We start from the raw sequence: 72,089 nt of genomic DNA, 5'->3' as shown, positions 1-72,089 counted from the left end.
GATCAGGAACAAGACAAGTTTGTCCACTCTCACCACTATTATTCAACATAGTTTTGGAAGTCTGCACCACAGCAATCAGAGAAGAAAGAGAAATAAAAGGAATCCAAATCAGAAAAGAAGAAGTAAAGCTGTCACTGTTTGCAGATGACATGATACTATACATAGAGAATCCTAAAGATGCTACCAGAAAACTACTAGAGCTAATCAGTGAATTTGGTAAAGTAGCAGGATACAAAATTAATGCCCAGAAATCTCTTGCATTCCTATACACTAATGATGAAAAATCTGAAAGTGAAATTAAGAAAACGCTCCTATTTACCATTGCAACAAAGAGAATAAAATATCTAGGAATAAACCTACCTAAGGAGACAAAGGACCTGTATGCAGAAAGCTATAAGATACTGATGAAAGAAATTAAAGATGATACAAATAGATGGAGAGGTATACTATGTTCTTGGATTGGAAGAATCAACATTGTGAAAATGACTATACTACCCAAAGCAATCTACAAATTCAATGCAATCCCTATCAAACTACCACTGGCATTTTTCACAGAACTAGAACAAAAAATTTCACAATTTGTATGGAAACACAGAAGACCCTGAATAGCTGAAGCAATCTTGAGAAAGAAAAACAGAGGTGAAGGAATCAGGCTCCCTGACTTCAGACTATACTACAAAGCTACAGTAATCAAGACTGTATGGTACTGGCACAAGAACAGAAATATAGATCAATGGAACAGGATAGAAAGCCCAGAGATAAACCCACGCACATATGGTCACCTTATCTTTGATAAAGGATGCAAGAACATACAGTGGAGAAAAGACAGCCTCTTCAGTAACTGTTGCTGGGAAAACTGGACAGGTACATGTAAAAGTATGAAATTAGAACACTCCCTAACACCATACACAAAAATAAACTCAAAATGGATTAAAGACCTAAGTGTAAGGCCAAACTCTATAAAACTCTTAGAGGAAGACATAGGCAGAACACTCTGTGACATAAATCACAGCAAGATCCTTTTTGACCCACCTTCTAGAGAGAGGGAAATAAAAACAATAATAAACAAATGGGACCTAATGAAACTTCAAAGCTTTTGCACAGCAAAGGAAACCATAAACAAGACAAGAAGACAGCCCTCCGAGTGGGAGAAAATATTTGCAAATGAAGCAACTGACAAAGGATTAATCTCCAAAATTTACAAGCAGCTCATGCAGCTCAATATCAAAAAAACAAACTACCCAATCCAAAAATGTGCAGAAGACCTAAATAGAGATTTCTCCAAAGAAGATATACAGATTGCCAAGAAACACATGAAACAGAGTCATGTACCAAAATGTTCATTGAAGCTCTGTTTATAATAGCCAGGATATGGAAGCAACCTAAGTGTCCATCAACAGATGAATGGATAAAGTAGATGTGGCACATGTTTTCAATGGAATATTACTCAGCCATAAAAAGAAACGAAGTTGAGTTATTTGTAGTGAGGTGGATGGATCTAGAGTCTGTCATACAGAGTAAAGTAAGTCAGAAAGAGGAGAACAAATACCATATGGTAACACATACATATGGAATCCAAAAAAAGAAAAATTGGTCATGAAGAACCTAGGGGCAAGACGGGAATAAAGACACAGACCTTGTAGAGAATGGACTTGAGGGTACAGGGAGGGGGAAGGGTAAGCTGGACAAAGTGAGAGAGTGGCATGGACCTATATACACTACCAAACGTAAAATAGATAGCTAGTGAGAAGCAGCCTCATAACACAGGGAGATCAGGTCGGTGCTTTGTGACCACCTAGAGGGGTGGGATAGGGAGGGTGGGAGGGAGGGAGACGCAAGAGGGAAGAGATATGGGGACATATGTGTATGTATAACTGATTCACTTTGTTATAAAGCAGAAACTAACACACCATTGTAAAGCAATTATACTCCAATAAAGATGTTTAATAAATAAAATATATTAAGAAAAACATATAACACCCTTTTTAAAAAAATAATATATGAGTTACAAGGATGTAATGCACATCACATCACACATTGAGGGAATATACTCAATGTTTTATAAGAACTTTATTAGAATACATAATCTATAAAAATATCAAATCACTGTATTATACACCTGAAACTAATATAATATTGTCAGTCACCTATGCTTTAACTTAAAAAAGTAAAAATAGTAAAGAATAAGTAGTAAAGTATACATTAATTTCAAAAAAAGGATAATATACATCTATATATTGACACCAAAAGATATCTGGAAACTATTAAGTGAAAAATCAGTTTATGAAACAGTATGCACATCTTATTTATAATTATAAATATACATTTGTAAATGAGATATATTCATATTATAAATGTATGTGTACTATAGGGGAAAGTATGTAATTACATACTCCAGACTTTTCAACAGTGAATATGAAATTGTAAGTGATTTACACTTTGACTTCATAGATTTTTGTTTAAATTTCAGTGTTTGTTTCAAGATATATTATTATAGAAAAAAAGTGATTTTGAGGGGAAAAAGGAACATTCAAAAGGAGCTAAAGAAAGATCTGTTTACTCCTTTGGTAGTTTACTATTTCAAGTTTCCTGTTTCTTAGTAAACTCAAAGGGCAGGCTGATTAAATGAGAAGGATATGGCAATAGCAGGCAGTTAGCAGTTAGCTTATATTCGCTAGTTTATCATTTCTCTCTTCGTTCTAGAATTGAAGCCTCATGAGAGCAGGAACTGCCTCGTGTCCTCTGCTGTATCTCATGGATCTAGAACAGTGCCTGGCTCAGAGTAGGAGCTCAATCATATCAAATGAGTATGTAAATGAAAGTGAAAGAGAGGTCAGACCTCAGCTGAGGTCTCTTGGTGAGTGCCTTAGGAAGCCCCTTGCTTCTCTGCCCTTGATTTCCTTTTGCCTTTGTTCTTATTTCTCAGTGACCATTTGGCTGCCCTCCCCCCAGTTCCCATAAGAATTCTCACCCACCTTGTTTGTTCATTTTCCTGTCTCCATTAGGCTGGGACACTCCTGAGCCTTTCTTTTTCTCCTGGCACCAAACCTAAAGGAAGCCTGGCTCCTAGACTACAACTGATGCCCAGTTGAATTTACACCTGCTTGCTCACCTGATTGCCTGACCTTTAGAACTCACTCTACAATCCTACTTAATATTCTGGACTTTTCATTTCTCTCTTAGGAGAAAAAATGTTTCTGTGGTTCCTTCCTTTTATCGTCTCTCCTTCCCACCATGTCATTTCAGTTGGTTTCATCAGCCGCTACTCTTCTAGGAATTCCACTCTCTTCCCGGTATAATTGCTGCAGACAGCCTCAACTGCCTGTCGGTGCTACTCACATTGCCTGAAGTGGGTGTTGTTGTTATTGCTGGTGTCGTGGCGGTTGTTTATCTGACTGCTGCATTTCTAGTTGGCCATGTGGTCACCCTCTCCCACTCTCTACCACTACTTAACCCTTTCCCAAGCCTTTCCTCTTATTTCTATCTTCTCCAATCCCACAATAGGAAGGAAGATGCTTGGACACTCTTTGGAGGTGTGTGGACTGGAGAGCTCCATTTGAACTGAGGGTCACTTACCCATCTACCTCCCCATAGTACCCTTGCCTCTTTGGGGAAACAGTACCAGCTGTCCCTCTGAGATGTCAGCAGCCTGTTTTCAAGTCTCAATTCAGTCGTACTCACTATGGATGAGGTACTGTGATTGTATCACATTGTATTTTTTATTGCAAATATGCTATACTGTGGTTAAATTGCTTAATATATATACTAGGCAGGGACTATAACCATCATTATAAAACCATTTCTCTGAGGGAAAAGAAGTGTTTTAAGTCAAAATAATTGGTTTATTTTTCAACTTTCTCCCTTTAACGCCTTCCTAAGTTAGGAACTTTGTATTTGAGTGGTGATATATTTTAAGTCAAATACTTACTGGTTGACAGGTAAAAGATACACGAAGAAAAACAGAGAAATAATTTTTTCTCAATTTTCAAAAGAGCAAACTTAGTCAACTTTACTACATTGATTTTTTTCAAAAACTAGTGTAAGCTCGCAGGAGTATAAATAAATTTGTACATGTCTTTTCTCAGTTTTCAAGTTATTAAGACTTTTCTAGCATATGAAGAGAAGGGCTTTAAGTCACTTAGAATCAGAATTTGTTTTATTAATGGAATATGATTTATCATTGATTACTACCTATTAATGTTTAGATTTGGACTTATAACTAGGTATTGAAGTTTAGATTTGGACTTATAACACAACTGCAAAATACAAATTTAATCTGATCTTTCAGCAGTTAGTAAAGTGTATATGCAGAGCCAAATTCATTAATTCAACAAATATATATTGAACACCTATAATGTGCTAGATATTCTAGGCACTGAGTAATGGGGGGAAGAAGGAGGAGAGGAGGGAGGTAGAAAGGGCAGTCAAAAACCCATTCTCTTTGAGATAGCAGAATATATATATGTACTTACCCTGTGCCTTAGCAATCCAACTTCTAGAAATCTACTCAGAATTATCTGGTAAAAATACATGATTTGGCATAACTCACTATCTGTAAAAGAAATAGTGAATATGACATAGTGAAAGTCTAGAAAACAACCCAAATGTCTATCTGTTGATAAGCCATGGTATGGCTATACAGTGTAGGCTGTCTGCCCACCACACTCCCTGCACCTGCAGCAAGTCCTTTCTTGAAGGGGGAGCTAATCAGAGTATCTCCATGTCTGTCATGGGCAAGTTTGGGATTTGTTCTAAGGACCCGTTAAAGAATTGTTAGTGGGAAGTGGCATGAAAAGTCAGGGGTTGATACGTGGACATTAGATCATAGAGGACCAAGGAGACCTATTAGGAAGCGATTGTAATCTAGGCAAGAAATGTTGTTGGCAATGAAGATGGAGAGAACCACACAATTCAAGATACATTTTTGAGGAAGAATTGATAGGATTTAGTGCTAGGTGGATGTAGGTGGTAAAGGAAAGTAGGAATAGTTTTAGTAAATATAGTTGTGTAAGGGAGGCTGATTTAGCTACTGCTGGCAGAAGTGCTGCTTCCCACCATGAGGACATCCCAGTAGCCTCTTCCTCTTCCCCAGATCCTGCCCATGTTTGCCTTTGATATGTCAGAAAGGCTACTTTAAGAGTATGGTAGTTAACTTTCAGAGCTGCCCGTTAGCTGGATGGCCCCTCTCTGTGTATGTGCAGTGGGACGTCACCTTGGAGCTTGTCTGGATCTCAGCGTGTGAAGAATGGGAATAGGGTGAGGCCTGACTGAAACTAGGCACAGCTGCCAGGTGTCAGGGGAACAATGCAGTGAGGCCGACTCTACTGAGCCCAGCTGTATGCTGAGCACTGCAGGGGCCTGCTGAGAACTGTGCAAAGCAGTATGAGTAGCGGAAAGAATGCAGTGGAGACAGAAGCTTCCATTTCAAGTCTAGGCTAATTGTGTGACCCTGAGCTAGTCCTCTGAGCCTCATTGGTCTTGGATATATTTAATTTAAAATGTCCATTAGGCATCCAAGTGGAGACTTCAGTTAGATAGTTGGCTATATGATTCTGGAGCTTGGAGAGTGGTCAGGCCTGAAAGTATAAGTTTGAAATTCTTCAGCATATATAGAAATAATTACCTAGGGAGAAAGTATAGGCAAAGAAGAGGGCCTAGAATTGAGTCCTGAAGCGCTTCAGTATTTGGAGGTTTGGCTAAGAAGAAGGAGCTAACAGTTCGATACAGAATACTTGGATATTTTATAGACATCTCAAATTCAGTATGTCTAAGATAGAACTCCTCTTTTTCTCTGTTTCCTACTATGGTTAATTAATGGCATTATCCGTCATCGTTCATCAGAAACCTGGGGATTGTTCTGGTCTCCTTCACTTCTACATACTTGGTGACCAAGACCTTTCTCCTTTTGAATGTCTCAACAGTCTATCTTTTTCTCTCCATCTCACTACCATTGCCTTAGTTCCTGCCCTAATGATTTCTCACTTGCATTTCTGCAGTAGCACCCAAACTGATTTCTCTAGTCCAGTCTTGCCTCCCTCCAATTCAGTTTCTACAGTTGCCAGAGTCATTTTTTTTAATGCTAAGTCTTGCTATGGTCGCCAGATTTTACAAATAAAAATACAGGGCACCTAGTTAAATTTAAATTTCAAACAATAATTATAAGTGAGTATGTCCCATGCAATATTTAGAAAATACTTATACTAAAGAATTAATTTTTGTTTATCTGAAATTCAAATTAACTGATCATTCTACTCTTCTATCTGGAAATCCTAGTCTTGCTTCGAAGTCAGAATATTTCAGGATAAAATCTAAATGTCCTAACATTGCATTATAAGATTCAGCATGTTCTGACCGCTTCATGCCGTATGAACTGCTTACAGTATCCTGAATTTGCTGTGCTGCTTTACTCCTTCATACCTCTAAGTGTACACTTACCTCTTCCAAGAATGCCCCCTCTTCTCAGTTTTCTGGTTAATTCCTGTTGTTAAGACTCAGGCATCATCTTCTCTAGGAAGTCATTTCTAACCCCCTACTCCCCACCCTGTGGATAATAATAGGAACACCAACTTTTCTTCTGCAGTCTCATAACATTATTTTTTGTTGTTGTTTTTGTTGTTGTTGTTGTTGTTTGTGGTACGCGGGCCTCTCACTGCTGTGGCCTCTCCCGTTGCGGAGTATAGGCTCCAGACGCGCAGCCTCAGCAGCCATGGCTCACGGGCCCAGCTGCTCCGCGGCATGTATGATTTTCCCGGACCGGGGCACGAACCCATGTCCCCTGCATCGGCAGGCGGACTCTCAACCACTGCACCACCAGAGAAGCCCCTCATAACATTCTTTACTTGATATTATCACAGAACTTATCATATAATAAATTTAATTAATTTTTTACACATCTATCTTTCCTAGATTGTGAGTTCCTTAAGAACAGGGTAAAAAATTGTTTCTTTTAACTCTTTATCCTTGGCACATAGTGGGCTCTCAATGTGTGAATGAACCAATGAATGAGTGAATGAGAAAATAGGAAAGAACCCATAAGCATTAGCCTGGTACTTGGCCATTGGTGCTAACTCAGCTCTTCCCTACCTTGAGTCCTCCAAAAGTCACCGCCTTTGCCTGTCCTCTCTACCCACAAGAAAGCTTCATAAGAGTCGGAGCCAGGTTTTATCCTCTGTATCCCCAGGGCCTTGAACTGTAGGTGCTCAGTATATATTTATTGAATGAAAAATGCATGAATGAATGAGTATATCTTTCAGGACTCCAGGTCCTGTTGTCCCTTTCATCGGGGGACAGTATGCTTGCATTAGGTCCTGGGGAGGGAAACCTCTGGCCATGATATTTTTGAATCTTTAGGGCAGATTCTGTATAGCGGGAGCTGCAGCTTCTCTAACTCTGTGTCTCACCTTCTTGCCCAGCTCCTCTACTTCCCTTTCTCAACCTCGGAGAGAAGAACTCTTTTCTCCCTACAGCAGCTGGCACATAACAGCTCAATAAATGTTAGCAGTCATTCACAGATGGAACCTTCTTTTTCCTCCAGGGCTCCAGCCTCTCTGCCATTTCTTTCCCACTCTCAAAGTCCATGCCCGGAAAGCCATGGGGACCTGACATTGCCTTCTCTTCCAGGGATTATGGTCTTTCCCCTTCTCACGCAAGGGAGCAAGGTTTTCTTTGTCTCCCACCAGGGCAGTTCAATTAAATAGGACTAATGTTAAATGACTCTAATTGTTTTTTTATTAATGTTTAACTGCTAAATTCCTTTTTCAATTAAATGATTGTGTCTTTATGCTCAAAGGTCTTTTTTTAATATATATATGGAAGTTCATTTGTTTTATTAAGGGAAATACCACCTGCAAAACTATTAATGACTTGAGCTCTGTGATTAGTTCATTTTAGTGACATTTTGAGATTTAATAATTAATCTGGCTCAAGTTCAAAGAAAGAAAACTCAATGCCAGAAATTCCTAGCGAGCAAGGAAAATAAACAAACCTTAACAATTGTTCCCTCAAATAACAGGAACCATTGAGATCAACTTCTTGCAATTAGAAGTGTTTTGAAAAAATGAAGGAGAAAAGTTCAAGAAAGCATGTCAAAACAACAAAACTCAGTCTACATTTTCATTATTGTGATTGATCAAAGTCTGTTTGCAGCAGACTTGAATGTGAATAAATTAAAGGTGACATTGACTTGGCAGAGGCACACTAGTGATTGGCAAGAACACATAGCAGGAGCAGCTTCTGTAAGCAGAACTTGCTTGGTTGTTGTTTCATTCTAATAGATTTCTTAGCAACCCAGCGCTATCATACTAACCTATGCTCTGTCATTTATTTACCATTTTGGCTTCTACTCCTACCCAGGCAAGATTAAATTCATTTTTGATTACTAATCTAGCAGGCATCGCCTCTGGTCTGAGCACAGAGTACCTTTTGGTGATCTCATAACATTTTGGTGACCTCATAACCTCCCCTCTTTTTTTCTCTTCTCTCTTTCATACATTGAAAAAGGGTGATATGATAACTTACTATTTCATCCTGGCAGTTCAACTTGTAGAACTAGAAAATGTAGTTTAATTAAACAATTTGGCAATATTTTCAAGCTTAGGCATTGCTACTGCTATTGTTAGGTTTAAATTGTTTCTTGGTATGTTATAAAGTTGACACTGTAAAAAGAATATTCATCTTAGAACATTTTGAAACAGTTACAAATCAAATTCCCATTATAATCATGTTGATTGCTGGGTGGAGTATGTGGCATATACTGGGAGGCTACTTTCTGGAGGAGACCATGTTACAATAACCATATGTCTCTAAGGTTTGAGGACCTGTACCATACTTTATGTCAAGTCTTCACTTAAATCTATTTACTCAATCTTTTTGTATTCTTCAAAAAAAAATTATATATATATATATATTTTTTTTTTTTTTTTTTTTTTTTTTGCGGTACGCGGGCCTCTCACTGTTGTGGCCTCTACCGTTGGGGAGCACAGGCTCCGGACGCACAGGCTCAGCGGCCATGGCTCATGGGCCCAGCCGCTCTGCGGCATGTGGGATCTTCCCAGACCAGGGCACAAACCCGTGTCCCCTGCATCGGCAGGTGGACTCTCAACCACTGCGCCACCAGGGAAGCCCCCAAAATATTTTTAAATAGACTCAAAAGCAGTGTAGTCATACCTTAAAATTTTTAATGTTGATTAAAATAAAAATTATTCATTAGTATGTATAGTTTAAATTATGGAAAGAAAATGGGGCTGTCAAAGTCAAATATATTTATATTATGTATATCACATGGTCTAGTGAGAGGTGAAAATGTATGGGTAGAGGAGAATGTATTTAGTAATTTAAATATTGTAGAAAGTTGATCTGTTTCTAAGACCAAAACTTTCATTGTATCTTTATTTTATGTGTACTTTGAAAAGTACATATCTACATCCAGTAGTTATTAAAGATATATTTACACTAAGCTTTTGCCACAAATGTATTGGTAATTTATAATTTTAAACTAAAACTTAAAAAAAAATTAGGTTCCTGTTTTTTGTATGTAATATAACTGGATCATTATGAAATGGCCATGGTTTTGTTCCCGTAGAAAGCTAAAAAAGAATTTAGTGACATGAGAAATTTTATCAATATCTGTTAAGACTGACTCTTAAGTCTTTACTTGCTTTTGAATATGGTAACTTTCTAACAATGAAGCACTGTTGAATTTACTTTAAACTGTATTTAGATTTTTTATCTTGGGATTTCTTTTGTACTTAAGTTTGAACGTAGTTATATATGGTATACATGGAGTTCACAAGTACTTGAAACCAAATGGAGACCATTTATAAATACCAAACTCCAGAGGAGTGTGGAGCCAGACTCTCAAAGAAGAAATGGGTTGTTATGTATAACTGTATTCTGCCTGCCATTTTTCCTGGCTGGGTTCATAGCACTTTTAGAACAAACTTTATAATTTCCTAATAAAGAACTGACCATTAGCTCTATTCCATTTCCAGGTCTATCTGTATAAAAATTATAAAATAATTTTGAAGTCTATTATTGTGGAATTTTATCTTTAACATGAATATCACACCATCATATATATGTACATAGAGTGTATTACTGAAATATTCCTTGACAGAAGAATTTTCTCTTTACTAGGCTGAGACTCTAAAGAGAGAAACAGGGTTAGGGGATTGAGCTCCTGAATTATGTCATGAAAACCATTTTTCTTTTTTATTTATACATACATGTGGCACATACAAATAAGCACACTAAATTTAAAAATACTAGTGATACTTTACATAAATTATTAATGACGGGTAATTTTTAATTTGTATTTATATGCCCTTGTCCACAAGGTATATGTGTAATAATAGATATTCCTAAATGCTCTTGTATGTATGCTTAGATCTGTATCCAAATACTCAATTCTGTTTAATAGCGTAGACGCAGAACTGTTCACTCCTTCACCTCTTGTCCAAGTGTGGCCCCAGAGATGCAGAATGACTGGATACCTGAGACAGAAAAATCTTTGGGAAACTGTTTTAACTCACTCAGATATTTCTCAGCCCTTTTCTTTCTCCAGTACTCACTGAGTAATTAAATTTTCTTCCAGTCAAGATGACTTCATCAGAGAGCACTTGTGGACAGCTCTCTCTCTCTTCTCTCAGATGCTAGAGTACGGTTCCAAGGTTCAGGTTTGCATTGCCTTAGTGTCCTTTATCTTTCCCAAGGCATCATCGCAGAGACCTCTAGTCCTATTCTGCCATTTGTTTCACCTCTTTTTTTATAGTCCAAGTATCCAGATCTGTTATAGTACCTCTCGCAGCTATAACTGTATATTAGAGCTGATTTCTTCACCATTTCTACACCAAAAGTCATGTGTACTAGATTTTCACATAAGGGACTATATGATTAGATTGGGATAATATAATTCCTAACCTCTTTGAGTCAACATGTTTGAAGACTGCATTTTCAGGCTTTAATTTTTGTCTGTATGTTAGTAGTTTAATGAAAAACAACTTTAAAAATGCTTTTGTGATTACCACACTTAGCAATTTGCAACATGTAGTACAACAACAGGACAGCTACAAAAAGGGCTCTTAAGCAGGGCTCTTAGCAAAGAAGTGGCACTGAAAAGGACTTGAGCTGCAACCTTTTGGGGGCTTGAGTTCTCATCACTGAATTAATAAATAGTGCACAATAAATAACCATTAACTTGTCTAAACTACAAAAACAGGGTTAAGCTTGTTAAATGCATCCAGAGCTTTTTTTTAAAAATCTTTTTTCAATGTAATCCTTCACAAACAATGGTAATTTATAATTTGATGTAGAAAAATATATAAATTCAAACATTTAACACAATACTTTTCACAACTGAGTCTGTCTATTTTTCCAATATTAAGGCTCTGTAAACAACTCAAGCCTAAGCTAATTTGCTCCAACTGAACACCCCTGGTGCCTGTTGAAATGAGAGAGGTTGTCACAGAACAATAGTCATTCATAAACAATATACTTAGGAAAAGTTCTGAAATATCAGATTTTGGTACAGCTTGTGCTTTCTCTGTTGTCAGTATGGTTTCTTTCTCTTCTTCCCTGAGATTGGTTGAGAATGATATCCTTCAGTACTTCCCTCCAGGGGACTCTTTGATGTGACTTTCTCAGAAACGAGTTAACCTCATGCATGACTTTCTGATTGTCCACCCCACCAGATTCAGCTTCAGTGGAGAAGGGCCATTGTTAACATACTGCTTCAAATCCCAGGCCAGGGAAGCCAGGACAGTGGTGCAAGACATGGAAGGTTTGGTGGGCAGAGGCTCTTTGTCAGGTGGGAGTAGGGAGGGAATGAGGTATCATCCGTCTCCCAGGTAGTACTATTAATCTGAGGGCTGCATATGGTCACAATAGTCCTCTTGCATTTCAGGCTGTACTTCTCCTCTATTTAGTGGTAACTGACATCTTTGCAAAGCTTGAGAAGTTCTTCTGGTGGGGGTACAGTGATGATAACCCTCAAAATCTATAGCAGTAGTTTCGATGCACAATGTGATGAAGCTCCTCATGGGCTCAAGGAGCTGGGAGTGGGTAGACATAAAATCAAAGGGCATTGAGTACCTAGCAGAGTGTCCCAAAGTCTAACATTTTTCCCTGCAATGAAGTCCTTCATTCTGATATTTTTGGCACTATTCATTCCTTTATGTAGATTCAAGTTTCCATATTGTATCATTTTTTCAACCTAAAGTATTTAATACTTCCTTTAATGTTCTTGTAATAGAAGTTTGCTTGTGACAAAAACATTTTTTTTTTTTTGTCTGAAAATGTCATTATGCCTTCATTTTTAAAGGATGTTTCCACTGGATATAGGATTCTAAATTGACAGTTTTAATTTTTTTCCAGTGTATTAAAGTCATTCCATTGTTTTGTACCTTGCATTGTTTCTGAAGAGAACTCAATAGTATTTATCTTTCTCTCATAAATGTCTTTCTTTTGTAGCTTATTTTAAGATTTTCTCTTTTATCATTAGTTTTTAGCAATCTGGTTTTGATATGCTTTGGTTTTGTATTTTTCCTACTTGGAGTTTTTTTAGTTTCTTGGATATGTAGATTTATATGTTTATCTATTTGATATATTTTTTAGTCATTATTTTTTCTCCTTCCTCTTTCTTCTTTTTCTGTGATTCCAGTTACGTGTATGTGAGACTGCTTAATATTGCCCAACAGCTCACTGAGGCTCTGGTTCAGTTTTTAAGCAATTTTCTCTCTCTTTTGCTTCAGTTTGCATAGTTTCCATTGCCTTGTTTTCAGATTCTTTTTTCTCTTCTTCCGCAGGGTCTAATCTGCTGTTAAGCATATCCATTACATTTTTTATTTCATGTATTGTATTTTTCACCTCTAGAAGTTCCATTTGGTTCTTTTTAAATGTTTCTACATTTCTTCTCTTTATGTTAATTTTTCTTTTAAGTCTTTAACATATTTATAGTAGCTGTGATAAAGTCCGTATCTATTAATTTCATCATTTCTATCATGTTTCTGTTGACTGGTTTTGGATCACACTTTCCTTCTTCACTTCTTGATTGGATGATAAACACTGAAATAGTATATTGTTTACTGTCTGTGTTTTGTTGTCTTCCTTTTAAAAATGTTGAGGGTTTTCTTTTTTTTTTTTGAGTATACTAATTTACATGTGAATCAGCCCAAACGTTTGGAGGCTTTATTTTTAAGATTTGTTCAGGTGGATCTAGAGCAGTACTGTTCAATAGGAGTTTCTGCAATAATGGAAATGTTTTGTATCTGTACTTTTCAATATGGTAGCCACTAGTCACATTTGGCTACTAAACACTTGAAATGTGCCTAGTACAATTAAGGAACTAAATTTTAAAATTTAATTAATTTAAATAACAACATTTGGCTAGTGGCTACTGTATTGGACAGTGCAGATCTAGAGTTACCTCAACTCTTGTGCCAATTTATTCTTACTCCTAAGGAGTGATCTTTCTGAAGTCTTTATACTAAATGCCCTGCAGGTTTGGTGAGGCATCTCTGGCTTTTTAGAACTTGAATGTCCCCTAGTCTCATGCAAGCTGCAGCAGTTGTTCAGTTTACAGCTCCCCAGTAGTTATTCTTTAGCCAGAAATTGACCTTCCTGGCCCTGTAGAGTCTCATTCTACCCACATACAGTTTGATACTCAGCTGAACACTCAAGGGTACCCCTATCCAGGTTTCTAGAACTGTGTGTGTGTGTGTGTGTGTATATGTGTGTGTGTGTGTGTGTTCTGGTACTGTGCCCCACAAATTTCAGCTTCCTCAGCCTTCCTAACCAACCATCTCTATCTCTTTAGCTCAGCGAGGTAACCAGCCTCTGCTTGGGTTCCCTGACCCTGTGCAGCAGCCTCCAGCTGAGGTGATACAGGGCTTATCTCGTTTGTTTCCCCTCTCTCGAGGATCACAGTACTGCACTGGCTGTTGTTTAGTATCTGAAAAGTTTAGTATTTTTGTCCAGTTTTCTAGTTGTTCATGGCAGAAGAACTAGTCTGGCACCAGTTACTCCATCTTGTTTTCAAGCCAGTAGATTATGTCTTACTAACACCTCTGTTCTCAATCCAGTGGTAGTGGTTGCTGCCTTTGTTGGAGACTGTAGCACATTAAATTGGAGATTTTTTCATCCTGGCAAAATTATGAATTTTGTTCATTCTTCATAAGGATAGCAATTGATGTAGGGATCCTGCTATTTACAAAATGTTCACAACAAATAGTTATTCAATGTATGTCACAAATTAGTGGGTTAAATTTTTAAGTACTTAAAGATATAAGTATTGAGACTACATTTCTACCCTGAGATGAGAAAGAGGGACAGATATAAGTTTGGTGTGTTTATTTTTAATGGAATAGAATAAACAATCACTATTTAAAAATCCACCTGTAACATCTTCTGTTGTACTATTACTGCCCAATAGCCAGTTCTTTCCCAGTCTTTACAACAGCCCATAGAAGAAGGCAGTACTGTAATCTCCATTTCACACAAGGAAACTGAGACACAGAGAGGTTAAGCAACATTAACAGGGCCACAGCTAGTAAATGGCAAAACTGAGATTTATATGCAATTTGTCTTGCTTCAAAGCCCATGTTTTTAACTGCAAACTTTCAGAAGGTCTAACAGTGTGAACAGTATGCATATGAGTATTTAAGATGTAAATTTTATGTATACATAGTCACTGTATTCCCATTTTCAGATAAAGAAACTGAGACTGAACAAAGTTAACTGACTTTCTTGGTGTCACAGATAGTAAAAGGTAGATTTGGGATTGCAACTATGTGTTTGGGTCAAAGAACTATGTATGTGGATAGTCATCAGAGTTCTGTTTTTTTTTTTTTATGAAAAAGTGATATATTGGAAACAAAAATAGGGGTAGACATTAAGTAAGTCATGGTATAATGCAAGTGATAAAATCCATACAACTATTTTTTTTTAATGTGAAAGAATACTGACAGGGTGAAAAGTGGTATGCAAAAGGATAAATATTTGCTTTAAACATACAAACATTTATGTGAAGACCTACTTACCCTTGGTTTATCCCTAAAATGCTGAAACAAACAATGTTTTTATTGATATACATATTGAGACTTAAGGTGATATGTTTCCAAGGAAATAATGTAAGGGAAAAATCCTTGCTTTATAGTAACTTCTGCTATGAAATAGGCTTTGTTACAGAATTACTTCTGTTTCTCTTTTAGTCTACAAATTCCTATTTTTTCCACCTAACTACTTTCATTTTATCTATTCCAAATATTTACAAAACTAGATTTCCTTTCACAAATGATTTATGTTCTGTGTAATTTTTCTGGAAGCTGTTGGCAGGGGTCTGGTAACCATTAGTTTTTAAAAAAAAAAGACAAATTCTTTTCTAGGAAAAACTGTAGTCTCCATGTTTTTCAACTCTGAAATCTTTAATCTTCATATTAAAATAATTAACATATTCAGATTGACTTTTTATTGGCCTAAATAGCTGTTATAAGAAAGAAACTACTTGGCAGAGTAATAATGAGTAAAGAGAAATTATATGAAGGCAGGAATAAAGAAAGAACAGCTCTCTGCCCTCAGTTTCCTTTTATGCAGAAGGCATAGGCTTGCACCAGCTGTAAGATTGCAACAGTAGAGCTGAAATCGCTAAAGGCAATGTGACTGATGCTCTTATACCAAGCCAAGCAAGCTTTATACCAGCTTCTCAGTAGTATCTTGCTCCCTGTGGTGGGCTACCAGTGCAAGTTCAACGCTCGTGAACCTTTCATTCTGCTCAGGAGAAAGAGCCTCCGGGCTGACACACCAGTTCATAGAGGGTCTTGAAGAGTCTGGAGATGAAGTGAAGATGAGATGGCCTCAGACTGAAAAATATTTCCACCTACTTCCATTATTTCCAGTATCATATTGAGAGGTTTCTTTTGTGACATATGGTCACCCCACCTGAGAATTCTACAGAGTATATGAAAGGCAAAGCCAGACTCTCATCCTCACTCATAGCAGCTGTCCCTAAACTCATAGTTACTATGGTTATTAAATTACTCATAGGGAATTGATCTGTTATAGAAATTACAAGAATATTTATAAATATGCCTTCCCTCACGTTTGCTTTAGGAGAGGTTTCATTAGATGGGCCCTTCTTTGTGTCTAAAAGTCTGTAACACTACAATCTCCTCAAATCTTTTCCTGTAAGTATAGACCATTATTTTAAATGTGATTTTAAATATCAGGGTTTACCTTTTTGGAGAACTATTATTGCTTGAAATTCATGTTAGAAACAGAAAGATTGCATCATATATTTAAATAACCAGATGTGTCATTTTTTTTAAAGGAACCATTTTTTTAAATAAATTTATTTAATTTTGGCTGCATTGGGTCTTCGCTGCTGTGCTTGGGCTTTCTCTAGTTGCGGCGAGCGGGGGCTACTCTTCTTTGTGGTGTGTGGGCTTCTCATTGCGGTGGCTTCTCTTGTTGCAGAGCACGGGCTCTAGGCCCGCAGGCTTCAGTAGTTGTGGCACGCGGGCTCTAGAGTGCAGGCTCAGTAGTTGTGGCAGGCGGGCTTAGTTGCTCTGCGGCATGTGGGATCTTCCTGGACCAGGGCTTGAACCTGTGTCCCCTGCATTGGCAGGCGGATTCTTAACCACTGTGCCACCAGGGGAGTCCCAGATGTGTCAATTTTTTAAATGTTGAAATTTTAAAATAACTTGGGAGAATTTGTTTTTGTCTATGTTGTCAGATATTAGTTATGTTAACATTCATATTATAAATAACAAATATATTCTTTTTTTTTTTTTTTTTTTTTTTTTGCAGTACGTGGGCCTCTCACTGCTGTGGCCTCTCCCACTGCGGAGCACAGGCTCCAGACTCGCAGGCCCAGCGGTCATGGCTCATGAGCCCAGCCGCTCCGTGGCATGTGGGATCCTCCCGGACTGGGGCACGAATCCGTGTCCCCTGCATCGGCAGGCGGACTCACAAACACTGTGCCACCAGGGAAGCCCAACAAATATATTCTTAAAGAAAAATCAGAAAATACAGATAAGCAAAAAGAACATTTAAAAATTTCACCCAGGGAATTCCCCGGCAGTCCAGTGGTTAGGACTCTGCCCTTTCAATGCCGAGGGCGCCCATTCAGTCCTTGGTTGGGGAACTAAGGTCCCGCAAGCTGTGAGGCGCAGCCAAAAAAAAAAAAAAAAATCCACCCATTTAGAAATAATTAAGATAGAAGAGGAAGAAGGAATCAATAAAGGTAAAAGACGTAATTACTATTTCATGTTTTTAAGATGCATATCTTCAAATTTTAACATCTCTGAAATCAGGATGTGTGAAGGAGTTTGCCTTTTTTAGTGGTACCTATAACAGCGATGCATCTTAAATTTGATGGTCTTGTATTCAATGAAATACAGTAATAGGTTCATTGTTGTTCGGGGTATAGATCCTTACAAATCGAATAGCACATCTGAGTGACAAAACTGCATTGCACAAATTGCTTGCACTGATTTGAGGAAGCATTTCCAATAGCAAAGTGCCTCTCTGGAACTGGTGTCTAAGGCTTGCTGAACTCTGATTCCGTTTCTGTCCTCCTCTTCACTGCCATACCACTCCAGAGGCGAAAGGGAAATAGATGGGACTTGGTCCTGGCGCTAACCATGCTTTAAGTCCCACAGAGAAGAGACTGGCAGGAGCATCCTTCTGAGGCCCTCTCACCTTCACTTCATCTCCAATAGAAAGTACAAATCACTGATTAGTTTTTGAGGCAGTAAATAGCTGTTAAATTTAGAAAATCTTTGGTAAGAGTGACTTTTATGCTTTTGTGTAATATTTCATGTTAAGTGGTTTGTTTCACTTACTGGGTAGTAAATATTTCTATTTAATTATCCTTCTCATCTTTTTATTATAGTATACAAGGAGATAGCTGTTTAATTCAAAATAATATCACTCTATCATTATATGGCTTTATATAAAGCTATATAATCAGATAGCTTTTTCAGACTTACCCTGTACATATCTATATATTATTTAAATGCAAGGCAAGTATCATGTATATATGTACTTAATTTTTTTTAGCTATTTTATTTTTATAAAACCTGTAGTTTGAGTTTTCTTCTAACTAGGAATTTAATGATTTCTTCCATTTATATATGCATGCAGGAAATAATGAAGAATGAAAAACATAAAGAAGAAATTAAAACCAAAGACTTTTATGAAAAAGAAAAACTCCTCAGAGAAGAGAGCAGCAAGGAACACTTGGCTCCACCAGTTCAAACTCAGATTAAAGGGCATGCCTCCGCTCCGTACTTCGGAAAAGAAGAATCCTCGGTGGCTCCCACCAGCACTGGTAAAACCTTTCAGCCAGGATCCTGGATGCCACAAGATGGCAAGAGCCACAATCAATGAATGCACTGTGGTAAAATCATTTCATTTATATATGTATGTGACTATTTTAACAAGTAAAAGTAAAAAGTTACTTCGTATTTTCTGACTGTACAATAGTTCTCTATTCCAGTAAACTTAAGAACTTGTTTTTACTATGCATAAGAAGTGTGAGGTTATGAACTATAGGAACCTAACTTCTTTTAGACTTAAATCCTTCACTTGATTTAGTCATCATTCTCTGTTTATAAATTTGCTTAGGTTTTTCCTCTTTGAGTTGCTCCCTTGAGAAGTATCTTGTAGCTGTAAATGCTCAGTACATTTTAGATCCTTACGATCATTTAGAAACCACCCAAAATATATCTTGGTAGAAAATGATAAGGGTAAATATTGAACTGTCCTAAATGATCAAATATAAAAGGAGAAGACTGCTATTTCTGTAGAGGCACTCTGTAAGATTCTAAAGAACTAATCAAAAACATGAACTTGGATAAAACACATGGAAGCCAGGATAAAAACACGTGGAGGCCAAGAAAATTTATTTGATAAATGAAAAACACCCTATGATATTGATGAGTAGATGGGACAAACGCTATTTTATGGCGGAATTGAGGTTGGAGTTTTAAAGAGGAATTAGGACCAATGGAAGTAGACAATCTATCACAAAAGTCTGAAAAGATGGTAAACAGAGAAATGGTACAGTAATTGCAGTTCTGTGAGATTAAAAATTACTTTGAAAAAATAGAAAATAGGGCAGAGTTCTCAGAACGTGATTCCACTGATAGTGGAGATTACAGTGATTTCTATATTGGAGAAAATTATAGACAGATGACAACATTAAAAGAGATTATATATAAAAGTGTCATACATTTTCTGAAGTGCACAACCAAGTTTTTGTTGCTAACAGAGTTCTAATTCTAATGTAGAGGTCTTCTAACAGTGATTGTCATTGTAGCAACTACTCAATAAATATGGACTGAGATTTTTACTTAATATTAGAAGGTAAAATTTTTAATTGCTTAAGAAATAAACTACAGAAAAATACAACTTTATAAAATGTTATACTGAAACAAGTAATCAAATGTAATCACCATAACACTCATGAAATGACAAAAAAAAAAAAAAAAGCCCCTAGGTGGTAATATTAACGTTCCAGCAGCCCTGTTAATATCAAGTTAATCATTCTGTCTCTTTACATTATTCCAAAGTAGTATTACATTTTACCAAAGAGGCAAAAAAGGAACTAGCTATTAGGTAATATAAAAAGAGATAAAATTTGTTGTATAATTGACTGTAAAGTAAGATGTTCTTGAACCCCAGGTTACAGGAAAAACTGTACATTCTAACATGCTAGAATAGAATGTGTCTACTACCAAATTCCTATCAGCTTATTAACTGTATTCTGTATACATATTTTACAAAAGTTTGTTGTGTAGGTGGTTTATAAATATCTTAATGTATGACAGAATTTACATTAATTTTAATTTTTATGGTTTTCATTTTAAAATACCTGTTTTACATAAAAGAAAATCTTAGCCAACAGTTACGTTATATAAGAAGATGATACTGGCCCACCCATTATTAGTAAAGTATGAACTTTCAAAGTGATTTTGAGAGGTGGGAATAAACTTTGTAGTAATCCATCCACACTCCTTTCCTCAAGACTAACATTTTTAGGATGACTGGTTTACACTGTTAGGTGGTATCAGAACAGAGTTCTGAGAAGATTTAATCCTACATAAAAACTGAACTATAATCTTGGCCTAATTAAGATTGACTTTCTAAACAATCTTGTTTTTATATGTGGCTTTTAAGCCAGACACATGCAAAGCAGAATCAGAGTTTCACATAAAATATTCACTTGTCCACCATATTTCATATTTTAAAGTTATATTTGGGGAATTTACAAGTTTTTTTTTTAATGAAAATGTTTTTCTTCATCTTTTCAAGACAGACTCCAAAACCCATGCAGATTTTTAAATTTCAAAAGTTAAAATGTTCATTTTAAAATAATTAAATTGGGGCTTCCCTGGTGGCGCAGTGGTTAAAAATCTGCCTGCCAATGCAAGGGACATGGGTTCGAGCCCTGGTCTGGGAAGATCCCACATGCTGCAGAGCAACTAAACCCATGCACAAGTACTGAGCCTAAGCCCTAGAGCCCACGTGCCACAATTACTGAGCCCACGTGCCACAACTACTGAGCCCACGTGCCACACCTACTGAAGCCTGCGAGGCTAGAGCCCGTGCTCCGCAACAAGAGAAGCCACGACAATGAGAAGCCCGCACACCGCAACCAAGAGTAGCCCCCACTCACAAACTAGAGATCCCACGCACAGCAACGAAGACCGAACACAGCCAAAAATAATTAATTTAAAATAATAATAATAATTAAAGTGTCATACATACCTTAAGTTCTCTCAGATAAATCCTTCCTGACTTCCTGTGCCTCTGCTATACATGCATATAGCATTTTTTTCCCCCAAAGGCCTTATTATACAAACTGCTCAGGTATACATGTGTTGCCTTTTGGGTTTAACCATATAAATCTAGCCTATTAGCTATGCCTTGGATATCTGAAGTTAAAAATCAAAAAAAAATGGAGGAAATAATTTTTTCCCCATTATGTTATCCTTTTGCATTCCATTTTTACTGATTTCTGGCTCTCATTTACTTCCTAATTTCATCAGCCTTGACCCAATACCATCATACTGACTTTTTTAATGCTGTCTCATTAACCACATTATCTAAAATGTAACCTGAATTCATTTAGACTAGGCTTTCTCAAACTATTTGTGTTCTTTGGGGGAAAAGAAAAGAGAGTCTATGATAGTCAAAGAAGGTTAAAAGACTCCAAGAAATCACGAAGAAATGAATTGTCTTATCTTGTGTTTCCCAAACTTTTGGTATTTGAACATGGAATCCCCTTTAATATTTGAGAAATACAGAATTTGTCCTTATATGTTACAGATATGAAGTAAATCAGAGTGATCCTATAATCAGTTGCAAACCTGAAAGCAATCATTCCTAAATAGGTATCAGACTTCCTCTAACTTAAAACCAGATGAGGTATAAAGTGCCCCTAACAATGGGTGAGGAGCTGTTACTTAATAGTGGATCTCAACATTGGGTTTCTAGCTTGCAGCATCCGAAGCTTATTTCAAGTTTGCTCACTGTAATTTCAGGAAATAGGTTTAAAATCCCCTTGCACATCTGATACAGTAACACCATGCTGAAGTTTACCACATGGACGCTATGGATCAAATTCTGATGCACAAACTTTTTGGTGGTAAAATGTTTGTTATAGGCAGCTTGTTTTTCCTTCAAAACCAGCCATAATTGATTATATTAGTTCTAAGAACTTCAGAAACAACATAATATGTAGGCAGTTTTTAAAAGAGTTATTCTGGGTAACAGTAAATGGGATTCTTGTAACCATAACAGTATGTTGCAATAAAAGATTGATTTTTCTGAAGACTCTCAAAACTCATAATACATAGTTCCCAACTTAATTTTTCAACTTTACGATACACATTCACATTCAACAGAAACGTTCTTTGAGTTTTAATCTTTTCTCGGGCTAGCAGTGTGCAGTAGGACACTTGTGATGCTGGGCAGTGGCAGGGAGCCACAGCTCCCAGTCAGCCATGCAATCACAAGTAAACAACCGATACCCACACAACCATTCTGTTTTTCACTTTCAGTACATTATTCAGTAAATTATTTTCAGCTTGCAATGGGTTTATCAGGATGTAATCCATTTTAAATCGAGGTAGCTCTATAGTCTCTAATTTACACCACCCCCCAACACACACAAACATATAGACACATATTATAAAACCTTGTTGATCTCAAATGTATAAAAAGGCTCCATAAATTTTGAGAAAAGCTGAAGAAACAATAAATGGCCTATGCCAAACAAATACAAAATTGTATTAAGACTAACAGGGACTATAGAAAAACCTATTTTAGTTAAATACCTTTAAATTGTCACAATGAGCAATGAAACCATAGCTTTAGTGGATAACTAAGTTTTGTTTAAATTTCAATGACAATATAAAAAGCATATCTTAGATCACCTGAATAACTAATTTGTAATTAAACACTGAATTATTTCAGTGCTTGGAGCTGCAATGTGTTGATCACACTGGCACCAAGTAGGAACTGACAACCTAAAATAACAGTAATAAGTATTGTTCAACCAGTCCATAAACATTCTCAGAGGTCCTTAGGTTCTCATATTTGAGAAACATTGCTCTCAACTTTTACAAGTACAGTTGACCCTTGAACAACATGGGTTCGAACTGTGTGGGGTCACTCATACACAGATGTTTTTAGTGGTAAATCCTACAATACTACATGATCCAGGGTTGGTTGAATCCACAGATGAAGAACTGTGGGTACAGAGGGACCTCGGAACTGCAGATATGGAAGACCTGCATATAGGAAGGAACAATGTATAGGGAGGGTCCACTATAAATTATACAGGGATTTTCGACTGCAAGGGAGGACTCATGCTCCTAACCCCACAAAAAAAAACAAAGCCCAGCGTGGTGTTCAGGGGTCAACTGCATGCTTATCTATAAATGAAATTTGTAACCCTCTGAAAAGTCTAACTTCTATAACATATTTAACTTGAATTATTACTCCTCCCCCCCCAAAAATAAACAAAGCCCAGGACCTCTTTATAAAAATGTATCAAATTTATTTCAATATCTAGTTTCATTTTTAAGTTAAAGCTTTTAGACAATTTTTTTGTAATTTAAGATTCATTATCAGGGGTGAGGAAAACATTAATAAGCTATTAATTACTGACAACAAAATTATTAACCATGCATTTATAAAAGCCATGTTAAAGAGTAAAAAGTTCCAGTTATACTACTTAACTGAAGGAAATATCCTTCAGCCCTTTATTTCTAACTATAACACATTCTAATTTTGACATGATTTACACCTTTTTCACCCAACTAATACTATGCTAAACAAACTTTTTCCAACTGTTAAGCCTTTCTTTACCATTTATGAAATATGACTTAACTGTTACTCTTTAAAAGTTCCTTAAAAGAGATTTGAATTTTAATTTTCACCATGAACCTGTTTGATCAAAAAAGTAAAGGACATCACTACCACATGAATTAAAAGAATGGAATGAAAAACAAAAGTGGTATTATATAATCAGCAAATTATTTGATAAGACATTTTAACTACTTCACATTTCTACTTATAGCACAAGTGAGAATTAACTGGTTCCAAGGTACTACAAGGTTTGGCATTTTTACTCCAAGCTTTAAATCATAGTGTTGATCTACTCAAGTCATCTCTAAGAAAATGGCAGTGTTCATAAGTACAAAAATTGTTATATCCAGTAAGTGGTATTCTACATGGTCAAGATAATAAGAGAATTCTTTATAAAATCAGATTTTTAAAAATGCAGAATGTCTGGTAATTACCAGTATCTCAAAAGCTAAAATGAGAAAAATACAGAAAATAGAAGTACTCGTTGAATAATACTTTGCTTTGAGGAAGCCAGAAATGATTCTATTTCAAGAAATAAGTAATAATGATAAAAGATGTGATTAACACACTGTATCTCTTTTAAGCCAAAGCATGCTTTTCACCTCAGGACAATTCTGATTTTTACATTCTTAATCTCCTTTGTCCAGAACAGGACCCCATTTTAAGCCATTCTTTGAATAGAGTCCATAATCTAAAGCCATTTTTCTCCACAGGATGTTTTCACTTTAGTACATATGCTGCAAAAAGGCAAATGACTAAGTCAGTTATAAAGAATCTGTAGCATAATAAATGCCAATTTACAGTAACTGTCAACAGACTTCTACACCGAAGCCTAAAAGTTGCTATAGTAACAGGTGAGAACTAACATGATTCTTCCACATGCTCAGACTTCGTTTACTAAATAATACTGTCACAAGATCTGAAAAGAAACCTTAATGGGTCCTTCCAAAGCTGCATAATTTTCCAGATGATTTTCCTCTGGTTGCAGAGCCTGTTCATTCCTTCAATCCTTTTTTAGTCGTTTAGCTTTTGCAATATTTTCTTGACGTTTTTGTTTCTTCTTTTGCTCCTTTTCCCTGGCCTCGATCATCTTGGCCAATTTCCAAGAGAGTACAGCACTTGCTAGAAACAATGGAGTTAGGGCCAGAATAACTGTTGTAAGGAAGCCATATGGGTCCTTTGCAGCCCATTCCACAACATACTCAGCCCAAGCCTTTATATCAAACATCTTTGTAGAGGCCTTAGGAAAGCAGGGGGTGGGGGGAGAGACAACAAGAGAAAAGCCTATGTGGTTAATCAAATTTTGAAAAAGGTACCCCATACAATCAGTTAACTCAGAATTCCATTATCACTCAATAGTTTGGTTGGTTGTTTTTAAAAAGTACTAATTAGTACTATTTTAATAAGGACTAATGTTTCTAGTAAGAAAAAATAATTCACCTAGGACAACCAGAAGAGTGACACTTAAAAGATGTAAAGCTATAGAAGATAAAAGGAAAAACCATGTGGAATCTGTCATAAGGACTAGGCATTCTCATATGCCTCCTATATTCAAGACAAATTTTATTTAGCAGCAGTTTTCAAAGAATTTTGAGTTTTATGTGCTCATTCCAGGAAACAGCTGAATCCCATTATGCCATTTTTTTTTACATAGCCTTAGTTCTATTAAGTGCTAATTAACAAAAGTACAATCATCAAATTTGCTATTTGAAAGCCACAGAATATGTGAAATGCCTGGAGAAAGGGAGGTACTGGATGGCTGTTTCCAGGAATGAAAAGAGAGGGTAAGGGAACCATAATATCCATTCATATGCAAAGAGTTCTATAAGCAAAAGGTGACATGCTATTTTATGCCCTCTTTCAGCTTTGAGGACTCCTATTTGAGGACATAATTAGTAAATGAGAACAACTTTAATAGATGAGAACATTAACCATTACAGGTGCCATGCATTTTGTTCCGTTTTGAGTTGGTAAGGGAGGGCCATCTGGCAAATGAGGATGTTGTGGATTTGAGTGACATTGTCTATTTTGCCCCAGAGGCTTTTCAACCTTCATGTTTGTGTTGATCTCTATTCAAAGTGGAGAATCAGAATACCTGGGGAGGAATGGGTGTATATACAGTCACTTAAAATTTCAGCTGGGATTTAAAAAATCATCTACCTTATGCTTTGAGTAGTGATCTCTAACTCTGTCCTGGGATTATTAGCCAATCACAATTTCAGATGACCCTTGGTTGGCTGTCTTCTTTAGCTCTACCATACACTTCTGAGAGAATGCTTAAATTCTGTATACTGGTTGGGTTGAAAAGAATAGATAAAAGAAAAACGTTAGAAGTCAACTTTAAGGAATAATTATAATACAATTTTAAATGGTAAATTCTCTATATGCAACCCATAAATGACATGTAAAATCGCGTGGCACATTAAATACATTTAATATCTATTGCTTTCTAATTTTAAGAAAGAAATAATTACACAATGGTAAATGCCCTGTAAGAAAATCCTAGTTACTGGAGATCAAATATTTTACTAAATTACTTCAAAAATAAAATTATTTACGAAGTTCACTAACATATAAAATAAGTTAGCTCACTGATATGTTACAGCATATCCATTCCCAGATCTTGAACGTTTTATAGTAAAAAAGTCAATTATTTGTTTATAGGGTTAAGTATACAATCGCAAAATCAAACACCGCTTTACTCTTAAAAGGTTTTTTTTTGTCTCCCTATTATACAGTTTGTGTTCTTTATAGAAAACCCAGAGATAAACAAAACAAAATATATATCACCCACAATCCCATCACCTACACAAAACTACCATGACTGGTTTTAATTACATCCTATCACAACTTCTTCATATTTTCAACTGAAGACACATTAAAGTACCTAAGATATCGTTAAATATCCTAGCCTCCCCACCCCATTCGTAGGCTCCCACCCACACAGTCGAGCCCAGGCTCTACGGATATCCATCTGTTTCTTCAGCTTCTCCAGCCCAGTAATGAATTAACTAATGCAAGATTCAGAGATGAGCAAAAGACCTTTGCAATAAAGAGTAAAGCGGAAGTGAAGGACCCGGTTATGGCCGAGTTTTAGCCATTAACACAGAGAAAGGAGTTACCGTCCACAGGACACAAACCTCCCATGCACCTCAATTTCGGACCCCAAGCGCACGCGCCTCCCACACTCCAAGGAATATTTTCTTCCTTCCGAGAAGGATCGGCCGGGTTTGATCTCCGGGCCAGACCCGCGCGGCGCCTAAAGCTGCAGCTGATGGCACCTCACAGCCAACCGCACTTCCCCTCCTTCCTTGTGTTTTCCTCGCTCACCCTTCCTTCCTCACCGCACCCGGCCGCCAGCCCCTGGGGCCACGCTCCCCAGACCCTCCCCCTCGGCGAGCGCGGGCCCGGCGGAGCTCGCACAACGGGCGGCCCCCGGGAATCAGAGGTCGTCCCCGCCACACCTTGGGCCGTCGGCGCCGTGGCCGCCTCCGCCGGGCACGGGGGCAAAACTGCGGCTGCGGCCACCACCAGCTTCCCCTACAGCGCACCCGAGACTGTGGGTTCGGACCCCCAATTCCCAACTAACCTCCAGGCCGGAAGCAGGAAGGCGGAAGCCGCGGCTCTCCCGACCCGCCCACAGGCCGGCCCTTGCCTGGATCCGGCCTGAGGAAGTCGAGGGGCCAGTTTCCGGCTGCGCCATTGCTGTGTGGGGCCCGGGACCCGGACTTCGAGCACGCGGGGAGGGCGGGGCGGCGCCCGGGTTTCCGGGGAGCGGCAGGTGAGGCCACGTGGGGCGAGCGGCGGCGCCCGGCTGGTCGCTGGCTCGGAGCCCGAGTCTCGCGCCTTCTGTCGGGGCGGCGTCTTGCCTGAGGTTCGGGTGGGCTCCGGCCTCCGGGAGCCGGTCCGGAAGCACGGAGGGCCCCCTACCTTTGCCCCCGAAGTCAGCCGGGGAACAGCCGCTCCCGTGCAGGAGCCCGGCCGTGGGTGGAGGGTCCCGGTGGGTAAGGTCCGTGACCCTGGGAAACTCCAGCCAGAGAGCGGCGGCAAGAAAGGAGTTGGTTCCCACAAACCGCCCAGAGTCAAGGTGAGGGTGGCACTGCGACTCTTGAAGGATTCTAGCGAGTTCCTCGGGTTCACACTCCACTCTTTGACCTTCTCATCTGCGGGTTGGACAATAGTTAACGCCTCACGTCGAGGAGACAAAGCAGCAGCTGGACCGTGGTGGGTCCATCGAACCTTGTTACTAAGGGAAAATGCAGCCATGCTGTGTGAAGAGGGGTTTTTAATTTAAGAACTTAACTCTTTCACAAAAGCATGATCGATACTTGCCCAGAGTAAACTTGATAAATAATTAAACTGGGCGTAGAGTTCCCACCGAGGTGCTTGTTCTTCCAATACACAAATAAAGGGATTCAAAAGTCAACAAGCAAAAAGAGTGAGTTAATATATTGTCTTCTAAACTAAAGGAACTGAGAGATTAACTCTGGTTTGGTTGGTGATCAGATTTTGTGGTCTCTTGCACTGAACTGCTCTGTTTGACTACCTCTTCAAATGTTGCAAGAGCTCTTCACTGTTGCGTGCCAAATAAAGCAGGTTTTTATTCTTGAAATGCTATAGAATGTTCTCTTTGAGGCGCAAGTTTTGACATGTATAACTAGTTTAGGTATAACAGTAACTATTATTTACCAGGGAACAGGCTTTTGGCAAATAAGCTAGTGATCTAAAATACTGTTTGTTGGGCATATGTTAATGTTTGTATGTTGTATTAGCAGCAGTTGTTTTCTTATTCATTCTTGTTTGAAAACTTGGATGATGGGTTCAAAGCTTGTGCTGCTTGGACCTATCCTGTACCTCTAGTAGCCAGAATAAGACTCAGTCATTGGATTGTGTGTACTGAAAACTTGACTTGCTGATGGTAACTCTATGTGGTTTTGTAAACTTGCCCAAAAAGTAACTCCAGGAGAGGGTCAGAATTTATTTTAACGTCCTTCACTCCAGAGACCAATATGCGTATGTTGTTTTATTTATTTTATTATTTATTTATTTTTTTTGCGGTACGCGGGCCTCTCACTGCTATGGCCTCTCCCGTTGCGGAGCACAGGCTCCAGATGCACAGGCTCAGCGGCCATGGCTCACGGGCCTAGCCGCTCCGCGGTATGTGGGATCTTCCCGGACCGGGGCACCAAGCCGTGTCCCCTGCATCGGCAGGCGGACTCTTAACCACTGCGCCACCAGGGAAGCCCTGCGTATGTTGTTTTAATCACGGTTAGACAGTTTTCCTCATTACTGCCTCCCCTGTAGCTCACTCTGCTGCATCCCTTGTGAAATGCATAGGAGTCTTGGGCCGGAATAAAAGGCACAGAAGAAGGAAGCCTCAGTAGGTCTTTGGCTCTAGTGTAAATCAGGCTTTCACTGTCTAATATTACTGATCTAGCTTCCAGTTCCAGGGCAGGCTGAAAGCCCAGGAATAGCGTAGCGGTTGCCACAGCTGAGCTCCCTACTGCTACCTGCATTGCCTTAATGAAAGGTGGCATCAAGATTGGTTCAGGTGCTGCGGAATACTTTCTAGAGGAGTCTCAGCTTGGGAGTTGAGATTCATAGGCCTTGTCTCTGCTGATCTGATACTCTGATCAGTCACTCTGAGCCTGTTTCCTCTTGTGTATGTGGAAAGCTATTAGGTTATCTCTGGGGTTCTTTCAGCTTGAAAATTCTGTTGATTGGACTGGATTTGGCCATTTTTCTGACTTCGGCTTCATAAGCAGCAGCAGAATAAGGAATTTAGTGGAAATACCATAGCCGTTTTCTTAAAGGCTTAGTCTTTATTTGAAAGATCCTTAATTGGCTTTTTATTCTCTTGCAAATGTGTTTCAGAATATCAACTTAGAATAACAAGGAAATAAGGTCTGCTTGTATTTATTTTTAAGAAATAAAATCTTAACCGTTTGTGTAGCGTTAACCAAAGTAACTAAAGCTTGCACTATTAATTAAGGAGGGTTTGTCTTTGCATAAGAATAATTCCTTTGTAGCATATCACATCACCATCTGCACTAGTTACTCTATTGCAGTTATATTTTGAAAATGGAGCCTTACTCCCCAGTGTTCATTCCAGCACTATTTACAATAGCCAGGTCATGGGAGCAACCTAATGCCCGTGGACAGAAGAATGGATAAAGATGTGGTGCATATATACAATGGAATATTACTTAGCCATAAAAAGGAACAAAATTGGGTCATTTGTAGTGAGGTGGATGGACCCAGAGCCTGTCATACAGAGTGAAATAAGTCAGAAAGAGAAAAACAAATATTGTATATTAACACATATATGTGGAATCTAGAAAAATGGTACAGACGAACCAGTGTGCAAGGCAGAAATAGACACAGATGTAAAGAACACATGTATGGACACCAAGGGGGGAAAGAGGTGGGGGAGGAGGTGGTGGTGGTGGGATGAATTGAGAGATTGGGATTGACATATATGCACTAATATGTATAAAATAGATAACTAATAAGAACCTGCTGTATAAAAAATGAAATAAACTTTAAAAAAAAAGAAAATGGAGCCTTAAAAATTTCTGAGCTTTTTTCCTCTTAAGAAAGGAAGTCCTAGTCTTTCATTAGTTTAAAACTCTTTTTTCTCTTGAATGATACAAAGTTACATTTCACCCTGACTGATGTCAAAATTGTGAATGAGTAAAGCCTGAATAAGATTCTATTATAATAATCTAGAGTTAACTAAAGATTTTAAGAGCTTCCTTACCTGCTGAACAATTTGTGCTTATTTCCTGCAGTAACGTTTCACATATTTGACTTATTTTGATAGAATTGGTTTCTCCCCTAAGTTTTATTTCGGAGTTTTTCCTACCATTAAAACACAATGCAGGGCTTCCCTCGTGGCTTAGTGATTGAGAGTCCGCCTGCCGATGCAGGGGACGTGGGTTCGTGCCCCGGTCTGGGAAGACCCCACATGCCGCGCAGCAGCTAGGCCCGTGAGCCATGGCTGCTGAGGCTACGCATCCAGAGCCTGTGCTCTGCGGGAGAGGTCACAACAGTGAGAGGCCCGTGTATCGCAAAAAAAAAAAAAAAAAAACCACAATGCAGATACATTTCTTAATAGGTACATTTATGTAATTTAAAAAGTAATAGTCGGGTTTTAGTAACATTTGGAAGACCATACTGCAGAATAATAATTTTTAAAGGCTATTTATTGAATACTTACTGTGTAGCAGGTCCTAGGTTAGATGCTTTGTATCTGTTATCACTAATCCTTAGACTAAACAACTCTGTAGGATGGTATTCTTATACCTATTTTACAGATAAGGAACCAGAGACTTAAAAAGTAGGGCAGAATTCTAAACAGATCTGGCCCCAAAAATCCCTGCTTGTTTTTTTTAATGTCAAAGACTAGACAAAAATGCTGATTTCATAAAATGAAAGTAATTTTTTAAATCTGTAATTGTTAATTTTAATAATCACAACTAAAATCTTCCCATACTTCAAAATTGTCTGTTGCCCAGGTGGTGGCAGCATGTCTCAAAGAGTTAGTGTGGTGTAGAAGGTTTTCTCCAGCCTTGCCAGTTGATTTGCTTCTTCATCCCACATACACGACCTATCTATCAATCTCTACTTCTCTTTTGGGCACTTTCACTGCTATTAGACCAACCCATCAGTGACTCACTCAACTTTCCACCCTCCCTTCAGCTTCATCTTCTGAATGGGTCATACTCTGCCAGTTTGCTTTCAGCCTATTTTGCCTACAAAGAAAGCATCACCAAAGTATTCTGAAAAATTCATTTAGGCCTATCCAGTAACATGACTTTTGTTTTTTCAAATATTGTTATTTTTCACCCATTGTTAAATGTAATTTGGCAAAAGCACATCCTAAATGAAATAATTGGCTAATATTATTATGAAATACTTGTCTAAATTAGAAGGCATGCTTCTTAAACTTTATGGGATATACCAGTTAAGGAGGTAATGAAAAGCTTTTAAAAGATAGAATTTGTCTTCAAAATAAGAACAAGAAGATTCAGTGGGGAGCAGTGAAAGGTCATATAATTCAGAAGGAGATATACATACGTGTGTGTGTGTGTGTGTGTGTGTGTGTGTGTATGTATCAGAATAATTAGTTAAACCTGCCTTAGCCAAAAATTGCTTGGAACATTATCTTTGCAGGACTGCTACCTTCCTAGAGGTTTCAAATCAGATGATACCTCCTCACAGAAACCCTCTCTACCCCTATTTTATTTTTCTCAAAACACTTCAGTCTGACATCTTGTTTATTGTTTATTTTTTCCCACTAGAATGTAAGCTATATGAGATCAGTTACCACAGTACCTAGAAAGAATATTGTTTTGAATAATTGATTCCAAGATAGAGCATTGCCACTTACAAATAAAACTTAGTGCTTGAATGAATCATGAAATAATCTAAATCCTGGGAACTTGTAAAGCTCGTGTTAAAGTACCAAACAGTTATTGTATGTTTTGAAAGTAATAAGGGTTGCCTCAGTAAGAATAGGTCTAAAGATTAGTAAATAAGATGTTAGGGAAAGATAAAAATAATTGTGGTTATTTTGTTAATGAAAGAAAACTAGTTGCTTAAGTCTTTCCAAGTATGTAAAAGTATGTTAAAGGAACATAGTGATTCATCATCTTCATTGATAAGATAAAAGGAATTAGTCCTAGACTGTAGGTGCTAAGATTTAAGATAAGAACAAGCTAGACGAGAGATCTAAATAGAGATCTTTGAAAATGGGGTGTGTATATGCAGGCTAGATGCCCTCTCTAGATATTTCCCAGCTTCAGATTGCAAAAGAAAGATTAGATAGCAGATGCTTCTCTTGTTGATTATTCCTTGCTGCCTATGGCCTTTTCTGCACGTTTAAGAAACATTTCAGTGTGTTTGAGTGATATGTATTGCTGCTTTGGGTACTTTATAGAAGTCTTTTCACATAATATTAAAAATTGGGTGTTTCTGCTTTTTTGAACACTGAAACTATTTACAATTCTGTATCTCCAGAATGTACTATACATGCATATGCAGCAAACTAATACCCTGTAATTAGAGGGCACCCTTTTGGAAGGGTAAAGTTTCCAGTAAATTCTTCTGAAGCCTTGGATTGCAGTCCTGTTAAAGTCATGAGAGACAGTAAGCTTTCCTGCTGAATCTAGAAGTTCAAATATTAGGCTTATCCCTAAATGATGTAATAATATTAGCCGTGTCAAGTCACCTTTAATTTCTGTGCTAGGGTCTCGTAGCCATTAAATAGGAGTTGCTATCCAGTTGAGAAAACTAATCCACGTATAAGAATCCTTCAGTGTATATAGCTGATTCACTTTGTTATAAAGCAGAAACTAACACAGCATTGAAAAGCAATTATATTCCAATAAAGATGTAAATAAATAAATAAAAAGAATCCTTCAGTGTAAAAACAATGTGTATTGCAAAAGCAGCCCCTAGCACCATCACCTTTGCTGAGTAACATTTTAATTTTACACATTCCACCTTCACCTAAGCAAGCTACTTGAAGTAACCATATCAAACAACCATATTTGCTGTATGATATTGTCAGGTATGTTGTCCTCTGTTTCATACAGTGCCCTTTATATAAAGTCCCATATAAGATATTTTAGAATGTGATTCTAAAAAATGTTTTGGAAGCCACTTTTTCATAGGAAGAATTTTGCCTGTCTTTGATTTGACCGGAAGCTCAAGAGCCAAATTTGAAATTCATGTTTAACATCCATCCTGACTTGCATACTTGCATTTCTTTTTAAATATATTTTTCCTAGGACAGATATTTTTGTACCTGTCATTATTGTATATGTTCATGTAGGAAGATTCCTCCAGTCCCTGGTGAAATAAGGCACAGTATACTATGCCTGTAGATCAAGCGTTTGAAACCCAGAACATTACAAAGATGTTTGATATGTAACAAGTAGTTATTTGCTAGTAAAATTCTTCCACTGCTTCTAACTTTCATGTTTATTTTAAAATCTTGTACTATAATCATATCATTCAGAACTAGGGAACATAGGAAATCATTGTGTGGAACTGCATCCCAAAGTCTTAATTCTGAAAGCTATCTTGTGCCTTTAATAGCCCTCAGAGTATAATGTGTATATTTGGAATCTAGATTTAGAAGTGAACAAAAATTTACTGGTGCCAGGCTATAAATATAGTTCCCTAAACCATCATTTAGACACATATCGTAGTCCCAAATTCATCAATTGCTTTTGCTGAGTTCACAGTTTATGTTTTTACACTTTAAGTCAGGAAGTGAAACAGTCTGAAATCCAAAAACTCCTTTCTGATTCACATATGTCCCCTTGAAGTGTAATAAATAATAGTGGTGCATGTGATGAGTTTCTAGAGGCTTTGAATTTTTCTTAATTGTTAGAATTGACCTTGATCAACTAATTTTCTGTTCTCTGTAATAAGATAATAATACCTGCCTTCATACAGAAAGTTGGACCAATGTCCTCCTGAGATTCTTTTCATCTCTAAGTTTCAATATTCTATTGTAGGACTTACTGCAGTTGTAGACTTGTATTATTAATGAGTATAGGTGTATAAGAATCTGACTTAATCTCTTGTTCTAGGTTCATATTTGATCATGTTGTGTGGACCAAAGAAATAATTTAATATTTTTATGCCTAGGTTCCTGTGTCCATAAAGTAGAATTAATAATACCTGTTTTTTGCAATACTAACTAGTTAACATGTAGCCTCTTTTTTATAAGAGGTTGAATTCTATAGAATTCATTTGTAAATTGATTTTTGGGAGCTTACACAGATTCCCAGGGAATTATGTTATAAATAGTGGTTATTTATGGCTATTTGACACACAGCATAAGTGGAAAGAGTGTCTCTGCATAAAAATGGTAGAAGATAATTCTCAATACTAGTAATAAAATAGTAAAAATTAAATGAAATTTTGATCCTCTGTACCACAGTAAGATTTTATAAAAAGTGATAATGATTGTAAATAGTGAAAATGAATTTGTCTGAGTCCATTTTTTTTTTCAAGTTTTTATTTCCTACACGATGTGAATGCTTTGTCAGCACTTTCTGACCATCTTACCATATATGCAGTCCAGGAATCACTGTTTGTTGCAGTTGTTTTCAAGTCTGCTAAACCTTTTTATACCACAAGAAACTAAAGCTACATATGGGTCTATAAATTATTCATGTGTGTATGCAATGCATATGGAATATATTCATATACAGTAATCTGTGATGTGCCCCTCTCCCCTCCTTACTGTCTGTAGAATGAAGTACAAACTCCTTAGAGGAGTGTAATGATTCCTACCAGTCTGGTCCAACCTGCTGTGTAAATTTTCCACATGATAGAGGACCATTTATTTCAGACCTCTGCAGCTCTAAGAGATACCTTCTTACTGCAGTGGTTGACATATAGACTGGAACCAAACTACCTGGTTTGAATCCCAGTTCTGCCTCTTGCTAGGATGAAGAGATGGCTATGAGAATGCACCTCACAGACTCCCCCTCTAAGCTTAATTGTCCAAGGGCCCCAGCTGCTGTGCTCAGAAATCCATCACTGTTTTGCTAACTCTTTGCTTCTTTCATAGCTCAGTGACTGAGCGTAGTAGAGATACTAAGGCCTGCTTCTGGGAGACAGAAGACTCCTCTCATGGCCAATGAGGGGTCAGGGACTCCTCCATTGTCTTGCCAAGCCTTCCATAGGCTACACTGCAGTCTAGGACACTTCTACCCAGTCTTCCTCCCCTCTCTCTTTCACTTGGGGTCAGACTTGCATCATGGTGTGACAGTTTACCCAGTCTTGCCCAGCTCCTTCCCCATTTTCTCTCACAGATATTTCCTCTAATAAAAATCTTACACATTTAATCCCATCTTGGCCTCTGGGATGGTAAAAGTGGGATTCAGAACAGGTTCATTACCTGGCCGGAAGATGCCACCCTGGTGGGTAGATGGGGCACTCACCACCCCTGGCATAAAGTTACAGATAAATTGTTAAGGTTTCACCAGTGTTGACTTGAGACAATGTCCTAGTGGAGGGGAACTGTGGTAGGTGTGATTATGCAGGTATTTGAAAAATATGGGAGGAATAATACCTACAAAGAAAGAGTTGGCTGATTACTGCTAAGTTGTATTGGAGCACTGCTGAAGGAAAATGAGAAACAGAGCTGTTAACAAGCAGTTAACAGCTAAGTGTGAGAGCTGTAGCGCCTCTGTGGTAGCTTATAGAGAGGGCCTTATCACCTGGAATTGAAAGACAAGACTTGGTTGAACTGCAAGCTGAAGAGCCAGCTAATTGTTGATGTCACAGAGCTCCAAAGACATTTGAGCATTGAATGTTTTGCCAGGGTGGGTCTGTTAACGTGAAGGTGGGGAAACCTAGGATCCTAAACATTAGATGGGGTCATCCAATGGATGCCCCTGTGACTCCTGGATTCTCAGGGCTTGCAGTGGTAGTAGCCTTTCTCTAGTGAGAACTAGAATATTTGCTGTGCTGGAAGATGCTGAAGAAGCCCCTTGCCCCCAAGGCAGTAGCCCTCCTCCCCAACACTGCCCTCCTCTTTCTTTCCCGGCTGTCAAGCCAATAATTAACCAATAACAAATCCAGTCACTGGTAAATCCCAGCATAACCCAGCTGGGACATGCTGGGCCTGATAAGGAAGGAAAGAGAGTATTCTCCTAAAAAATTGCATGGTTTAACTGACGTTACTGGCAGGAACCAGGAAAGGACTCCTGGGATTGGATTTTAAAGGTGTTTTTTCAAAGGGGTGAGAATATGGGATTAGATGAATAAGAAATCATTGACTTGGGCGCACTTTCTCATGTATGGGGGATTTAACACCCCAGCAAGAATTCTGCTATAGACTGAATGTGTCTCTCCAAAATTCATGTGTTTAAACCTAATCCCCAATGTGATTTGGAGGTTAAGAGGCCCCAGAGAGCTAACCTGTCCCTTCTGTCATGTGAAGACACAGCAAAGAGACAGCTGTTTACAAACCAGGAAATGGGCTCTCACCAGACACCAAATCTGCAAGCACCTCCGTCTTGGACTTCCCGGCCTTCAAAACTGTGAGAAATAAAAGTTTGTTGTTTAAGTCACTCAGTCTGTGGTCTTCTGTTAACAGTAACACAAACTAAGTCAGACCCTAGTGTTCAGGGGAAGCTTGCTAATAATGGGATGACTTTTAGAAAAATACAGCCAGTTCTCAGCAAAGTGAAAAATGTCTGAGTAGTACTGGCAGACTATAGAGGAAGGAATAAAGACGCTGAGCAAAGTGGGCATGCCAGAACAGAAGACGCATCAGAGGATTATGCTCCATGAATGTGCCCAGAGGATACACCATTCACCCAAGGCCATCAGGAAAACAGTGGTGAGAGAGGCACCAACATCACTAAGAAGTTTGCAGGCCAGGGATGGAGGTAAGAGAAGCGGCCACAGAGCTGGCTCATTAGCATCCATGGGAATAATAGAGCCCTGAAGAAAAAGAGGCCAGGTGGTGTTGCTTAACTGGCAGAAGCTAGAAGGCCACAATTACCATAATGACTGGCAAGGTCATTGCAGCCAAAGGAGCTTGACTCAAAAGGAGTTGTGGAGACGGCTAATAGAGAATAGTCTCCCTAGGGGGAAAATAGATGGGCAGTCCACAAGGGTGCTCATTAACGTCTGTTACTATATAAAGCAAGAATAGAGGAGCTGGAGGCTGAGGGCAGTAATTGCAATAAAAAGTCATGATTCCCTTGCTTAGTTCCCAGACCTAAGACAATTTTCAGATCCAGAACTGAATATATGAAATATAGGTTCATATAGGAAATATGAACCTAGTTCTTCCTCCTAGGAAATATAGGTTCCTAGGAGGAAGAACCCTACCACACCATGGCAAGTACATAAGTGCATGGCAGTTCTTCTCAAAGGACTCTAGGGCTATCTATTTGAGTGACCGTACCCTGGGGAAAGAATAATTGGGTATTTTGAAGACTGTTGATCACAGGATCAGCATTGATGTTTATACCCAGAGATGTAAAGCAACATCACAGCTTTACTGTTAGAATGGGAGCCTACCAGACCGGATGTTCTTGCTAAAGTTAGTCTCACAGTGGGCCCACTGGGTCCATGGACCCACCCAGTGGTCATTTCACAGTCCCCAAGTGCATAATTGGAATTTATATTTGTGGCAGTGGGAGTAACTGCTGCACTGGTTTCCAGGTCTGTGGAGGTAGGAGTTAGCATAGTGGGGACTGCCACATGGAGCCCTCTGTAACTTCCCATCGCTCCTTCCAAGATAGTAAGTCAGGCAAAATATTGTATCCTAGGGCAATGGTGAGGATTAGTGCCACTGATCCTTTAAGACCTAAAGGACACAGGGGTGCTAATCCCAATCCTAGTTTTTTGATTTACCAGTCTGGGCCCTAAAGAAACTGGATGGATCCTGGAGAATGACTATATACTATGGATTTAACCAAGTGAAGACCCTGATCACAGTGGACTTTCTGTGCTGGACTCTGGTAGAACAGTTAATAAGGGCTCAGATACATGGTATATCACTGATTTGGCTATACTTCTTTTTTTTCCATTCCAACTGGAAAAGAGTATCAGAAACAGTTCACATTCATGAAGAACAGTCAGCGATATTCATTTAGACTGAATTTTGCCTTGGGGCTGTGTTAACTCTCCCATCCTGTCATAATATGAAGAAATATGGACCACTTAAATATCCCTCAGAACACTACTTTGGTCCATTTTACTGACAACATCATGCTGACTGGACACAAGAGCAAGAGGTGGCTAGTATGCCGAAGACCTTGGTAAGATACATACATTCCAGAGGATGGGAGATAAACACTATGAAGCTTCAGGGACCAGCCACTTCAGTAAAGTTTTTAGAGGTCCAGCAGTCAGAGGAGTATCAGGATATCCCCTCCAAAGTGAAAGACAAATTGCTGCCTCGTACAGCCTTTACCACAAAGAAGGAGGTAGGGCACTTTGTAGGCCTCTTTTGCTTCTGGAATCAACACATTCTACAACTAGGAAAAGTGCTCTGGCTTAGGTACCAAGTGACATGGAAGGCTGCCCCCTTTAAATAGGACCCAGAACAGAAAAGGGCTCTGTGACAATTCCAGGCTTCAATGCAAGCAGCCCTGACTAACAGTTGGACCATATGATCCAGCAGATCCTAGTGGTGTCAGTGATGGGAAAAGATGTGGTGTGGAATTTATGGCAAGTCTAGTGGAAGAATCATGACACAGACCCTTGGGATTCTGAAGCACTGTCATGCCATCTGCAGCAGATAATTGTATGCCCATTGAGAAACAGCTCTTGGCATATCACTGTGCCCTGAAGAGACTGAACACTTGACCACGGGACACAAACCTGTCCATCCCCCCAGTCCCTATCCAACTGAGTGACAGATTTTCTAACTCCATCATTCCATCTATATTTATTTGTTGACATTCTGATAAAAGGAAATGTTTCCCTTCTCCTTCACTCATTTATTTATAACAGATGGATTCATGGCTTCTTAGTTAACATTAAAATCCATTACCATCATTATTTATTTTGATGTTCTCATTGTCCTAGATTTGATCAATGGGAGTGCCAGGATGTGTCCTCTGTGTGTCAGGAGCCCCAGATGTGTCATGTCCTCATCATTTAAGCCCTTTCTTACTTTTTGGTACAACCAGATGTTCTCAGCTCATCTTTTACTTTCCCTGCCCCAGCCCTGGAATCAATCATTTCTTCAAGGAGCTCTGCTTGCTTTTCATAGAAAATGGTATCCAGGAACCATGAGCTGAGTGCTGGGTTTGCTCATTGCTTCTCGTGTGTCATTGCTTGTAGTTCCTCTCAGCAGACGAATATGCATACAAATATCTATATCTCTGTACCTATTAAAAACTACCAGGTTATACTGATACCATCAATTCCAGTCTATCACTACTTTTTAGTCTTCTGTTTTTTCATATTTGTAACTCCATCAACAGAAAGAAACCTGGCTACCATTATCCTCAGTATATTTACTCATTTGCTCAAGGTTAGAATGCGTGAAAGGTAATTTTAGAATTGCTAACTCATACTACTGTGGGGGGAAAAAAAAAAAAAACTTAGTAAATTTTTAGATGACCCGTCTGTTTTCAACCAGCCTTTCAGTTTGGCAGCTAAAAAGCCATCTTTTAAGTAAGATTAATCAGTTCAAACTTAAGCCCCAAATAAGTATGTCTAGGCCATGAGCACTGAATGGCTCAGGGAATGAGTGGTTAAAGGGCTTCGACAGTCCAGGTCACTAGCATTAATCCTCATGGCTGCTGTAACTCACAGTGGTTGAAACAGAATTGTTTATGTTGGGTCATAGTAGCTGATCATGGCTTTATCTTCCATGTCTTAATATAATCAAGTCATGAAAAATTGCTGCTTCAGCTAAAGGAAAGGGTGGATTTCCCCTCAGTGGTGCTATTTTATCTTTTGAAAAGCAAGCTACATAGATTGTTCATAAGTCATTTCTGCCCATGTATAAAGTACTTAAAACACAATTTCTCAGTTACATCTTTTATAACCTTGCATTATGATCATACCCTTTTAAAAATCACATCAGGTTTTATGGGCTACTAATATTTTTGAACAAATACTTAGGAAATGATTCAAGGAGAAAGGTGCTATCAAAGGGAGTACTCTTTTTTTTTTTTTTTTTTTTCGGTACGCGGGCCTCTCACTGCTGCGGCCTCTCCCGTTGCAGAGCACAGGCTCCGGACGCGCAGGCCCAGCGGCCATGTGTCACGGGCCCAGCCGCTCCGCGGCATGTGGGATCCTCCCGGACCGGGTCACGAACCCGTGTCCCCTGCATCGGCAGGCGGACTCTCAACCACTGCGCCACCAGGGAAGCCAAAGGGAGTACTCTTAATCTGGAAGGCTAGCACTTTCTCTCTGCACCAAAAACCAGTTGATTTTTGGGAGATGGCATTTTGTAGTTGGAATATAAATTAAAGTTTAGGATTTCGTGTAAATGTGCTGTTCACATCAGGTTCAAGGATGTAAGTCATTTGTGTCTTGACACAGATACTTTTGCTTTTGTTACATTGTATTGTTTTACTAAATATTGTTAAGCCATTTCAACTTGCCATCTTAGCATTAAATGGTGAGTAGTCCGAAGACAACTGAAGTCTTTCGTATTGATGGGATCTTTAAGGAAGGCTTAAATTTTGGTTATTAAGATCAGTATTCAGTATTGTCCAATACATTGGCTTTTCCCTCTAAAATATGAAATAAAATTAAAATTGATTACTCTGATCAGTGTAAAGCCTGTGCATTAACTTGCCTTTTTTGCTTGGTATTTTACCTTTAGATTTACTGTTGCCTGCCCTTCACTAAAAACAAAATTTATGTTAAATACTTAAAGTGGCCTATTTTCTGAGAATTTGTATGACTGGGAAGATGTTCGGGAAAAGAAAGGAGCACTATCTTTGAAAAACACATTTACGTAATTCATAAGGCTATGTGAAGCCTGGAGTTATGCAGACTGACCTCCCTTGATATTGTCTTGTATAAATGGCCTTCAATTAATATATCTATAGTTATATAATAAAACAAAAAATATAAATTTATTATTAGACAGTATACCTGTCAGTTTACTTCTGGTTCATCTCTTTTAAAGCAGGTTGGATCAGTTTTACAAGGAAACCAATGATGTGCATGCTCCTAATGTTAAGGCAGTCTGGTTGGGATTCCTTTAAGGTAGGTTAATTTTTAAGCCAAGTATCATTAAATGTCTGTGGTAGGCAGCTTCTGAGACGGCTCCCAATGATCCCTACTTCCTGGCATCCATGCCCTTGTTGTTCTCTCCCGTTGAGTTTGGGGTAGACCAAATAACATACTTTTGATGAATAGAATACAGCAACAGGATGGGGTGTCACTTCCAGGATTAGGTTACAGGAAGATTCTGGCTTCCATCTAGCTCACCCTCTCCTGGCTCTCTCACTTGCTCACTTTAATGGAAACAGATTCCCAAGCTGTGAGCTGCCCTATGGAGAGGCAGGGGAACTGAGGAGGGCTTCTGGCCACCAGACAATGAGGAACCGAACCCTGCCATAACCACACATGTGGAGTTGGACGGAAGTTCTCCTTCACTGTCAAGCCTTGAGATGATGGCAGCTCCAGCTGGCACCACAAATGCAGTCTCCTGAGAAACCCTGAGCCCTGCTGTGCCCCTATTCCTGACCAAGAGAAGCTGTGAGATAATCAGTTTCGGTTATTCTAAGCTGCTAAATATGGGAGTAATTTTTTACTCAGCCATAGATAATTAATACAGTGTCCTTTTAAAAAATAAAAACTCACAGGAGATCCTCAAACTTCATGTTTTCTTGGTGCTGTTTTAACTAGCATTTCCTGCGAAATAATTTAGCGCAGTGGTTTTCAGTGACTAACAACAACAGAATCAATAGGGAAGTTTAAAAAAAATTCAGGTGCCTAGGTTTGCCGTCAGAAATTCAATTTGAATTGGTCTGGGGTAGGATCCAAGCCTCAGTCTTTTAAAAAATTCCCCAGGCAATTCCAGTGAGTAGTTGAAGAATCACTGATTTAGTCTAAATCAACGTTTTGAGCCCTTCTGAGTGCCAGGCGTAGGCAATATAGCATTGAACAGGATAAGGAGCTCACCCTCCATGCATAGGTCAGGAGAGAAGACCAACATGTAAACAAACAGTGACGACACTGTGGCAAACCCTCTAGTAGAGTTATGTACAAGGTGTATAAGAAGCACAGAAAAGGAAACACCTAACTCAGTCTGATAAAGTCAGAAAGGGCTTGACAGAAAAAGCTGGTCAGCAAGAACATGGCAGGAGGGAACATTACAGGCAAAAGAGAAACAAGAGTAAAGGCACAAAGTTGTTAAAGAATATGTGGGGAGATGGTATGTTCATATTTGAGTAACACGAACTCCAGAAAAAAACTTCAGAAGGGTAGGCAGGAGTGTTGACAGAACACAAAATTAGGGTACAGAAACCAGTGAGGATGAGGACGTGACCTCTGGTGGTGGTGTAAGGGATGGAGGGGAGGCTTAATTTAATATTCAGAATACATAATTGATGGGACTTGGAGGGTAGGCACTGAAATACAGAAAGAGGAGCCCGTGATGAGTCCCAGGTTCCGGCTTGGCCATTGTGTGGGTGGTAGACTATAACTTTGGCAGCAAATATGGGGGAAGCAAAAGCAGAAGACAGGGAAATGAAGAGCTCAGTTTCAAGACCTAAGTTTAAAGACTCAGAAGAAACAACTGGTTGCAGTTGGCACTAGAAATGAACACCAAATTGCCATGTCACTTGCCAAAAGAGCACATCTTTGTGGATGATTTTGTGTATTTGGAAATAATCGAGAACACAGCTTCTGTTTCGTCTCTGTGTGCTTTGGTGATTTGCAGTCAGCTTTCAGTAAGACTGGGAAGATCTTGAGAATTAGCTGTATTGGCTTTTAGAAAGCGTATTTCACTAAGCCAAACAAACCTTTAAAATTGAACAATATAGGCTGCTTTTTACTGTTGATTTTTGTCCATTGTCTACAGTTCACTCATACCACAGGCTTCTCCTTGGGAGCCTTTACCCCACTTCCCACTTACGTGAGTAATGCCTTGGTTTGCCCAACTATTAGTAGAATTTTGAACTGACATAAGATTACATTGTGTCATGAGGTGGGGAGGTTCTGATGTTGACATCCACATAGCTTCATTATGATCTGGTCGTTTTAATTTCAAAGGAGCAATACCTTCAGCTCAGTACTTCAGTCTATTTAAAGCATGTTAACCCCATGTATCAGAGTGAAATTACATGTTCTTACTATGAATCTCTGACACTGTAATGTGCTTTCCAGCGTCAATCTACTCACCTGTTGTGGGTGCTTTTTTTTTTAAGGAGCAAAGATATCTAGTATCCCCATTTATCACTATTGATAAACTGACATTTTTAACTTTTAAAACTATTTTCTTTCCCCTCTAGTCTGGACATATGCCCCCACAGGAGGCAGAGAAGCCACAGGGAAATAAAAGTGAATCTTACTGTGAAAGGAAGAGATTGCACACTTGTTGTCAAGCCTGCCTTGAGGCTGGTTTAAAAAAATGCTGATGTCCGCATAGCATGTATCTCTAAGTAAATCAAACCTGTAATTCAACTTGGCTGCCTCTAAGTCATTTTGATTCCTGCCAACAAGAACATTAATGAACTTAGTATCTCTACAGGTTTATTCATGTGTAAGACCCAGTTCCTTATTCCTCATTCCAGCAGCTGCCTCTGCTCCATCTGATAAAGTGGAAAGTTGGAATAGGTCACACAAATCCAGATCATTACTTAAGCACAGATTATTGTAGGCAGTGTCCTCTAAGTCTTCTGTCTGGTTTTAGGATAGAAAGCAATAAAGTTTCTAGGTCTTGGATTTGAAAAACAACTCCATACATACAGTAGTAATTCTTGTCATGAAGAAACATCTTATGAAATTCAGCTTATTCATGCCTTTATTCTTCCTAGTTTTATTCTCCTTTTGACAATGATAAATAATTCAGTTGTATTGTACAGGGTACAGTTGTGGGAGTGTTCCAGAACACATAGTACTTCCATGGATTTCCCAAAATGCCATGAGACATATAGGAAGTATGAGAAAATGGACATGAATCTAATTTGTCAAAAAAAATTTAAGATTAAAAACGTAAAAGAATACAGACCAGTTGTTCCCAAATTTGGCCACACATTAGAATCACGTACATCTCTTTAAAATTCTAAAGCCCAGGCCACATGCAGACCAATTAAATCACTTTCTGGAGGTGGGACCCAGGCATCAAGAGTGTTTTCACTCCCCAGGTGATTCCGATGAACAGACAAGCATGGGGACCACTGATCTCGACAACTCTGTTACCTCATGACTTCAAGAAAACCCAACTGCAGCTTCTCCTAGACTACCTGCTCTGCCCTCGGTGGGAGGTTCTCTGCTCTGCAGCTTCTCCATCAACTTTGTCAGCTTTGAGCTTAAGCAAGGCCACTGCATGAGAGGTAATTCAGTCACTGGAAGGCAACAATTAACAATCAAAGACCACAGGTGGATATAAAATAATCAATTCCAAGTTTTTTTTAATTATTGATATTTGCTGAAATTTTTCCTGATAGTCAAAGTTTTGTGTCTCAGATTTTCCTATTCCGTTTTCATACACTGATAGCTTCTTATGCAGTTAGTTTTATGAAACTCTGGTCCACTAGGGTGACTTTTTTTCATGCTTTGGGTGATTGTTTTAGAATTCCGTCTTTGAATTAGTAATCTTTAAAATATCTAACTCAGAGGGGGCTATGCATTGAATGAGAATTGTTCGTTTGCCTTGTTTAACACAGTTTGACACAAAGATAAGTATTTAAAACTTTATTTTCTATGTCCGCATAGCACATTACTTAAGCAATCACTGGCTGTCCAAAAACTGAAGGAAGCTTGATTTTACCTTTTTTTAATTGAAATATAGTTGATTTACAATATTGTGTTAATTTCCACCATACAGCAAAGTGATTCAGCTATACATATATATATACACACATACACACACATTCTTTTTTTTTAGCTTGATTTTAAATATAACAACAGCTGTTTACTCATAGATGGTGAATTTACATGGTTGACACCCTTTATCAGAACTCAGAACTCCAGCATTTGTACAAATAACCATGCTGGCCTATAAATTTTTTTTAATTAATTAATTTATTTTTTGGCTGCGTTGGATCTTTGTTGCTGCATGCGGTCTTTCTCTAGTTGCAGCGAACGAGGGCTACTCTTCATTGCGGTGCACCAGCTTCTCATTGCGGTGGCTTCTCTTGTTGCGGAGCACAGGCTCTAGGTGCGCGGGCTTCAGTAGTTGTGGCACATGGACTCAGTAGTTGTGACACATGGGCTTAGTTGCTCCGAGGCATGTGGGATCTTCCCGGACCAGGGCTCAAACCCGTGTCCCCTGCATTGACAGGTGGATTCTCAACCACTGCACCACCAGGGAAGTCCCTGGCTATAAAATTTTAAAGCTAATATTATAAGCTGATAAAATGATGGGTTTGCTATATGCTTATATGTATCTTGAGAGAGATTAATTAAAGGAAATAAAATAGCAGTTGAAGCTGCTGGATGGTTGAAATTATCTGAATAAGTGTGATCTTGACTTTAATGAATTAACAAGTAAGCTTCTTGCTGTAAGTATTTAATTAATTTTAAACCACATTTGATTTAGAAACCGTTTACACTTAATTTATGGTCTAGTGTTCAATTAAAATAATCTATACTATTATATGCAGGCTCTAGATCCTATTCTTGCATCAGTTATGTCACTCTTTGGTCACTGACTGCCACGGAGGAGTAGAAAAAGGAGGCATATGGCTGTGATTTCTAATTTCTCATAATATTTTTCAGGTGGAACCTTTAGGGAAAACGTTTGAGTAGAAAATTCTTGTTTTTTTGCTCAGATTTTATTCTGTAAGGAATCGTTTGGGAGGGGTGATAGAAACAAATGAGAATGCATGTTTGTCTAATTAAAAACAAAAGCCTGGGATGTTGCAGTTGTTTCCTAAAATCACTTTTTTCAGATAAAGATTTTGGATAAGTCATTATTAAGGAAACTAAGGACAGCTGTGGTATGTTGAAAGCACACCAGCCATGGACTCAGAAGGCCTGGGTTTGAATTCCAGTTGCTTACAAATGTAAGGAGGATTATTTTTATCCCTCCTCTGTTGAAATGCTTTTTTAATATATGAAGTTTAAATATGGTCCCAGAACACATTTGTTTCTGCTCCATAAAAATAGTCATATACTGTATGTCAATCTTTTTTTTATTATTTATTTATTTGGCTGTGTCGGGTCTTAGTTATAGTGCAGGGGCTTCTGTCTAGTCGTGGTGCGTGGGCTCCAGAGCATGCAGGCTTAGTTGCCCCATGGCACATGGGACCTTAGTCCCGTGACCAGAGATCGAACCTGCGTCCCCTGCATTGGAAGGCGGATTCTTTAACCACTGGACCACCAGGGAAGCCCCTGTATGTCAGTTTTTAAATTTCATTGTAAGTGAAGGAAACCATGGTATATATAAGCCAAATGGTAACTACTTCCAACAAAATGAGATTTGATTTTGAAATATCTTAGAATTTGTATTTGAATGTGAGAGATATTTTGGGAGACTAATTCAGTGTGACCCCATTCATAGCAGTGATATTGGGGAACAGGGTTACCAGTTATGGTCTGTACCTCTTAAATCATGTTCTTATTGTATATAGTTCTATTTGGGGAAATATCCTTTGACATATAGTATTTTGAGCCAAGTAATGAGCTACAATGTAGACATACTTAGGTAGAGTAATTCAACTTCATTATAAGGTTGTTCTGTAGCTCTTTTTCCTTTCTTCCTTGCAGAATGCATTCCTAGTCTCCTTATTTAAAAAAAACAGCAATAAGAGGAAGTCGTAACTCAGGGTGAAATAAAGCACCAGCCTAAAAAGATTGCTTATCTTTGCCAGACTAAAGAGAGGCAAATAATTATTTTGCCTTTAAGGCCTTGATTCTGGTTGTTAGATTAAATAGACAGAATGTTGGCCACATGTGACTTGAGTAGAATTGGTTATTTTACCAAACTTTGGATCAAGGTTTGCTTGAAGTAAGCTGTGCTGTGGATAAACCTTTGGAAGATCAAGAGTGAACTGTATTGCCCTCTACATTGTTTCCACCAGGATATTATGTGGGAGTATTGATTTTGAAAAGTGAAATTTAACTTATAAGAGCGCAGATCATATTCAGGTATTCTTAAATGTAAAATTGATTTTGACCTACCCAGGAGCTATACAATAATAATGATCACAGAGGGGAGAACAAAGTTGCTGTATTTTTCTGTGCTCCTTTTAGAAAGTGTATCCTGGAGCACAGAGGTGGGCAGTTGGGCAACCCAGTTTCTTTCTTGTGTGACATGTTAGAGTTTGATATTGTCAGTCTTTTAACCAAGATTTGTATTGGGATCATTGCTGAAAGAGGCTTTGAGGATGTCGTATCACCAGTATTCAGGTATTGTTATGGGTTTCATCCAGGGCAGATGAAAAGGTAACACAATTACCTAGTGCCCAGTTAATTCAGGAGCATGGAGAAAAATAGGTTGATGAAGGCTTAAGTCAGATAACTCATATCATAGGTGGACACGGCTGGGTTAGCTCAGGGTTTTTGTTGCGTGTGTTTTTTTTTTTCTTCAAAGAAGCAGACTTTTTCTAAGATTAGAATCAACATTGCTGGTAGAAGCAGGAAACTTAGGGGCAGGCCATTACGTGTAAGATCAAAGTACAGCTTCTTCTGTGTCTAAGCTGTAAGGACAGGAAGATGCCCATTTTTCTCAAGAGCTGCTTCAGCATAGTTATATCAGTAAGTTATATCAATAGACAAAGGAGAAACTAGGAATATATACCTGCAATTCCACCATCAGCCAAAAAGCCACATAAGTCTTTCAAACTCTCAAATAACATTCATGACAAGGAATGGTATATTTTGGTGTACTTTTAAGCCCTTATCGCTTTCATTTTTTAAGTGTGTTTGCGCTCTTTTGTGCTTAGCAGAAGCCGGAGCGAGGGGGATGACAAGAGAAGTCTAATACAGAGTCACTCTTCTTTTTTTCTCTTGAAACTAGTAGAGTTTAGTGTATGTATTATATACACACATGTAGGTATATATGTATGTATTTAATATTTAGCGTAGTAACCTGTGGGGTTTTTAGATGTGTTTTATTATGAAGTATAATATACTCATAAAAAAGTGATAATGTGACATGTACAGTTTATGAATTCTTCTAAGAGAAAACACCCCTTGTAACTGCCACCTATGGTGAAAAAGAAGGAGGGGGAGGAGGAGAATTAGAAGAATTAGAATTTCTTCCCAATCAGAACTTTCTCCCCACACTCTTCTCTGAATAAGCTCTAGTTTCACTTTTTATGTGATCATTTCCTTGCTTTTTTTTATAGTCTTACCACTTTGGTATGCACCCATATGCACCAGATACATCCATATAGTTTAGTATTGTGTGTTGGGGAACTTTATGTAAATGAAATCATACTTGATGTATTCTGTAGTCTTGCTTCTTCCATTTGTCATCCATGTTGTTGAATGTAACAGCAGTTTGTTGATTTTCATTGTTTTGCAGTATTCTGTTGTAAACATGTACCACAATTCATTTATCCATTCTTCTGTGTTGGACGTCTGGGTTGATTATAGTTTGTCCCTACTTCAGATAGTGTTGCCGTGACTATTCTTACGCTGTCTCTTGGGGCTCAGGGCATGCATTTCTATTGGACATAGACCTAATCAATACAAATAAAAATGTGACAGTGGGCAATGAAACTATCTTCTTCTAAACAAAGATGTAGTAAGCCAGTAATCTATTGAAGGAGAACAACCATTCTTTTGGTTATTCTAAGGTAGTAGGTGCTGTCTGGACACAAAGATGGCCATTTCCATTCCAGGTGAATAATAAAATAGAGTATCCAGGATTGTACCTTTGCTTAAGATTCATGTTTGCAAGTATGTCTCATCAGGAAAATAAAATGTTTTAGTTTTTAAACTATCTCTGGTATTATTTCTAGAATTCTAAAATTAATAGAATGAAATGTCCTTAGAGGGCAGAGAATATATCTCACATTTCTCTTAAGTTCTTCACAGACCATGGCAATGCTAGAAAGATGTTAAGGCCCCACTAATTTATGCATTGCCTCAATAAATATACTGTGGAGTAAAATTATTTGTACAAATGGTTATAATTTCCAAGGGGCAGGCCCATAAAAGGGGAGAAGGGTGGATTAGTTTAACTTAAGACTTCTTCTGTTTTGAAAGCCTCTTTCCAGAAAAATAAACAATAATAGTGTGGATAAGTGAATCTTTTTTCTCCAGAATTTTTCTTACCAAATTTGTACATGTCCTAAGTGCAGGTAATATAAGTGTATTTCTGACGCCTTTTAAAATTATAATTTGATCCTTTTGTTTGCTTTTTGAAATGGAAGACAAAATAGACAGTACACTAAGTTTATCACTTCTGATAGACCTGTGCTTCAAAACATATATATTTTAGGCCTTAGCTGATTTTGCAAGCTAAGTCTAGATCACAGTAAACTGATTTCAGTATCTTCCTGTTTTTTATGGGCTTCGTTCTAAAGCTTCAGCCAAAGAATCAAAATGTTTGTCACACTATTCTGGATTAGCTGAAGTCTTGTTCCTGTTTATATGAAATGACCATTTGGCCTAATGCAGTCAATATGAACACTTTACAACTCATCCAAGAACATTTCAAGTATTGAGAAAAAGGCACTTTAACTGAAAAATTAGGGACTTCCCTGGTGGTCCAGTGGTTAAGACTCTGCACTTCCAATGCAGGGGGCGTGGGTCAGATCCCTGGTTGGGGAACTAGGATCCCGCATGCTGTGTGGTGTGGCCAAAAAGGAAAAAAAAATAAACAGATAAAAGTACTTAATTGAAAAATTACTTATCCAGTATCAGGCTGGGAGAGAACATTGCTTCTTGTGAATTCAGCATACTACCCACACCACGATTTATTTTGCTCTTTTGTTATAACAAAAGTGTTTGAATTCTTTTTTTCAATGAAAAGATTATTATGGTGTATCTACCTTGGGGATTGTAACTTTCAGAAGGTGCTCTTAAATATATTACTACCTTAACATATGGGCACCTAATTTATGACAAAGGAGGCAAGAACATACAATGGAGAAAAGACAGCCTCTTCAATAAGTGGTGCTGGGAAAACTGGACAACTACATGGAAAAGAATGAAATTATAACAGCACCTAACACCATACACAAAAATAAACTCCAAATGGATTAAAGACATAAATGTAAGACCAGACACTATAAAACTCTTAGAGGAAAACATAGGAAGAACACTCTTTGACATAAACCACAGCAAGATCTTTTTTGACCCACCTCCTAGAGTAATGGAAATAAAAACAAAAATAAACAAATGAGACTTAATTAAACTTAAAAGCTTTTGCACAGCAAAGGAAACCATAAACAAGACAAAGAGACAACCCACAGAATGGGAGAAAATATTTGCAAATGAAACAACAGACAAAGGATTAATCTCCAAAATATACAAACAGCTCACGGAGCTCAATATCAAAAAAACAAACAATCCAGTTTAAAAATGGGCAGAAGACCTGAATAGACATTTCACCAAGGAAGACATACAGATGGCGAAGAGGCACATGGAAAGATGCTCAACATCACTAATTATTAGAGAAATGCAAATCAAAACTACAATGAGGTATCACCTCACACCAGTTAGAATGGGCATCATCAGAAAATCTACAAACAACAAATGCTGGAGAGGGTGTGGAGGAAAGGGAACCCTCTTGCACTGTTGGTGGGAATGTAAATTGATACAGCCACTATGGAGAACAGTATGGAGGTTCCTTAAAAACCTAAAAATAGAAGTACCATATGACCCAGCAATCCCACTACTGGGCACATACCCTGAGAAAACCATAATTCAAAAAGAGTCATGTACCACAATGTTCATTGCAGCACTGTTTACAATAGCCAGGACATGGAAGCAACCTAAGTGTCCATCGACAGATGAACAGATAAAGAAGATGTGGCACATATATACAATGGAATAGTACTCAGCCATAAAATGAAACGAAATTGAGTTATTTGTAGTGAGGTGGATGGAACTAGAGTCTGTCATACAGAGTGAAGTAAGTCAGAAAGAGAAAAACACATACCGTATGCTAACATGTATATATGGAATCTAAATTTAAAAAAAAATGGTACTGATGAACCTAGTTGCTGGGCAGGAGTAAAGAGGTAGACATAGAAAATGGACTTAAGGGCATGGGGTGGGAGGGCAAAGCTGGAGTGAAGTGAGAGTAGCATCAACATATATACACTACTGAATGTAAAGTGGTTGGCTGGTGGGAAGCAGCTGCATAGCACAGGGAGATTGGCTCAGTGCTTTGCAATGACCTAGAGGGGTGGGATAGGGAGGGTGGGAGGGAGGCTCAAGAGGGAGGGGATATGGGGACGTGTGCATGCATGTGGCTGATTCGCTTTGTTGTGCAACAGAAACTAACAGAATTTTGTGAAGCAATTATACTCCAATAAAGATCTATTAAGAAAATTATATATATTACTACCTTATTTAAACTATTTGGTTCCAAGATGTGTAGTACTCTGCACAAAGAATAAGTCACAAATCCCCTGAACACACAAAAGGAAAATGCTCAGCTGGGTTTCCCTTTTTATTTTGTTTTTCTGTGGTGGGTTTATGACTCGATACCCAGCTTCTTTATAGATTCATCTCTCACAGGACACAATTCCCTTTAATGTGTTTTCTATGCTTACAGAAAGAAACACTGTGTTAGTATCTTAGTCTGTTCAGGCTACTATAACAAAATACCATAAACCGTGTGGCTTATAAACAGCAGAAATTTATTTTTTACAGTTCTGGAGGTTGGAAAGTCCAAGATCAAGTTGATATCGGGTGAGAGCCCACTTCCTGGTTCATAGCTTTCTTTTTGCTATAACTTCACATGGAAAGGTGGGTCTCATTTATAAGGGTACTAATTCCATTCATGAGATTCCACCCTCATGACCTAATCACCTCGCAAAGGCCCCACCTCCTAATGCCATGACCTTAGGAGTTAGGATTTCAAAATATGAATTTTGGGGGAACACTAACATTCAGACCATAGCAGTTAGCAAACATGAGGAGAAATTTCATTTTTACTGCATGGCTTTCTTTTGGTATATGGAGAGAAGCCCTTTTTTTTTTTGTAATAAATTTATTTATTTTTGGCTGCATTGGGTCTCTGTTGCTGCGTGCCGCGGCAAGCGGGGGCTACTCTTTGTTGCGGTGCACGGGCTTCTCATTGCAGTGGCTTCTCTTGTTGTGGAGCATGGGCTCTAGGCGCGTGGGCTTCAGTAGTTGTGGCTCGCAGGCTCTAGAGCACAGGCTCAGGAGTTGTGGCTCCCGGGCTTAGTTGCTCCGCGGCATGTGGGATCTTCCCGGACCAGGGCTCAAACCCGTGTCCCCTGCATTGGCAGGCGGATTCTTAACCATTGTGCCACCAGGGAAGCCCTGTTCTGTTCTTGAGGATATGCAGAAGTAGGACTCCACAGCCATTCTAATTACAGGCTGCTAGCATAAATTCTAACTTTAATGATCTCTTAAATACATTACACTATAATCTAACTTAGTGTTCCCTGAACTCTGTTCCTTAAAACACTAGCGTCATTTGAAATATAAGGCTCTTCCTGTACCGTCTAGATGCCCATTAACATATTAAAAGTTCTAACTCCAGGGAAGAAATTGTACCCAAGGTTTTTTACTTTCATGTGAATTTTAACCATTGCTGTCTTATCAGGGTGAATTATTCTATATTTGCTGCTAAAAGCATTTTATTTTGACCCACCTGTTTATTATTGCTTATATATTGTATAATATCTATAGGAGTTCAGAAAACAGCATGGTTCGAGTGGCCTGGGACACCTTCATGGAAGCATAGATGTTCTTGACCCTGACCTGCTGCCAGTATAGCTTTCTGTAAGCATCAGTTTTATTGCGGCTCTCCTCTGCTCTTATACCTTCCTACACGTGCCAACTCTATACCACCACAATGGAAATTGGCATTTTTTCTTATTTACTTTTCCAGTTCTTTTCTCTTAATATCTTTTAAGTTCATAAAAGAATCTAAAATGTTTACCCCAGATTAATAAAAGCAATAAGTTGTCAAAAAATATTTAAAAGCCACAGATGACATCAGTCAAAAAGATACTTTCACTTGACTGGTAGAAACACTTTAAAAGGGCTTCTCGGGGATTTCACCACAACTACTGAAGCCCGCGCGCCTAGAGCCCGTGCTCTGTAACAAGTGAAGCCACCACAATGAGAAGCCCGCTCACCGTAACGAAGAGCAGCCCCCGCTCACCGCACCTAGAGAAAGCCCGCGTGCAACAACGAAGACCCAACGCAGCCAAAATATAATTAATTAATTAATTAATTTTTAAAAAGAACAGAACAGATAGTTGTCTATATGTTACTCCCTCTAAATCTGTGATTCTCAACAGAGGCTTCCCTTGACAGGACGGTAGCCAAATATCAGTTGGATTTTGTCAAATGTCTTTTCTGCATCTCTTGAGATGACTGTGTTTTTCTTTTCCAGTTTGTTAACATGATGAATTACATTGATTAATTTTCTATTGTTAAGGCAACCCTGCATTCCTGGGATAAATCCCACTGGGTTATGATGTACTATCCTTTTACTATATTGTTAGATTTGATTTGGTAAAATTTTATTTAGAATTTTTGCATCTGTATTCACGAGGGATATCAGTTTGTAATTTTCTCTTATTGTAATATCTTTGATCTTTGGTTTCATTGTAATGCTAGCCTCATAGAATGAGTTGGGAAGTATTTCTTCCTTTTCTATTTTTTGGGAGAGTTTGAATAGAATTGTTATTATTTTATCATTAGATGTTTGGGAGAATTTACCCTGAAGCCATCTGTACTTGGAATTTTCTTTGTGGGAAGGTTATAAACTACTATTTCTATAACAGATTTGCAGTTCATACCAATACCCTCAATTCTACACCACAAAGTTGACTTTAGTTTTCATCTTTTCCATATATGAAACTCCCTTTTCTGACAATGAGAAATCTGTCTCCCATTATATTTAATACATTTACTTCTTTAACTCCCCTGTATATAACCAATCTCCCTTTGCTACTGCTGCTCCCTTCCCCAAACAAATGCTCTCTTCATCCCACTTGGGCTGACACCCTGCCCAGGGCTGCAGCTACTACCTCCTCCCCCAGCCCCTACCTCCTCCCCCAGCCCCTACCTCACATGGAAGCCCTCCTCACCCCACCTGAGCCCCAAGACCCCACACTGGGGCTGTTCTGCTGCTCAAAAGCCCTCATCACCCCACCCAGGCTTTGATACCCTATAGCAGACTGCCCCATTGCAAGGACAGCTTCTCTTCTCATAGATTTGAGAAATTGTTCTATTTAAACTCCATATTATCTAGTACGTAATTGGTGATTAATAAATAATCAATAAGACTAAAAAGAAGTACATTTTAAAATGGACACATGCTATATTGAGACACATGACACTGAGAAAAGTGTTAGTATTGTCAGAATTGCTAGAGTTTGTATTCCAGCCTTGATGTTGACTAACTTGTTGACTAACTCTGCATCCAGAGACAAATTAAATGAACTTCTTTGAACTCATATTTCTTATTCTGTTAGATGGGATGAAGATAGAAATAATTCTAATATAATAGTAATGTTAATAGACAGCACATGTTGCCTCCTATGCACCAGGTGCTTTGCTAAGGACTTGACATATATTGTCATCTAATCTTCAAAATGGTCTTTTGGAGGAGGTACAATTATATTCATTTTACAGAAGAGAAAATTGTCACTTGAGGTAGATGCCATCATCTTCCTCATTTTACAGATGAAGAAACGAAGTACAAAGTAGTAATTCATCCAAAGTCATATAACTAATAACTGGTGAAACTGGAATTCATACACTGTACCTCCACAATCCAATATTGCCCAAAACATATGAAAATTTCTAGTACATAGTGGGCATTAGTAAATAATAACCATTTTGATGCATAGTGATTAATTATAACAGCCCTGAATCACTATTGCCAGGTCTATGACATAGGAAGAGTCATGGCACTTTTGCATGGGAGTAGGGAGGATGATCCATTTAAATTTTTTTTTAATTTATTTTTTATTTTTCATACAATTTTGAAAGGTTACTTTACATTTACAGTTATTGCAAAAATTGGCTTATTCCCTGTGTTGTACAATACATCCTTGAGCCTATCTTACACCCAATAGTTTGTTCCTCCCACTCCCCACCCCTATGTTGCCCGTCTCCCCACTGGTAACCACTAGTTTGTTCTCTATATCTGGGAGTCTGCTTCTTTTTTGTTATATTCACTATTCTGTTGTATTGCTTAGATTCCATATATAAGTGATATCATACAACTTGAGCACAAATTGGAAGTAATTTTTCTTACTAGGCAGAGTTTAAAAATCCTCCCTATTTATCCCAGATTGATAAAGGAGACATTTTTAGGTAGACTTGGAAATAGGTTATGTACTTAAATCTAAAAGGAAATTTAAGATGAGAAAACAATGTTTCCAGTTGATAGAAGATGAGGGAAAGAGTTAACGGTACCCCAGAGATAAAAGAGTAAACAAAATAGCTCAGAGCTGGAGGAATTAGCCCAGTGGTTGCAAGGAGAACAGTAAAGACTTGAGAAGCATCCATCATTCCAGTTCAGAATTTAATAACAGCCCAAGCCCCTGGATATGTGAACCACGCGCCTGACAGGTGCCCAGTATGTGCTTGTTGAATTGACCTGACAATCCTTTAAAAGCTTAAGTTGAATTTCTAGTTAAAGGCACAAACCTATAATAAAAGAATAGGAAGGAAGACAGCCTCAAAGTTCTGGAGGCTGGAAAGTATGTAGGTACTGACTTAGCAGACTAGAGAAAGCAATCCTAAACCGGCAGCGAGGAAAACTGAACAGAAGCTCAATTTACATTGCAAAATCCCCCAAGACCCAAACATCTCTGGAAGGCAGGGGTGAAGATGGGGTTAAGTCTTCTCTGACAGTGTGTTAATGAAGCAATTATTCTTTTATTCCTTTCCCACTTTACACAAAAACTGCCCTTGACCTTCTCAGCTCCCAGACTGCTGGCTGTCAACCAACATGGAACTGGCAGAAAAATAGAAATCTTCTCTCAGGGAGAGAAAAGAACTAAGATCCTGACATCAGGATGTCCCCAAGGAGTAGAACTGAGATCTTGGCATTAGGAATCTCCCAAGGAATAGACCCAGCTAGATCACCTTATGAAGACTACAGTCAACAAGCTACAGGTACGTACACAAGAGTTTCTAATCAGCTTTCAGGTGCACAACTTTTGGTTTGAGCAAACAGCCAAGGAATGCCAAAAGGACAAGGAAAGCCTCTATGACCAAGATATTCAGAAAAAAAGAGAAGTTGTTACATTCACAAATGAGGAACAAGGTGATATGTTAAAAAAAAATTCAGAGAACAAAGAAACAAGCTTTTGGCAATTAAAATTATCATAGCAGATATGAAGGGGGTATAGAAAAAGTAGATTATACAGAAGGTAGAGTTTAGGAAATATTTCAGAAAGTAAAATAGAAAAGCGAAGACATAGAAAATAGAAGAGAAAAGGTAAAAAAATTAGAAGACCACTCTAGGAGATTCAATACCTAAATAATAGGAGTTCCAAAAAGAGGAAACAGAAAATAGAGGGAAGGAAATTATAAAAAGTAATTCAAGAGAATTTCTCAGAACTGAAAGGCATGCTTGCTCAGCATGATGGTCTAAAATAACCCACACCATATCATATTATGGCATTTCAGAGCACTAGGGAGGAAAATCCTACAGTCCCCGGAGGACTGGGGAAAATGTTTCATACCAGAATCAAGAATCAGAATGGTACCAAATGCCTAAAATATAACAGTAGAAGCTGTAAGACAATGAAACAATGTCTTTAAACTTCTGAAGGAAAATGATTTCCAATTTCAATTTCATTTCCATCTAAAAGTGTGAGGGCAGAATGAAGATCTCTAAAAATCTACCTCTCTTGCACCTTTTCTCAGGAAGGTACAGGAGGATGTACTCCACCAGAACAAGGAAGTGAAGTAAGAAAGAGTAAGATCTTGATCCAAGAAACAAAGCAAAAAGGAGAGTCTCCAGAATGGGTTAAATGGAGACCTCCAGGTGACAGGCGTGCCTAGAAGGCAACGTGTCCAGGATGGAACAGGTCACAAAGTTCCAGAAGAGATTTCTTCAGGATGATGAAATTGATAAAATAACTAATTTGAATATTTCAAGTGGAAACTTGCACACTTTGGGAAGGATTTGGATTATATTAGCAACAAGTCCATAAAAGAATAAGTAAATTGACAAAAAGACCGCTGTTAATTTCAGAGAAAACTAAAAAGCTGTGCAGGGCTTATTAGAATTAAGAACTTGTGGGCTTCCCTGGTGGTGCAGTGGTTAAGAATCTGCCTGCCAATGCAGGAGACATGGGTTCGAGCCCTGCTCCAGGAAGATCCCACACGCTGCGGAGCAACTAAGCCCAGGCACCACAACTACTGAGCCTACACTGTAGGGCCTTCAAGCCACAGCTACTGAAGCCCACATGCCTAGAGCCTGTGCTCTGCAACAAGAGAAGCCACCGCAATGAGAAGCCCACACACCGCAACAAAGAGTAGCCCCCACTCGCTGCAACTAGAGAAAGCCTGTGTGCAGCAACAAAGACCCAACGCAGCCAAAAATAAACAAATAAATACATTTATTTAAAAAAAAAAGAATTAAGAACTTGTACTCATCAAAAGCAAGTAAAAAAAAATAAGACTCTTGAGGAGATATTCACAATATACATAAATGACCAATAATATCAAGAATATAAAATAAACTTGTAAAAATCAATAGTAAGACCACAAACAACCCAATACAAAATAGGCAGGGGATATAAAGTAGTATTTCACAGAAGAGGAAATTACATATGGCCAATAAATACAAAGAGATGTTCAACATTACTGGTGATCAGGAAAATACAAATCAAGATCACAATGATATAGCCATTTCACTGGCAAAAATTAAAAGACTCATTATACCAAATATTGAATAATATGTGGATTTACAAAATCTTCTATGTGTTGCTGGTGAGATTAAAAAATAAAAATATTTTGACATTACCTTCCAAAGTTGAAGAAAAACATACTCTGTGACCCAGCAATACTCTTTTAGGGTGAAAGAGGAAGTTTTAAATATATATAATAGGAGAAAAAAATAAATTAAAAAAATATATATATAATAAGAGAAAAGTACAAGAAGTTTTACCACAGCACTGTTCACCAAAAACCTGGAAATAACCCAAAAGATGCACATCAGTGGGAGAATGGATAAATAAACTGTGATCATTTAAGCAGTTAAAACAAGTAAATATATGGGTGAATCAGAGTGATTCTATAATTAGTGGAAAAAGTACATCTCAAATATTATAACCAGCCTCATGTATTTACATAAAATTTTTTTAAATGTTAATCTTCCTGCTTTCTATTCAGTTATTAGTCATATGCTTTTACTTGTTGTGAGATAATCCCAGAGATTATAACTTGTATTCTTGATGTATAAAACCTAATATAAATTAGTACTTTTATCTCTTTCTGGACAGTTCAAAGACTTTCAAAACATATTTAAATCCTATTTATCACTCTCCTTACTTATTTACCATCATTTTCATGTATTTTAATTATCTCTATGTTTTTAGCTCCACAAAACATTATGACTGTTGTTTTCTGCAATCAATATTGACCTGGTTTACCCACATATTTATCTGTTTTTTGCTCTTCATTCCTCTCTACATTTCTGAATTTCCCCTGAAATAATTTTCCTTCTGCTTGATGAACATCCTTTAATATTCTCATTTTTTCCTTTGAAAATCTATTTATTTTACATTCTTTTTAAAGCATTGCTTTTTCTGGGAATAGAATTCTAGGCTGGGATTTATTTTCTTTTTGCACTTTAAAAATATTGTTTCATTGTCTTTCCGCGTCAGTTGCTCCTGTTTAACCAGATGTTCCTTTGAAAACCATCTATTGTTTTTCTCTTTCTCTTTGTCCTTAGTGTTTAGTAGTCATACTATGATATGTCTAAGTGTGTGTGTGTGTGTGTGTGTGTTGTTTGTAATTTATAATATGACTGAATCTGTGGCTTGGCATATTTTATCATTTTTAGAAAAATTAAAATTACCTCTTCAAATATTACTTCTGTCCAATTTTCCTTCTCCCCTTCTGTGTCCTCTATATTTCTTACAGAAAGAACAAGTTACAAGAAAGAATAGAAAAAATATTCCTTTTTATTCTTTTTCTTCCTTACTTCATTTAGGATGTTTTTATCTGATCTATCTTCCAATTCACTAATTCTCTTTTCAACTTTGTTTATTAATATGTTGTTAGATCTATTCATTGGGGTCTTAATAAAGTTATTGTTTTTACATTTTAGAATTTTTTTCTATTCTTTCTTATAGTTTCCAGTTCTTTACTAGAATTCTCCATCTTGTCTTTTATTTCTTTGAACATATTAAGTGTAATTAAAGTCTGTCTTTGATAACTTCATTATTTTGATCCTCTATTGTCTGTTGTCTTGTTTTTTCATTATGTTTTCATATGCTTGGTTATCCTTTATTAAACACCAGGCATTGTACAGATACTTTGAGGTCTAAAATGAGGTTGTCTTACTCCAGCAAAGATTTGAGTTTGTTTCCAGAAGATTGCTAAGGGCATTGGCAATATTGGATCACCTTAATTCCTTAGAGGACTGAGAAAAATCTACTTCAATCTCTTAAGGCTAGTCTATTTCCAGTCACTCTTTACTCCTAGGATTTAGCTTTTATGATCTCAATCTAAAACCTGGAGGATATCCTTGACACCATCCTCCTTGGTGGGCACTGAACTCCAGTTTTGTCTGCTGGTCTCGTGTTTATCAGGAGCTTTGCTCAGCTATTTAGTTACCTCTTCCAAAATCAGCATATGACTAAGAGGAATATAGCCTCAAATTCCTCACCTCTCTGGGTTTCTTCTCCCTGATAATGATCTCACAATTCTTTACTGTTTTGTTATCTCTCTGATAACTTCAAGCAGATTTTTGAAAATATTTTCTCTAGCATTTCAACTTGTTCTTACTGAAAGGATTGGCCCCAATTACAAAGTTTGCCATTAAAGTGAAGCCTCAAAAGATACTTTTTATCTACTAGCCCTATGTATCCCTTTGTGTGGAAATACATATAGATGCAATAAACTTTTATAAAAATGAAAGTAAGAAAATGACAAACACAAGATTCAAGACTATGGTTAACTTAGGTAAAGGGAGGCAGAAAGATGGATTCGTTGTGGGTAGGGAGAAGATGGTTAGATGTAGGTTATTTTTTTTTTTTACTGAAGTATAGTTGATTTACAATGTTGTCTTAGTTTCAGGGGTACAGCAAAGTGATTCAGTTCCATATGTATGAATATATATATAAAAGAATATATATATATATATTCTTTTTCAGATTCTTTTCCATTATAGGTTATTACAAGATATTGAATATCATTCCCTGTGCTATAGGTCCTTGTTGTTTATCTGTTTTATATACAGTAGTGTGTATATGTTAATCCCAAACTCCTAATTTATCGCTCCCCCCTTTCCCCTTTGGTAACTGTAAGTTTGCTTTCTATGTCAATGAGTCTATTTGTTTTGTAAATAAGTGCATTTGTATCATTTTTTAGATTCCACATATAATATTTGTCTTTGACTTACTTCACTTAGTATGATAATCTCTAGGTCTATCCATGTTGCTGCAAATAGCAATATTTCATTCTTTTTTATGGCTGAATAATAATACATTGTGTATATATGTACCACATCTTCTTTATCCATTCATCTGTTGACAGGCATTTAGGTTGCTTCCATGTCTTGGCTATTGTAAATAGTGCTGCTATTGGGGTACGTACATCTTTTTGAATTAGAGTTTTCATATTTTCCAGATTTATGCCCAGCAATGGGATTGCTGCATCATATGGTAACTCTATTTTTGGTTTTTTAAGGAACCTCATACTGTTCTCCATAGTGGCTGCACCAGTTTACATTCCTACTAGCAGTGTAGGAGTGTTTCCTTTTCTCCATACCCTCTCCAGCATTTATTATTTATAGACTTTTTTTTTTTTTTTTTTTGCGGTACGCGGGCCTCTCACTGTTGTGGCCTTTCCCGTTGCGGAGCACAGGCTCTGGACATGCAGGCTCAGCGGCCATGGCTCACGGGCCTAGCCGCTCTGTGGCATGTGGGATCCTCCCAGACCAGGGCACGAACCCGTGTCCCCTGCATCAGCAGGCGGACTCTCAACCACTGCGCCACCAGGGAAGCCCTATTTATAGACTTTTTGATGATGCCATTATGATATCTGATACCTCATTGTAGTTTTGATTTGCATTTCTGTAATAATTAGTGATGTTGAGCATCTTTTCATGTGCCTATTGGCCACCTATATGTCTTCTTTGGAGAAATGACTATTTAGGTCTTCTGCCCATTCTTTGATTGGGTTGTTTGTTTTTTGGTTTGTTTTTTTGATATTGAGTTGTATGAGCTGTTTGTATGTTTTGGAGATTAATCCCTTGTTGGCATCACTTGCAAATATTCTCTGCCATTCTGTAGGTTGTCTTTTTGTTTTGTTTATGGTTTCCTTTACTGCGCAAAAGCTTTTACATTTAATTACATCCCATTTGTTTATTTTTGCTTTTGTTTCCATTACTCTAGCTGCCAGATCCAAAAAATATTGCTGCAATTTATGCCAAAGAGTGTTCTGCCTATGTTTTCCTCTAGGAGTTCTATAGTATCCAGTCTTACATTTAGGTCTTTAATCCATTTTGAGTTTATTTGTGCATATGGTGTTACAGAAAGTTCTAATTTCATTCTTTCACATGTAGCTGTCCAGTTTTCCCAGCACCACTTATTGAAAAGACTGTCTTTTCTCCATTGTATATTCTTGCCTCTTTTGTCATAGATTAATTGACCATAGGTGCAAGGGTTAATTTCTGGGCTTTCTATCCTGTTCCATTGATCTGTGTCTGTTTTTTGGCCAGCACCCTACTGTTTTGATTACTGTAGCTTTGTTATATAGTCTGAAGTCAGGGACCATGATTGCTCCAGCTCCATTCTTCTCTCTGAAAATTGTTTTGGCTATTCAGTGTCTTTTGTGTTTTCATGCAAATTTTAAAATTCTTTGTTCTAATTCTGTGAAAAATGTCATTGGTAATTTAATAGGGATTGCACTGAATCTGTAGATTGCCTTAGGTAGTATGGTCATTTTAACAATATTGATTCTTCCAATCCAGGCATATGATATATCTTTCCATCTGATTGTGTCATCTTCAGTTTCTTTCATCAGCATCTTATAGTTTTCAGAATACAGGTCTTTTGCCTCTTTAGGTAGGTTTATTCCTAAGTATTTTATTCTTGTTGATGCAGTGATAGATGTAGGTTATTTTCAAAGCTCTAACTTTCATTTTAGGTGTCAGTTCAAGAGATCTAGTTACATTATTAAAAATAGCTAACTAAATAACTAAATAAATGAGGGCTATGCATAGACCGATGATAAGTATGTGTCATGAGTTATAATTAATCCAAATCTGTGTACCTCAGGTTCAATTTTTAAAAAAGAAAAAAAATTATGTAGGAAAGGAAATATAACCATAGTATATTATGTGGCACAGATGAGGATAGCATTTAATAGTGTAAGTACTGAATAGTGATCTAACTGAAATCATGATAGGGTCAAATTTGGGGATTAAATATGTGTATTTGTGTGGAGGAGCAAGAAGTAAAAGATAACTAAATCCTCATCTTCTATATTGGGAAATCAACAGATAATGCCTAAAGTGGAAAAGTCACAAAATAATCACTTTATTTAGAATTAAGAAAGTAAACAAGAGAATCTGCTACAGGAGTTCAAAATGGTTGCCTGGAGGTATGGTGGGGTTGGGAGTGAGAAATGAAGTTTATGATAAGGTTTCTAAAGTTGCTTCACTCTTTAAACTGTTTATAAAATCTATAACATTGGTAAAAATGAAAAATAAGGGGTTATAGGAGCTAACTAAAAATAAGAGAAACATATAGTAGAAAATAATGGAAATGTGTATCTGAAGATACTTTGCCTAAAATTTATTCTATCACTTGATCTATTATTTCAACCAATTGTTTTTCAACAAAGTTCTTTGCCATTTTCCACATGGCAAATTTTTAAAAAAGAAAGGAAGAAAGAAAAGAAAAAGCTTTTAAAGTATGTGCTGTTTATCTGCAAGGATTTTTGTCAGATTGATGGCTATAGAGCACAGCCCTAAAATTCTGGAAAGAGATTACACTTTTATTTGGGAATCATGAGCTAAAAATAGAGATAAGATAATTGTTGAAAGGAAAACCTCTGTAAAAATAATAGAAAGCTTATCATTTGTTAAACTAGAGAGTCGAAAAATTATTGTCCAAATGATGAGGCATTGTTAAACACTGTGAAAAATGAGGATTTCTGCAAATTTTCAAAAAAAATTCTGTTCCACATTTCTGATGGAAAATAAACTTTTGTTCAAGCATGTTTAGTAGTTACTAGGCTGAATTTTTGGCACTGTTAGCCATAGACAGTGTGTATTATCTTCTAGTTTCTGTATATCAAGCTTGGTACTCAAATACAACTCTCAGATCCTAGAATGTAAGGATGAGGTAACATTCAGAAGCCGTCTTCTTTGGTCACTGATCTTACATCCAATCTGAAACAAAACTATTTATAACAGTAAAAGCTGAGTTTGTACAGAAATTTAACCCATCTATACTTTAGTTTTTCCAAATCTAAAATGGGAATAGTCATTTTAGCTTACCTATTGGAGTTGCTCCAATAAGTAATTCAGATGATTGTCAAAGACAATCACATTAAAAAAAAAAAAAAAAGACTTTGATTGTTAAAATAAGCACACAGGAGAAGTAAAGATGAGTTTAATATCAAGATAAGAATAGGATTGTTTCAGCTTTTCAGAGTGTCTACAGAGGCAGGTATCATTTAACTAAAAGGAATGAACCATGTGTATTATATAAATAAGCACATACCTATTTTAAAATCATGTTATATTTACTACATACTTGTTATCTACTGGCTCTGTGTAAAATACAAAATGTGTGTATGTTTTTGTGTTGACATATCCACAAAGTCCTAATTCAGGATTTTAGGTATAGCCAATGAACTAGCTACATTTAGCTTCCACACACGTACATGAATATAGAACATATTTTACCAATGCCATAAGCAGTGAGTTGACAGGTCCCATGACATTTTTTGGTTACATGTTTTCAGTGACCACATTTTGAGTTACAAGGCTTACCAACCTCATGGCCATAAAATGTTCTAACACTCCCACCCTATTAGATACTGCATTTATATCTAGCTTATTCATTTCTGCCTCCACATTGGGTAACTAGGGAAACAGTGATGTCACTGCTCAGCATGGTACTTATTAACTTCCCTATTTAGACTCATGGTTTGGAAAGCCTATAGTTATTTCATAAGTCTCACCTCCACCTCTGTAATAAATTCATACAACTCTAATTTTTCTAAGGGAGAAAAGGGAAAAACAGTATCGTTCTGTTTAATGAATTGTTGGAAGGAAAACATATATTCCTAAATGTTCACACTTCTGATGGAAAATAAACTTTTTTTTTGATGGACCTTGACAACATTGAGCCAATTGTGTGACCCGAATTAAATATCCCCCCTCGGACCATGCTCCTCTGAGCAGTCATTCTTCAGCTGGCCTCCACAACCACCTTGCGTTTGATTTGAGAGGCTAGATCTCTATCTTGCTCTTCTTCCTTGTAATCTTCATTCCAACTCCATCATATTGGTAACAAGATTTTTTTTTTAGAAATTAACAATACCCAGGTGTAACCCTGGGCCTTAGAAAACCCACTGCCCCCAAAATGGGATAGAAGTGAGTTAGCAATCTCTCCGGTGAAATAAATAAATGGACACTCAGTTCAGCTCAGCAGTCACTTTCCTAATATGTTTGTGTTCTTTGTTTCCAAAATTATTTCCCTCCTGTTCCTTTCTCAAACTTGCTACACCCTCTGCTGCTCTCCCTCAGCTTTTGACCTGACAGTATAGTTCATTGGAAAATAGAAGCAATCAGACATGAATTCCTTTATATCCCCAACATCTAAACCATCAAACCAACCCATCTCCATACCTGTCTGTACTCTGCCTTCTCTTCACTTCTTTTGAGTGAAAGGCCAACGCCAACACCTGGGCTTAAGATCCTACCTGCTCTCATTCTCAATATTCCCTTCTCTCTCGTTTGCCTGAGTATTTCCCTCTCTGATTGACAGTCTCATCATCCCCATGGTCTACTGTCTCCTGGCTTTAAAAAGCCTTTCCTTAACCCTACATACATCTCTAGCTACTGGTCCATTTCTCTTCTTCCCAGTCACTGGCAAATGTGATATATTTCAAAAAGGAGAGAATAGTCAATTGTATTGAATGCCGCTGAGGACCTATGAAAGGACCCATGAATAGGACCCATGAAAGAGCACCTGTAATTTACTGTGTCTGTTTCCACATCTATTCTCTCTGGCCCCCCCGATCAAGCTTCTGCCCCATCACTCCACTGAAACTGCTCTTGTCAGGGTACCCAGGAATTCCATCTAGCCACATTCTGTGGATCCTTAACCTCTCGGCAGCATTCAACACAATTGAGTCCTCTCTCCTTGAAATACTGATTCTCCCAAAAGCAGAACCTGAGACAAAGACTGGTATGTAGATGGTTTATTTGGGGAAAGATTCCAGAGAGCTAAAGTGAGAGATCATAGAAAAGGAGAGAAAACCAACACAAGATTGTGTTATAGAGTGGGCCATGCCTATAGGCGACTGCTGCAACCATGTGTGCTTGATTCATAAGACCCTCATTTATAAGACCCTAAAGAGTCTTATAAAATGTACCTCAGAAGTATCCGCCTGGGGGATAAAAGGCGAAGCATGTATCCATCGGATCTCACCCACCACAATTCAGGAGTGTGACCCCACAAGTGTTACTGTCCCAGTCCCAGCTCATGCAGAAGTGCCAAGTAGGTTCCTGAGCATCCCACTGCATGGGTCAGAGAAGCTCCCCAGGACAGGAAGGGGGAGGTACCTGATTTCCACCTGAGGCAGGCATTGTCTGATTGCACCTGTGTGAAGCTATTGAAGCCTTTGTGGGACTTGTCATTACAGCAGTGACTGGAGTAAACTTTGGGATTGAGAAGATTTAAAGGAGTCACAAGCTTCCCGACACCACACTTACCAAGTAACTTATCCACCTTTTTTTCTGATTCTTCTGCTTCACATCCAAATGTTGACATTCCCATGGCTCTGTCCTGGAGCTGCTGGTCTTTTAAAAATCCAACCACTTTCATAGATTACCTTATTCAACCCCATAGATATAAGTACCATCTATTTGATTCCCAAATACAGCCTTGACTTCTCCCTAGAACTCCAGACTTGTGTGTCTAACTGTCTGCTTGTCTCCTCTCATCTCATCATTTAGGAAATTATTATAAGGCTAATACCCTGTAATCATTACCCAGGTCAAGAAATAGACCAAAAGCCCTACCATGTGCTTCTCTAACACTGTCATGCCCTTATATGTCCCTCTGAAAGTAACCACTCTCCTGACTGTAGCTCCCTCTTCCTTATGTTTCTTTAGGACATTATCACCCAAGTGTGCATCCTTAGACTCTATAGTTTAGTCTTGCCTGATTTTTTGATACATCTTTTTATTTCCTCACAGTTTATCTGTTGAGTGACCTGGGCAATTTTGACCTTCAGTGTTTCCAGCAGTCTAGATTTTGTTCATGGTGCTATTCATCATGTTCCTCTTTCTTCTGTATTTCCTGCAAATTGAGTCCAGACACTTGATCAAACTCAGGTTAGATGCCTGTAGTGAGATTTCAGGTGGTTGTCTTGTCTCTCTTTTGTAATGTTACCATTGTCTAGATGTATTAATTCCTGGAGCTGCAAAATGGTGATATTCTTCTTCAGTTGTTTCATTTTCACTTACTAGCTAGAATAATTTTTTTAAAAGATGCTTCTTTTCATCTACTATTTGGTTATTCAGTGGTACAGTTTGTGTAGGAAAGGCAAAGTAAATGCTTGATTTTCCTTGTTTTACCAGACTTCAAGGTAATGAACTGCTTCCCTGCTATCCTCTGGACGAGATAAGTTTTTAAGATATCATTATAAGCAGATGAATTGAATAGATTTGATAGGTTTAAATCCACTGCAATTCTTATCTTTGTCGAATCTTAAAATGTTCCATTTTTGGCAGTGGGAGTCTCCTTAAGTCACTTCCTGAGTCCTTTTGACATGACCCTAGTGATCTTTGTTTGCTTCCTTACTCTCTGGTATGACAAGATGTTTCAGGTTCATCTTAAACATTACTCGCCCCAGACTTGGTAAAGGGTTGTGATTACCCACCTCTTCTATATCTGTATCTCTGTTTTTCCACACCAGGAATCTTGGTTCTCAAGGATTCAAGAGATGATAGAATTAGAATATCCCATAATAATTCATTTGTTTTAACCCAACTGTACACACAAGAGTCTCTAATAGTGCTGATAATACTAATATTAGTTATACTCATTACTAATATTAATATAATAATACTAATATTACTAATAATACCACCAACAATTATGATTGTTGAAAGCAGTTAAATTTTTTTTTTTTTTCGGTACGCAGGCCTCTCACTGTTATGGCCTCTCCCGTTGCGGAGCACAGGCTCCAGACTGCAGGCTCAGCAGCCATGGCTCACGGACCCAGCCGCTCCACAGCATGTGGGATCTTTCCGGACTGGGGCATGAACCCGTGTCCCCTGCACTGGCAGGTGGACTCTCAACCACTGCACCACCAGGGAAGCCCGCAGTTAAATTCTTTTTTGGCATATAGTATTCCCATTCTTACCACCCACCCAACCCCATTTTGTGCTTGTACTATATCCACATTGTCAGAGCATATAACTATTATATAATTTTTAATCTTTATGTAGTTCTACAAGTAATTATATATTTAGTGCTCACCATCAGTCCTTATGTAGCTGAGTCATTTTTGTTGTCTGAAGCTTATTCTCTTGTGTTTCCTGAAGAAGCACTTATGGGAACAACATCCCTTGAGTTCTCACATATTAATAACAGTTTGTGCCCTTTGTATCTGAAGATGTATATTGCTCAATGTATATCTTTGGCTCATATTTTCTTTTCTTGAGTGTCTTAAATATGTTACTCAATTTTCTCTTGATGTATAGCATGGCTATCAGAGTGTCTGATTGAATGTAATTTTTTTTCCTTTTGAGCTAGATGCCCGCCCCCCACCAATTTTTTCTTTTTAGTCCATTGAGTTTAAAATTGTAGTTTCAAATATTTGTTTGTTTTAGGAAATTTTTTCTTAAGTTCCAGTTTTTCGTATTTGTTCTGTTATTTTGTTCTGCTTTTCATCAGGAACTTCTATTATCCGCATATTGCATCTTTGTTTTCAGTATTTGTCACTTTTTCTCAAATACTTTTTCTCTTTATTTTTACTTTAAAAAAATCTGCTTTCACTTTCTATTTCTCTTAAGGCATTTTATTTTCTATTTACTCATTCTCATGCTCCTTCTAGTTTAGCCTTCATTCCTAAAATAAATTTTTTCTTCATTTTAAATTCTGTCACCTCATTTTCCTAATTTTGATTTATGTTATTCTTTTATGTCTTAACTTCTTAATGCTTCTTAGATCATTTTGAAATAGTTAAGGTTTATCTGTTTTATGGGCATGTCTTTCTGGCATGCTCTCATTGACGATAAGTGTATTATTCTGCTCCTTATTTTGCTTTTAAAAATAATAACTTAGTATGCTATTTGACCTTGGTACATTTATGTTGCTTATTTTTATGTGAGTTTTCCTTAACTTTTAGAAGGAAGCTTCAGGTAGATTTCCTAATTTCAAAGAACTCCTTCTTGTTTTCATAAAGTATTATAATATGACAGCTTGTATTCTTAAATTTCCTGGTTTTGTTTCTCTCTCCTGCTTTTATCTGACCATCTCTTTGCATGGTCTCTACTGTCCACATTCTTCTCAAGTTATATTCTTCTATCAAGCATTTTGCTACAGTGTGGGGTCCTGACCTGGAAGGCAACCCTGGCTGATCATTTTCAAAAGTTCATAGACTCTAACAACCCCTTCACGTGCTATTGTGCACCTTGCATTCACACACTATGGGAGTGGGTAAAGTCCTGCCAGTTTCAGCTGCTTTCTTCTAATTGGCCTCCTATGCTTTTAGTGAATTCCAATAGGCAATTTTGAGATCTTCTGTTCTCATATCTGGCAGATACCCTGTAGATTTTCTGTGCTTCTCCTTATATGTATAGATCCTGATACTAGGCAGATCTTGTGGTTGTTGGTGGTTTGAATCCCACTTATATCTTCAGGTTCACAGAGATACCTTGTCACCAAGTTTGGTTGTAAATACAGTCTGTGGATTTTGAGTTTTGCTGTCTACTTGCTCTGTTTTTATGTAGGGATTTGGTTCTCACCACCACTTTATCTTCTTACGGAATTCTCAAGGAACTAGTAATTTTAGCCAATAAATAAACAAGCCAATTCTCTCTTTGAGTCAACTGTCTGGTTATTCTGTTTAAAATGATAAATCTATTTTGGGGAATTCCCTGGTGGTCCAGTGGTTGGGAATCTGTGCTTCCACTGCAGGAGGCATGGGTTCAACCCCTGGTCAGGGAACTAAGATCCCACATGTCATGAGGTGTGGCCAAAAAAATTTTATTAATTAAAATAAAACAAAATGATAAAATTATTTTGGGTGTACCAACATGATTAAATTTTACTTTTGCAAGAGTGAAGCAAAATGCATGTCTGCTTTGTGCTAAACCAAACTTCTGTATCTCTTTTCTTGGAGCCCTGTCAGAAATGACATCATAGAATGGAATATATTGCTCCTAAGTTAACACTTTTCGGTGATTAGATCACATAAATGTAAATGTTAGAGAAGTGATTGAATCTTTGTAAATCACTGTGTTAAAATATATGGTTCCATTTAGTGCATTAATATTGTCAATGAAATTCAGTGTTTTTTTTATTTTAAACTTTATTTTTTTATACAGTGGGTCCTTATTACTCGTCAGTTTTATACACATCAGTGTATACATGTCAATCCCAATCGCCCAATTTATCACACCCTCACCCCCAACCCCCACTGCTTTCCCCCCTTGGTGTCCATACATTTGTTCTCTACATCTGTGTCTCAACTTCTGCCCTGCAAACCAGTTCATCTGTACCATTTTTCTAAGTTCCACATATATGCATTAATATACGATATTTGGTTTTCTCTTTGTGACTTACTTCACTCTGTGTGACAGTATCTAGATCCACCTACATCTCTACAAATGAGCCAATTTCGTTCCTTTTTATGGCTGAGTAATATTCCATTGTATATATGTACCACATCTTCTTTATCCATTCATCTGTCGATGGGCATTTAGGTTGCTTCCGTGACCTGGCTATTGTAAATAGTGCTGCAGTGAACATTGGGGTGTATGTGTCTTTTTGAATTATGGTTTTCTCTGGGTATATGCCGAGTAGTGGGACTGCTGGATCATATGGTAATTCTATTTTTAGTTTTTTAAGGAACCTCTATACTGCTCTCCATAGTGGCTGTATCAATTTACATTCCCACCAGCAGTGCAAGAGGGTTCCCTTTTCTCCACACCGTCTCCAACATTTGCTGTTTGTAGATTTTCTGATGATGCCCATTCTAACTGGTGTGAGGTGATAACGTCGTTGTAGTTTTGATTTGCATTTCTCTAATAATTAATTCTCTAAATGCAAATTTTGATTTGCATTTCTTGATGTTGAAGAGCTTTTCATGTACTTCTTGGTCATCTGTATGTCTTCTTTGGAGAAATGTCTCTTTAGGTCTTCTGCCCATTTTTGGATTGGGTTTTTTTTTTTAATATTGAGCTGCATGAGCTGTTTATATATTCTGGAGATTAATCCTTTGTCTGTTGATTCATTTGCAAATATTTTCTCCCATTCTGAGGGTTGTCTTTTCGTCTTGTTTATGGTTTCCTTTGCTGTGCAAAAGCTTTTAAATTTCATTAGGTCCAATTTGTTTATTTTTGTTTTTATTTCCATTGCTCTAGGAGGTGGATCAAAAAAGATCTTGCTGTGGTTTTTATCAAAGAGTGTTCTTCCTATGTTTTCCTCTAAGAGTTTTATAGTGTCTGGTCTTACATTTAGGTCTCTAATCCATTTTGAGTTTATTTTTGTGTGTGGTGTTAGGGAGTGTTCTAATTTCATTCTTTTACAATGTAGCTGTCCAGTTTTCCCAGCACCACTTATTGAAGAGACTGTCTTTTCTCCATTGTATATCCTTGCCTCCTTTGTCATAGATTAGTTGACCATAGGGGCATAGGTTTATCTCTCAGCTTTCTATCTTGTTCCATTGATCTATGTTTCTGTTTTTGTCCCAGTACCATATTGTCTTCGTTACTGTAGCTTTGTAGTATAGTCTGAAGTCAGGGAGTCTGATACCTCAGGCTCTTTTTTTTTTTTTTTTTTGCGGTATGTGGGCCTCTCACTGTTGTGCCCTGTCCCGTTGCGGACCACAGGCTCTGGACGCGCAGGCTCAGCGGCCATGGCGCACGAGCTCAGCCACTCTGCGGCATGTGGGATCTTCCTGGACCAGGGCACGAACCCGTGTCCCCTGCATCAGCAGGCGGACTCTCAACCACTGCGCCACAAGGGAAGCCCTCCACCTCCGTTTTTTTCCTTCAAGACTGCTTTGGCTGTTCAGGGTGTTTTGTGTCTCCATACAAATTTTAAGATTTTTTGTTCTAGTTCTGTAAAAAATGCCACTGGTAATTTGATAGGGATTGTATTGAATTTGTAGATAGCTTTGAGTAGTATAGTCATTTTCACAATATTGATTCTTCCAATCCAAGAACGTGGTATATCTCTCCATCTGTTGGTATCATCTTTAATTTCTTTCATCAGTGTCTTATAGTTTTCTGCATACAGGTCTTTTGTCTCCCTAGG

At 37.9% G+C, this 72,089-nt stretch overlaps 2 protein-coding genes and 1 long non-coding RNA gene across 8 annotated transcripts in view; 2 read left to right on the top strand and 1 right to left on the bottom strand.

Annotated features, from left to right (window-relative positions):
• The window catches only part of NDUFAF2 (NADH:ubiquinone oxidoreductase complex assembly factor 2), a 185,815-nt gene extending 167,180 nt beyond the window's left edge, over nucleotides 1-18,635 (top strand). For 2 of the 3 annotated variants that reach the window (XM_082836160.1, XM_082836162.1), the window contains exon 4: nucleotides 18,136-18,635. In XM_082836160.1, coding sequence (XP_082692286.1) covers nucleotides 18,136-18,381 — 246 coding nt within the window. In that variant the 3' untranslated portion in view covers nucleotides 18,382-18,635. Of the gene's footprint in view, nucleotides 1-16,797; nucleotides 17,537-18,135 lie in introns of those variants that run through there. The other variant, XM_082836161.1, reaches the window with a different exon arrangement.
• Nucleotides 18,636-23,062: 4,427 nt separating this feature from the next.
• SMIM15 (small integral membrane protein 15) lies at nucleotides 23,063-26,977 on the bottom strand. Of its 3 annotated transcripts, none has more exons than XM_082835312.1 (3): nucleotides 26,960-26,977; nucleotides 25,531-25,661; nucleotides 23,063-24,610 (listed from the first exon to the last, which is right to left on the bottom strand). In XM_082835312.1, the coding sequence occupies exon 3, from the start codon at nucleotides 24,596-24,598 to the stop codon at nucleotides 24,374-24,376; it is 225 nt and encodes a 74-aa protein (XP_082691438.1). In that variant the 5' UTR covers nucleotides 24,599-24,610; nucleotides 25,531-25,661; nucleotides 26,960-26,977; the 3' UTR covers nucleotides 23,063-24,373. The 3 variants fall into 3 exon arrangements, with proteins under 3 accessions (XP_082691438.1, XP_082691436.1, XP_082691437.1); XM_082835310.1 differs by lacking the exon at nucleotides 26,960-26,977 and adding an exon at nucleotides 26,835-26,943; XM_082835311.1 differs by lacking the exon at nucleotides 26,960-26,977 and adding an exon at nucleotides 26,511-26,700.
• Nucleotides 26,978-40,887: 13,910 nt separating this feature from the next.
• On the top strand, nucleotides 40,888-59,075 carry LOC309960445. 2 transcript variants are annotated; one of them, XR_014326128.1, is made up of 4 exons: nucleotides 40,888-41,091; nucleotides 44,199-44,387; nucleotides 56,099-56,292; nucleotides 57,049-59,075. It is a non-coding gene; the product is annotated as an uncharacterized lncRNA (long non-coding RNA). The 2 variants fall into 2 exon arrangements; XR_014326129.1 differs by having other exon boundaries at nucleotides 56,099-59,075.
• Nucleotides 59,076-72,089: the final 13,014 nt, after the last annotated feature.

The sequence above is a fragment of the Leucopleurus acutus genome (genome assembly GCF_964270905.1).
Source record: "Leucopleurus acutus genome assembly, chromosome: 3".
Classification (NCBI taxonomy): domain Eukaryota; kingdom Metazoa; phylum Chordata; class Mammalia; order Artiodactyla; family Delphinidae; genus Leucopleurus; species Leucopleurus acutus.
This window is presented reverse-complemented; position numbering and strand designations above follow the sequence as displayed.

Excerpts from the sequence above, each read along its gene's own strand:
- SMIM15 (XM_082835312.1), bottom strand. The coding sequence starts at position 24,598 with ATGTTTGATATAAAGGCTTGGGCTGAGTATGTTGTGGAATGGGCTGCA.